General features: G+C 35.3%; 3 protein-coding genes across 3 annotated transcripts; all 3 read right to left on the reverse strand.

The window, feature by feature from the left end:
* Nucleotides 1–22,608: 22,608 nt before the first annotated feature.
* On the reverse strand, nt 22,609–32,117 carry LOC110866705. Its single transcript, XM_022115846.2, has 20 exons — nt 31,962–32,117; nt 31,599–31,866; nt 31,388–31,487; nt 31,155–31,282; nt 30,975–31,059; nt 30,797–30,863; nt 30,547–30,755; nt 30,312–30,432; nt 30,036–30,227; nt 29,864–29,932; nt 29,652–29,790; nt 28,696–28,785; nt 28,470–28,562; nt 28,170–28,373; nt 27,914–28,054; nt 27,258–27,506; nt 26,739–27,177; nt 25,682–26,622; nt 24,360–25,577; nt 22,609–24,272 (listed from the first exon to the last, which is right to left on the reverse strand). Exons 1-20 carry the CDS (start codon nt 32,115–32,117, stop codon nt 22,609–22,611), a joined length of 6,573 nt encoding a protein of 2,190 aa, XP_021971538.2.
* Nucleotides 32,118–33,167: 1,050 nt separating this feature from the next.
* LOC110868112 lies at nt 33,168–37,765 on the reverse strand. Its single transcript, XM_035974884.1, has 10 exons — nt 37,734–37,765; nt 36,218–36,238; nt 35,958–35,978; nt 35,183–35,369; nt 34,758–34,786; nt 34,589–34,637; nt 34,174–34,467; nt 33,806–34,081; nt 33,638–33,733; nt 33,168–33,518 (listed from the first exon to the last, which is right to left on the reverse strand). The coding sequence occupies exons 1-10, from the start codon at nt 37,763–37,765 to the stop codon at nt 33,240–33,242; spliced, it is 1,284 nt and encodes a 427-aa protein (XP_035830777.1). The 3' UTR covers nt 33,168–33,239.
* Nucleotides 37,766–38,502: 737 nt separating this feature from the next.
* Nucleotides 38,503–39,564, reverse strand: LOC110868111 (NDR1/HIN1-like protein 1). The gene has a single exon (XM_022117197.2). The coding sequence runs from the start codon at nt 39,435–39,437 to the stop codon at nt 38,547–38,549; it is 891 nt and encodes a 296-aa protein (XP_021972889.1). The 5' UTR covers nt 39,438–39,564; the 3' UTR covers nt 38,503–38,546.
* Nucleotides 39,565–72,089: the final 32,525 nt, after the last annotated feature.

Below are 72,089 nucleotides of genomic sequence, written 5' to 3' on the forward strand. Positions count from 1 at the left end.
ATCCGAAGCGTAAGGATTTTCACTTCGAAGTGGGTGAAAAAGTATTGCTTAAAGTATCACCCTGGAAAGGGGTGATGCGTTTCGGCAAGAAAGGCAAACTGAGTCCGAGATACATAGGGCCTTTTGAGGTCATTGAACGTGTCGGGTCAGTCGCCTATAAGTTGAACTTGCCTGAAGAGCTCAATGGAATTCACAATGTGTTCCACATCTGCAATCTCAAGAAGTGCTTCGCCGATGAATCATTGGTGATCCCACACACAGATGTGCATATAGATGAGAGCTTAAAGTTTGTAGAGAAGCCTTTGTCGATTGAAGATCGACAGGTGAAGAAGCTTCGAAGAAAACACGTACCGATTGTAAAGGTCAAATGGGATGCTCGTAGAGGTCCCGAATACACGTGGGAGTCGAAGCCACAATGAAAGAAAAGTACCCCTATTTATTTGAGTAAATCTCGGGTCGAGATTTATTTTAAGGGGGTGAGGATGTAACACCTCGAATTTTTGTGTCCAATGATGTGTTAACACGTGTCATTTGTTTACACGTGGCATTGATATTAAATAAAGGACTAATTTTGACAGACCTTGAAAGTATGTAAATTCGAGGGTTATAAATGTCAACCAAGGGTGAATATACTGTATAGTAACCCTAAATGATGCTCGTACCTTCAAACGAATAAATCATGGATCGTACGGGAGCGAAACGCGGAAGAAAGTGAGAGATTACAAGCTACAGGGGTTAACTGTGTCAACATGTTTAATTATACCTCTGAGTGACCCTTTAACGTTCCCGAGGCTTTGTAACAGTATAATACACTCACTAGAATACAATATATAAATTTCGCGAAGTTCCGTTTTAAAACGAGAAAGTTATTATCAAATTCGTAGGAGAAGGGTTAAAAGCGTCAATAATATAATTTAAGGCCTTCCGGATAATAAATAAATTAACCGAGGGCTTAACAATGCGGGTAAATAACGCGAGGTCCTTAACTGTAATTAATCAAGGGCCATATCGCAAAGTTACCCCTTCAAACCCGAAAGGTCAGGTAATTAATTACCAAGATTTTATAATCATTACTAAAAAGATTTAAAAAGATTTATTTTAACCCCTTACGGACCGTAAAGGGTATGCCTTACGGACCGTAAGGAGGGGGAATGATTGCACCAGATCCGCCTGTGGCTTACGGACCGCAAGGCCGAAGCCATACGGTCCGTAAGCAACGCCCAACGACAGATTATTGGCTGTTGGCTGTTTTAAGCGGCAAAACATGAATTTATGGGTTTCTCAGGGTCATGGGCGCCCCCTACTCGACCCATAACTCTCTAGGACACATGCCACTGATCCACATTCATTTATAGGATGTGTTGTAATGATCTAAGGGCTTGTCTTTGACTATAAATAGACCTCTTGTGTTCATAACTTTCATCACAACTCAAACACACTTCACTGGTCATTCCAAAAGCTCTCAAGCATTCTTTTTTGTTCTCTAAGCAAGTCTCAACTGCTGTAAGTCAATTAGATCCTTTGTAGTTTGAATTATACTTAGTAAATAGCTAAAAACCAAACCGTCATAAATACGGTTTGATTTCAAAATAAATCCGTAATGGCTCAGGCTTATGACGGATCAAAAGTAGTTATGAGTTGGTATTTATGTGGGTAATAAACCTCTAAAAGGGTTCCCTCTGGTCACCACTCTAACTAGCTCAAATGTCGAGTCAAACGAATGCTTAAAAAGTCAACAGAAAGTTATTTTTGCGAATTGTGCATAATCTGTAATGCATATGCTATGGAACCTATTTAGACACTCATAAAACATGATATTAAGTATATAAACTTGTTTGCGCTCGTTTGAATCGACCATTTGCCATATTGACCCGGTTTGGAGCCGAATGTCGCAAAAGTTTGACTTTTGCTTTGACTTCAGTTCTGACCCGTTTTAGTGAGGTATAGATATGCCTTAGGACTCTCTTAGGACCAGGTTACATGACGGTATAACCCTCTGTGACCGGTTCATAATTTGTCCGAGTCTTTTACGCATTTCCGTTAATCGCCTAAAAGTTGACCGTAACGGCCTTTTTAAAATAAAACGGTGAACACGTGAACGGACCATAACCTTGCTTACTAAATTATAAGCATGTCCTTAAAGTTTCACGTCAATCCGAGGTCTAGAATGAGAGTTATGCTAAATAGCGCATTTATAAGAAACTTTCGTAATAAACGGCGCAATTAGCATAACGCCTATCTAGACCAAGATTTCGTCACCAAAACTTTTACCACTGTAGGAAAATAATATTTTTAGAATTTTAAAGATTTTTAATAAATTTTACCTTGCTCATAACCTGCGGTTATGGCTACGGTTCGGTAAATACCGAATATGCCCTTTCCGGCCAAAACTTGAGTTCTACAAGGTCTTTTGACCCGATTCCAGTTGCTACTGATTTTAAATAATAAATAAAGTATTTTAAACTTCATAAACTGTTCGGGAAACTCAGATTTCCTGTAGAACTCGAAAAGCTCTTTAAAAGTCTTTAAAATAACCGAAAGACCCCTACGGGGCGTAATATTAACTTAAACTCGTTGCGGGCATCACGGAAGGTATCCTACTGATACCACAACCTCTTTAAGGCATATTGACTTAGGAAATAAACGTAGGACTCTCATGGTTAACCGTTTCGCCTATTGTGCGCACGGTTCGGCTTATGGAACTAGTTTTCATAAATTAGCCGACATGGGTCAAACCATATTATTTTGACCCCAAAATCCAGATTGTGAACCTTGAACCCATATAAAACAAGTCTCTGAACTTGTTGGGTCGGAATCACACTCCATTCTCAGTTTTCGCCTTTTCGCGCGATTAAACCATATTTATATTTCGAAACCAACCGGTCTAGGCTACGGCCAATATAAAGACCCGTTAGGATTCTAATAGGTTAATTAAAACCTTCGTTCCAGAATAGGAGCCCCAGTAAAAGCTACTTGTGACGTAATCCATTAAGGAATATACTTGCAAAGGTAAATACTTTAACTTATTTTCCCTTATATGGGCTTGGGATACGGTATATTAATACCGCTTGATTGAGCATCATATCTTCCATCGCTTAGGTGGTTAATTGAATAATGTGATCGGCTCATTTAAACAGTCTTGTTACTTAAAAGCCTTTGGGGGGTTAATGACCGTTGTCCCGGATATCCTTGGCATCATTTTACGAAATGGCCACGACCTCGACATCCCGGTGTAGGCGTACACCCGGTATATTATGTCGACATTATTATTAAAAGACGTAGCCGTTGGTTTTTACACTACGGTTTTACGCAATGTGGTGTGTCTATTAATCTTTAACCCGGACAGGATCCGGGCTACTGAACGCATAAAAGGACATGTAATTCGTTCACAAGATTTTAATAATTTTCCCAAGTTATAAAAGAGTTTGTGCCTCGTGCATTCAAATCAATTTTAATAAACATTTTCAAATGTGTCAGTTGAACGTATTTACCAGTGTAAACTGACGTATTTTCCCAAAAAGATTAAGTGCAGGTACTACACGAAATTGGCTGGTAGTAGCTTCCTAGCATCGTGATAAGTCTCGCAAGCTTGATGCTGTATCTGACTGAACAATACTTTATTATTATTTTGATCCCCTGTGGATACAATTCGACTTCTGTAATACACTTTATATTACATTCAAAAGGTTGAATTATATTTATCTTTTTGCTTCCGCTGTGCATTCATATAATTGTGTGGTTTGACTATATTGTTGCCAACTACGTCACGGTAATCCCCCACCGGGCCCACCGGTGATACACGTGGAAATCGGGGTGTGACATTAGAATGACTGGAATAGACTACAAAGGTTACACTACCATATTCTTCGAATATGCTAGGATAGTACCAACCTTAGCCTCATCTGAACCAGTGTTAATCTCCCGTTATATTTTGGGATTAATTAGTGAGATTAGGCACGTAGTCAAGGCAACTAGACCACAAACCATAGTAGAAGTAGTAGAACTAGCCAATACCCTGACTGATGAATTGGTACGTACACAAGAGGAAAACCAGAGTAAGAACCTAGCTCAAAAACATACCTAGGAATTTCGCTACGGTAATTCTTACCGTGGAAAAGGGACAGGTCCTTCAGCACCTTACTGTAAGTTTTGTAAAAAGAAGCACTCAGGGAAGTGTGCTGTGTCCTGCAACTTTTGCAAGCACCCAGGACATAATGAAGAAGATTGTAGGAGAAAGGCTAATGCTAGAATATGCTACTATTGTGGAGAAACTGGTCACATCAAACCGAACTGTCCGAAACTAGCTCTAGCCACAACCAACAAGGCTAAGACAACATAAGCCTTAAGAAGAATGCTAGAGCATTTGTTCTAATGACCGAGGAAGCCAAGATGATTCCGGATGTGATTGCCGGTACGTTCTTAGTTAATAACATATTTTCCAAAGTATTATTTGACTCTGGTGCAAACCAAAGTTTTATCAATACTTTTTTCTACAAATTTGTTGACCAACCCTTAGCCAAACTTCAACAAGATTTTCTGGTAGAGACAGCAAATGGAGAATCCATTAAGATAAGTGAAATCTTGCAGGGGGCAAGAATAGAAATCCTGAACCATCATTTCTTTGCTAACCTTTACCCAATGAATCTAGCTGGATTCGATGTTGTATTAGGAATGGATTGGTTGGTAGCCAATCGTGCCAGTATTTTATGTGATCAAAAGTCAGTACAAGTAAGCACACCAAGTGGTGAAAAGATCAAAATCAAAGGAGATAAGCCAACCAGATTGACAAAATTCATCTCCGTGATGAAAGCTGCAAGTTATGAAAGGAAAGGAGGATTAGTATATATGATTTCCGTAATCATTAATACTAAAGGAAAAGAACTAAAGATATTCCTGTAATATCTAAATTCTCTGACGTTTTTCCAGAAGAGTTACCTGGATTACCGCCTGATAGAGAGGTTGAATTTAGAATTCACCTAATACCAAGAACGACACCGATTGCCAAATCACCATATCGATTAGCACCAATAGAGATGCAGGAACTGAAGAAACAATTGGACGAACTTCTTGAAAAAGGTTTTATACAACCAAACTCGTCACCGTGGGGAGCACCGGTGTTATTTATTAAGAAGAAAGATGGATCAATGCGTACGTGCATTGATTATTGAGAATTGAACAAGGTTACGATTAAGAATCGGTACCAACTACCGAGAATCGATGATCTGTTTGACCAACTTCAAGGAGCTCGATTCTTTTCTAAGATCGACTTACGCTCCAGATATCATCAACTGAAAGTACAGGAAGAGGACATTCCTAAAACTGCTTTCAGAACACGATATGGTCATTATGAATTTACCGTCATGCTATTTGGTTTAACCAATGCCCAAGCCGCATTTATGGACATGATGAACAGGATATGTAAACCATACCTGGATAAATTCATAATTGTCTTTATAGATGATATTCTAATTCACTCTAAGAGTAAAGAGGAACATGCAGCGCATCTGCATACACTTCTGACGTTGTTGAGAAAAGAAAAGCTTTATGCTAAATTCTCAAAATGTGAATTTTGGTTACAAGAAGTGCAATTCCTTGGACATCTGGTTAATTATGAAGGAATTCATGTGGATCCCACAAAGATTGAGGCGATTACTAAGTGGAAAGTCCCTGAATCACCAACGGAAGTAAGAAGTTTTCTTAGACTGGCAGGATATTATAGACGGTTTATTCGAGATTTTTCTAGAATAGCCATTTCTTTAACTAAACTAACTTGCAAATCAGTTAAGTTTGAATGGGGACCAAAACAGGAAGAAGCTTTTTGGATTCTTAAGCAAAGATTAACCAACGCATCCATACTCGCATTACCAGAAGGAACTGAAGACTTTATAGTCTATTGTGATGCGTCTAAGTTAGGATATGGATGTGTGTTGATGCAACGTCAAAAGGTTATAGCTTATGCCTCTAGACAACTTAAGAAACATGAAGAGAATTACACAACCCATGATCTAGAATTAGGAGCCATAGTTTTTGCCCTTAAGATTTGGAGACACTATTTATATGGAAATAAATTTGTAGTCCTCACCGATCATAAGAGTTTAAGATATATTTTTGGGCAAAAAGAATTAAATATGAGACAGAGATGCTGGATTAAAGTTCTTAGCGATTATGATTGTGATATCCAGTATCATGCTGGGAAAGCTAATGTAGTAGCTGATGCTTTAAGTCGAAAGTATCATGAAAAGCCGAAACGAGTACGCTCTCTCAGATTAAATCTACAAGTAGATTTAAATGAGCAAATTAGAGAAGTACAGAAAACAGCAATCAAGGACGACGATGAAAATTTAAAAGGAATGATTAAGGAATTAGAACAACGAACAAATGGAATTTGGAAGTTCCATAAGAAAAGGATGTGGATACCTAAACGAGGAAACCTACGCCACAGAATTCTAGAAGAAGCTCATAAGTCTAAGTATACGATGCATCCCGGAAGTGATAAGATGTATCAAGATCTAAGAAAGAACTTCTGGTGGATAGGAATGAAAAAGGATATAGCAAACTATGTTGCTAAATGTCTAACTTGTTCACAAGTCAAAGCTGAGCATCAGAAACCCTAAGGATTATTGCAACAGTTAGAAATGCCAATATGGAAATGGAATTGATAACAATGGACTTTATTACCAAATTACCCAAGACAAGAAAAGGAAATGATACAATCTGGGTGATTGTAGACAGATTAACCAAATCTGCTCATTTCTTACCCATGAAGGAAACTTTCAGTATGGAATAGTTAGCCAAGCTATATGTAAATGAAATTGTTTCATTACATGGAATTCCTTTATCTATCGTATCCGATAGAGATAGCCATTTTACTTCTCATTTTTGGAGAAGTTTTCAAAAAGCAATAAGAACCAGGTTAAATCTAAGCACAGCTTATCATCCACAGACGGACGGACAGACAAAGCGAAAGGACAATTTAGACGATGGAAGATATGCTTAGAGCCTGTGTAATTGATTTTGGAGGAAATTGGGACGACCATTTACCATTAATAGAATTTTCCTACAATAACATTTATCATACTAGCATTAATGCTGCACCATTTGAAGCACTTTATCGACGAAAGTGCAGAACTCCAGTTTGTTGGGCAGAAATTGGAGAGAAGCAATTATCTGGACCAGAAATAGTGCAAGGAATGACATATAAGATAATTCAAGTCAAGGAAAGACTAAAGCAGCACGAGATCATCAAAAGAGTTATGCAGATAACAGATGAAAACCTTTAGAATTTCAAGTAGGAGATAAAGTACTATTAAAGGTTTCTCCATGGAAAGGAGTAGTCAGATTCGTTAAAAGAGGAAAGCTAAGCCCCAGGTATGTTGGACCTTTTGAGATTATTAGAAGAATAGGACCTGTAGCCTATCAGCTACAACTGCCAGAGGAAATGGCAGGAATACATGATGTGTTTCATGTATGTAATCTCAAAAAGTGTTTAGCAAACGAATCGTTAGTGATACCTCTTAAGGACATAGAGGTAAATGAGAAACTTAAGTTTATCAAGAAACCCATTCAGATTGAAGATAGAAAGATCAAGAATCTCAAACACAAGAGACTAGTTCTGGCTAAAGTGAAATGGGATTCCAAGAGAGGACCAGAATACACTTGGGAACTTGAATCAGAGATGCAAAGGAAATACCCACACCTGTTCCAGTAGATCTCGAGAACGAGATCCAAAACAAGGTGGGGAGGGTATAACAACCCTCCTAAAATATTTTTGGACATCCCTAAACGTTCCTAAATATACCCCATACGAGAGAAACGAACCCGGGATAGCCCTACACTTAGAAAAATCAAGAAAAACAAATTTCAGGTGTCGCTCACGGGCCGCGAAGGAGACACCCTTGGTATGTCGCGGGGCACGACGGCCCTTGCTTGCTCGACACTGCATAGTGCCATGTGGCACCTGACTCACCAAGGCTAGGCTGGTGACTCGGCAAGCCTATACGCGACACGTAGGCTATCGCGGCCCGTGACAGCCTAGACCTACTTGGTCGCGGGGCACGACGGACTGGTCACCAGCTTATAAATGGAGGGCTTCGGCTCATTTGATCACTCGTTCATTTCCCGAATTCTCTCTCAATCTCTTATAAGTAGAAATTATACTCTTGCATAATACCCACTATAAAGCGAAGCTCTGCCTCGTTGTAAGTACTATAACCCTGCTATTACCCTACATGATCGATCTAGGATTCCGTAATGCATGTCGGCTCTGCCCGACTCAGTCATTGGAATTCTGTCTCGTGTCGCACGCGATTGATCTTGGATTCGGTAATGCATGTCGGCTCTGCCTGATCAGTCATTGGAATTTTGTCTTGAGTTGTACGGTTAATGTGATTTGGATTATTTTACTAACACGTGTGCATTGTTTAATTTTAATAGATAATAACCAGGAGAATCACTAGGAAACCATAGTAGTATCACCTAAGTCAACAATGTAAGTACATTCACTTTTTCTCAATATTTGAGAGTACATTTTTGTGAGTCAAAATGTTTTACCAAAACCTCAAATGTTTTCAAATACCATTACACTGATTAAGTCTTTGTAATTCTACAATTGCTGCCAGTATTATGGGGTTTGTATATAGTACTTGATAACCTTCGCAATTGGGCACGGGTATCCAATGTGTGATATGACCATAGTCACAGATCCGTCGAGTGACACGTACTGACCGAGTAATTATGTAGATATAAACATTGTAATCACCCTTAATACTGTAATGTGTAAACAACTGATGCTTTACCAAAATGGAATGTACTTGCCAGTATTTCTTACTAATAAAATGTTTTAAAAACGCGTTTCAGGTAACACAATGTGAAAGCTAAATAGAAGCCAGCTGGAGAGCACTAAAGGCTTGGAAAAGTGGCTATAAAAGTTACCAAAATAAAGAAGAAATTTAATTTGTTTTCAAAATTAGGGTTTATCCCTATAAATGTATTGTCAAATTGTCACAACCCCCGATCCCTAGTTCCCGGGAACGGGCGGCCGTGAGCCAGTTTCGGTGGTATCACATTTATTTATCCAATTTGGTAGCGGAAATTTTCATCAGGACCGTAGTTAGGAAATATTTAATCAGAGTAAACCACCATGTTTTATAACATTAAACATATGGGTAAAACCCAAGTTTTCAATACACACATTTCATAGGAATAAATCCTAGTTATTTAATAAAAACATCCGTTTTATTTTTAGGTAACTTTATTGCCACTTTTCTTCTGCAATTTTCTTCCTTGTGTCCTGGCGCCTTACAGTAATTGCAATAAGTAGAGCATCTTCCAGAATGCTTCTTCTTGCAGTTCCTGCAGTATGGTGCAGAGGTAGAACCTATATTTCTACGGTTGGAATTCCCAGAACGGAATTCTTGGGTAAGCCTTTGGGTTAGGTTTCTCCTCTGGTCTTCTTCTCTAGTACGGATTAACTCATCTGTCAAGGTATTGGCTAGTTCTACAGCTTCTTCTATAGTTTGGGGTCTAGCTGCCTTGACTACATGTCTAATCTCTCCAATTAATCCCCAGATATAACGGGAGATTAATACCGGTTCAGGTGATGCAAGGGTAGGTACTATCCTAGCATATTCAAAGAATGTGGTAGTGTAACCCTTACTGTCTACCCCGGTCATTCTAAGATTCAGAAACTTATTTGCTATCTGTTCCTTTTCATTGGGAGGGCAGAATTTCCTTTCTACCATATTTTTAAATTCCTCCCATTCCATGTTATAAATCCTATCACTTCCTCTTGACTGGAGGATAGTGTTCCACCATTCTAAGGCTGCGTTTTTAAACAGATTTGAAGCAAACATTATCTTATCTTCTTCAGCACATTTGCTTATTTTTAGAACAGCCTCAGTTTTCTCTATCCAGCGTAAGGCTGCAATGGGTCCTTCATTGCCCGAGAATTCTATTGGTTTACAGGACCAGAATTCCTTGTAAGAACAACCATATGGCATGGTTCTTCTTCTTTTGGGAATGGGCGCTTGAAGTACGGGTCCATTGTTCACGCTGTGTTCCGGTTCACTTAGTCGCTTACTGCTATTCTTACTTTTATTATTCGCTTCTTGAACTGTTTGAATAATAAATGGCATTGCATCTATAATTCCTTGTGCCACTATATGTTGAACAGCACTATTATCCATTTGGTTTCCGTTGTTGTTTGGATTCTCATTAACCACGTTATTGTTACTCTGGTTATCGTTATTCAAATTATCTTGATTTCCCTCGTCGGCCATCTGAATTTTAAACAATTACCAAATATTAATATCACAATTAATATTTGAATATAGCCAATCACATGACACGCACTTTTAACCAAAAGCGTCTAGCATTGCGACTTTTACTCTATATATATAGTATGCATCATTACACACTAGTATTGAAATTTAAATTACAATACTGACTGAAATGTAAAGCTACAATACTAATAGTAGGCATCCGTAGTGTTGTTTTTTTTTCTAACACATACACACATATATTATTTTATTATTATTATTATTATTATTATTACTATTACTACCGTTCCTGCTATCACCTTCACTGATATGGATTCATCCAAAAATCCATATTACGCTCATCGTATTTCCATACGAGGCGTTCTCCCACCTGTCGCATTCTATCACTGCTTTCTAAAATTTCCTCCCCAAAAGTCCTAAGTTCTTGGACATTTTCTGCACTCATTGGGGGTGCAGGTTCTAGGACAGGGTTTGGAAACTGGGGTACGGGTTCCTGATACGGAGGCATAGGGGCCTGGTACGGGTATGGATTCTCTAAAATTTCCCTAACATATGCATCACTAATGTTGTAGGGATCTTGAGGATCTAACCCTGGGTAAGCTCCTAAGTTGGGTATTGGCACATTTTCCTGTATTGGGTTTTGTTGCACGTAGTCCCTAACATCGTCCCACCAGGGGTCGTAGTTGTTTGGGTCTAGGGGATCTGGTGCAGGTACCCTAGGTATCTCTTCCGGGTTGTAATCAGGCATTTCTATCTGGTTTTCTATTTCCATGGGTTGGTCAGGATTTTGCGGTTGGGGTGCTAGCATTTGTTCCAGGTTTGGATCAGCAGCAGTGGTTGCTAAAATATGGATATTAGCGATACCCCTATTGAGCATATCCTGATTATAAGCATCAGTCTCTCTTTTTGCTGCGGCTAACACTCGCTGTTCCTGCAACTTTTTCATTCTTTTCCTACGCTCATGCGCTCCCCTACTGAACCATCCCCTCTTTTTCTGAGGAAATGGCTCTTCAGACTGAGCCTTAAACACAAAGATTCCTTCTTCTGTGTCAGCAGAATACCCCAAGAGGGCAGGCTGAGAAGAGGAGGTGCCTTCGCTCCTAGGCGAACCAGACAGTTGACGATAGGCGTCAGAAGGTCCTTGGTCGCTCATACTGTAAACTAACAAATAGTCAGATAACACATAGCAAGAAATACAATTATACACGTATTTCCATAATTTATTTCCTAACACTTTGAATTTTGATGTCAGCAGAACACTTCTGTGGCTGAATCAGTGGCATAGCTCTGATACCACCTTCTGTCACAACCCCCGATCCCTAGTTCCCGGGAACGGGCGGCCGTGAGCCAGTTTCGGTGGTATCACATTTATTTATCCAATTTGGCAGCGGAAATTTTCATCAGGACCGTAGTTAGAAAATATTTAATCAGAGTAAACCACCATGTTTTATAACATTAAACATATGGGTAAACCCCAAGTTTTCAATACACACATTTCATAGGAATAAATCCTATTTATTTAATAAAAACATCCGTTTTATTTTTAGGTAACTTTATTGCCTCTTTTCCAAGCCTCCAGTGCTGTCCAGCTGGCTTCTATTTGGCTTTCACATTTTGTTACCTGAAACGCGTTTTAAAAACATTTTGTCAGTGGGAAATACTGGTGAGTGAATCCCAGTTTAATCAGGTTTAAATAAAATTCACAGTGAACAGTATTGAGGGCGATCCCGCAATTACATTTGTTTCCAAGTTATATCAATTATCACCCGTTGGTACTGTCGACACCCGACTTGTGGAAATGTTACTCCTTAACCAGGTTGTAACCAATTTTGTATACAAAACCCCAACATACCCATGATAATTGTATTCTTACAAATACTCAATAACTGTCATTCGCATGAAAAGGTATTTAAGGTTTTGTAAAAACAGTTAACAAAAAGAGGATTACTCACATTGCTGTTTTAGGTTATTCTTTAGGGTTTCCTGGTGAATATCTATAATTTACACAAATGCACATGTGTTAGTATAATAACCCATTTTAACATTAGTAATACCCTCCCTGAGACGGCATTCCAACGACTACGTCGGGCAGAACCACGACAGCCGTTACGGAACCCTAGATCAATCGGGCAGCGTATCTAATACGTCTCCAGGGGTTATAATACTTACATCGTAGCAGAACCTCGCTATTTTAGGGGGTATAATGCCCGGGTATAATAACGCCACTACAGAAATTGTGATTTAAGAAGTGAATTGTGAACGAATTGTCGACTGAAGCCGATGGCCTCTATTTATAGGGTCTGATCTTGACCTTCTCGCGGCCCGCGTAAGATAAGGCAAGGCTTTACGCGGCCCGCATCAACATCCCGTCAACGCATAGCTTGGCTGGGTCAGCGTGTAGGTCCGCCACGATGATGACACGTGTCATCACCGGGCTGCGCCACCATTTGAGACACTCGCGGCCCGCATCAACTAACAATAACCTTTACGCGGCCCGCCTAAACTAAAGAAATCAAAGGAATCCGTTTACACCTTCATACGGCCCGCGTAAAAGGTTGGGGTGGGTCTATGCGGCCCGCCTCAACTTGAATAAACTTATTTTATTTTTATTTTATCTATTTTGGGCTCGGTTTTCACATACGGGGTGCATATAAAGACATATTGATACATTTAAAGATATATTAGGGTGTCAGAAATATTATGAGGGTGTCGGTTTTACCGAGGGTTGTTATACAAATGAACTTGGGTTTTATCCCAACAAATTATTATTACAAAAGTTTAGTGTTTTACTCTGATAAACATATTTCCTAACTACGGTCCTGATGTATTCCGCTGCCAAATTAATAAACACCGATACCACTGATACTGTCCTCGCGACACCCGCTCCCGGGGTAGGGGTCGGGTGCTGCGACAAATTGACTCTAACATGAATCCACAGCTATGAACTTAGCTTGTGAGCTCAGAGAGTCTCTGATTCGGCCAAGTTTAAAATCGGAAAGTTTGTTTTGTAAAAGATTGGAAGATTACTTCACTTAATCAGCTTGGACCTCACTATGGAGAGTTCTACTCAGATTTCCAAGGCAAGTCTGCTAACCAAGTGAAATGTTTGTGAAGAATCATGTAAAAACTTAGAAAATAGAAGAAATGTAGAAGGATTTAGGTGTTAGTGAGTTGTAAGGTCACTTAGAAAGTTGCTGGAACAAGCTCAAAGAATTGCCCGAGTTCAGGTTTTAGAGAGAGAATTCGGAGTTGTGAAGGTTGGAAATGAAGGAAGTGGGTTGGTATTTATAGACTGAGGGTGGAGTTTGGGACGACATGGTTTCGGACAAGTGGGGATTTTGGGACGAGAGGATCCTCTCGTGCGAGAGGAACCTGTCCCTTTTGTTCGAGAATCAAGTTTGCGTAAATTGTCGATTTTAAGCGTTTAAAATGTGTAAGTGAAATGTATAAGTATAGTGTATAAAATAATGAATGAATTTGTATGTATAATAAGTATGCGATTGCGTAAAAATGTATTTAAACGATCGATTGAACGAGTAACAAGTATGTATAAAATATGAATTTCGTTACGCTCAAGGTTTCAAATGGCGGAATTTGGAGTGGATTATGAATATGATATGAAAGCAAGTTTCCAAAGATAGAAATACAAGTAATCTTTCTAATTGTGGAAAGTTACAAAAAGCGAGGCGTTACAATGAATCCCTTAGAACACGTAATGACCTATGACTTTGAAAATCGACTAAATATCCAATATTTAATCCGACCAACCTCTCGCTAGGGTTGGTTAAATCCTATAGTAACTAGTCAGCTCAGAGCGAGACCCCCACTCTCCAGTTCCTAGAAACCGAACTATGAAGAACAATCAGAATACGTAATGAAGTGCCACAACTATTAGGATATGTAACACCATTGGTATTAACGACCCTCTAATTGTGAAGCTAACCCTAACTTGATACACAGAATACCTAGGAACAACTAAACACAAATAAATAGACAAACCCCGAGTTATTAGCGGTTCAACCTATCAGACAACGCCTAGAATAGACCTAGCAATCCCAAATCATATTTCTAATCTTCAGGATTGGATGCACGCCTTAACCTAGCTGATCTAATTGACTTGGTTACCTTGGATTATTTCTAAAACCAAACTCTAGATCGAGAACTCGGAATAAACGACCTATAAGTAACTAAAACGTGCCTGGGTGAATTTCTTCTTACCAAACACATCAAAATCAATAACCAAACAATAATCACAGCCAAGAACAAGCACACATAATCATATCCAGCAACAAATAAAAGTTATTCTAAATCAGAACACGCCGTAGTCGAAAAACGTCAAATAAAAGTCAAAACAAAAATTCCAAGTTCATCACGACCTAGGCGGAACGATATAACTAGCCAACGATCATGTTTGGTTTAACAAAACAATCAAAATGAGTAGTTAACACCATTAAAGAACAAGTTTAAATGAAAAAGAACGAAAAATAAAGACTAAAAACGTGTTGAATCTTTAATTCTTCGAATTTGGCTTCGTTCTTGAATCAAATCTCTTTCTCCTCTGGAGAATCACTTCTGTACATCCCCCCTTTCGTTCAGCCGCCTCTATTATGTATTTTATATATGGACCCCTCTTTCGCTCAAGCGATGTTGTAATATATATCAAACTAGGTTATCACCCGTGAATACTCACGGGTTGTTAATCTATCTTTAAAAACAAATAAAGTATATATATATATGTTGAGTAACTATAATTTGTGTGATGAATAAGGTGTATAAATAAATTCGATGTGTATACTTCTGATATAAATGATTCATGTTAGTTAAGAGAAAGGGACTGTATTAATCAAATTATAATGGCAATATGAATTGACAATACTAAAAAAACAAAAGCATTGTACCACAAACATAAATAAACGGGGATCGAAAAGTAAATGTAAGATATTAGTGTTTTCGTTTTTTAAATAAACAATGAAAGTCTATTACTGTAGCACTTATGATTGCTGGAGTTTCGTAACCAATAACTTGGAATTCGTTTTAGACCAGTTGAAAAAACAATCGTCACCTAAGGAAATATGTTCAGCTTCAAGTATATCAGGCCATCCAACAACACCGTACCTATGGTTGATAAAATATGCAAAGAATTGTAAGTAATACAAATAAAAATAGGGTAAAAGATGCATTATATATTTGATAATAAATTGATTGACAAACCTTATTTGACCATCAATATTGAGTGTATGAAGATTCTTAACCCAAGTATTTCCTTTATTAACTTTGATCTTTACTTCAGACAACTCATTTAAACCACTTAAGTCAGTAATCAATTTCGGAAGAATCTACATTTTGTAAAAACATTTAAAATATGAAAATATTATTAAATGAAAAACACTAAAAATTAATAAAAAACAAAATGAAAAAAATCATTGTATCATACCAATTCATTAGTTACTTTGATGACAAAAAAAAGGATAGTTATGATCGTCACTAACTTGTCGATAACCTTCCACATTGCTAATATGTTCATATTCTGGCTCAATCAAAGGAGTGTTGTTTAACAAAACTTGACGACCGTGTTTATTGAATATGGTAATATTAAAATGTTTCACGTCGTTTATTTTAAAACACAAAATATCACCAGGATTTAACCTAAGATCTTCAATAAATTTAAACCAACCATCAGTAAAACAGTAATTTAGACCTATTTTTCTAATACGGACTTCCCATTTATGATTGTCCGATACGTTAAGTATAACCTTGTCATCCGGTAAAGGATAATCATAATGTTTAGAAAGAAAAGTATCTGGTAGAACCTGTAAAATTGAATTATTACAAATTGATGAGTATTATGTTTTCTATAAGTCGAGAAAAAAAAGTATAATAACATATAATAAATTTACGTACCATTGGACTTTTTAAAGGATTTTGAATAATTTTACAAAACGGTTTCCCCCACTCTTGATTTGGATCATGACAGAAGAGCTTGAACTTAAAAGTATGATTACCAAGATAGTTAAAAATAATAAAGAAATATCCATGGCCAAAGTAGTTTAAAACCTCAGACCATCCATCGGTAAAGTAGAATACATCTTCTATTAATTTGATAACAACACTCCATGAATGCGTTTCATCAAATTTAAGAGTAACTGTTGAGGATTGTAACTTATTCATCCATATAAATCGACTCATACTTATAGGTATTGCCTGAAAACCAAAAGAAGTAACGGAAATTTTATTTCAAATAAAAGATAAAACAATACGAATGATTAGTTTAAAAACAAAAAATAATGAAAGTTATGCACCTGTTGAATTGAAAGCGGATCAAATATAGTTATGATAAAATACGGACCATGCCGATACATTTTAACGCAAATACGAAAATTCAGAGAGATCACTAACAATCAAATAGCACAAGAGCACATACAATGAAAGAAAAATACAATGAGTATCTATTTATAAGAGAAAATTTCAACATTATAATTAAAAATACAATAGATTCAGAAGTTGTTGAAACTATTTATGTAAATTATTATTCAGCTTAGTCTTCCCAAAAAAATTAGACGAAATTAATTTAAATGGGTAATAAAAATCTAAATTATTTTAATAATGTTGGTATTAATAAAAAAATTAACAGATTTATAAAATCTGGTTACTAAATAGTAAATATCTATTTATGTATAATATTTTATTAAAAAATGACTGAGGAAAACCTTAAAGTAATATAATATAACCAACCGATATATAGAAAATTAAAAATCAATGTTTAAATATTAAAAGTAAAAGACGTAATGAAATTATCATATATCAACTGACAACTGCTTGTATAGACTTACCATCTTCAATCAAAAGTCACACGGATCAAGAAACTTGCAAACGGCGGTGGAAGAAGAAAAATTGGTAAAGTTACTTTCCGACCTATTTTCCGATCATCTTTCCGGTAATCTTCGCTTTGATTTACAAAGTAATTATCCAATCAGTTGAACACCAAATTTCAGTTTCAGTTATTTGACGGACTTTTTTCCGGCGATTATTTTAAAATTACACGTGAAATCAGTTCTTAGGTTTTGTCTGAAAATAAATGTTCTGTAGGTTATGTGTATACAAATAATATTAGATTGCATTGCATGTCTTTCAAAGTTTAGAATTTCGGTTAATTAGATTATTTGGCTGATATTATGTAGATCTTTATTTTAAAATGAAAAAATCCTTCATGAGCATTCTTATTTTGATGTTTGAATAGGTTATAACAAAAAAATTAGGCTTAAAATTGTTTTTTCTTGAATTATAATGTCTTTGTATGCGGCTACTCAATTTTTATAACTGATATATGATATAGGTTTTTATAAAATTGATTGTTGTTAATGTTATGTGTATCTAATAAAGATTAGATTGTATTGTATGTATTTCAAATTATACAATTTTGGTTAATAAAGTTATGTAGTTAATATATTTTGTGTAACTTTTTTTGAAGAAAAATCTGTTTCTTTGAGATAATATTGTTATTTGGATGATTGAATACTTTATCATGATCACTAAAAATAAGAGTTATCTTCTTATAAATTGAAGAACAAAATATATGTTTTTTTTAGTTGTAATCCAATACATTGATACGATAACAGTTAATTTGTTATTTTCATATGTATATTGTATATTGTATTATTCAAGTTCAATAGTAAATGTTTGTAACAGTTATTCTTATGATACAGGTATATAAAAATGAGTTTATCATGTGTAGCTGTGTTAGATGATGATTCGTCGTTAAAAGTGGTATGCAACAAATGTTATAAATAAGTATATATAAATTTTGTTACATATGATTTTTTGACATAAATTTATACACAGGTCCTGCCAACTGATTTTGTTAAAACTGTGTATGGTGATTATTGGCAACGAAGAAAATTAGTGATACATCATGAAAGTCAAAAAACTTGGCCAGTTTCTTTAAGAAGTGTGAGCGGGGAATCGGTTATCACTGACGGATGGAGTGAAGTGGTAAGGGATCTTCAGTTGAGAAAGCAAACGTTATTGCGCTTTAGGATAATCGAAGACAACAATATGCAAATGGATTGTTTCGTCGATAACATTTGTGGTCAGTCCTTCATAACAGTAAACCGTTACGGCGTTTTAAAGATAATAGTAAGTTTAGTAATATTTATGAATCACTTTTTTTATAGTTGAAAAAATAATGGTATACATATATAGTTAACAATAAAATACTACTTAACTTTTCAGGTGATTCCAGAACCGTATGTCACAAAAAATTACTCTTATACGCCAGTCAACGATTCTTACAACATAACAGCAGCAGGTCAGATTTGGAAAGTTGAGACGCACAAAATCAATGATATCTATGTTTTTACAAAAGGTTGTCCAAAGTTATTTGATGATCTTCTTATACAAGATGATGATATACTACTTTTGATGAAGATGGACATGAACACATTTGAGTTAACAATTTATCGTCGAGGAGTTGAGGTTCTTTTGTCAAACAAAGAAGAAAGTGAAGATGATTCATTGCTGGAAATACCTAAAGACACATACTACAAAAACGTCCAGTTTGTAAGTATTTTGAACTAAAATATAACGGGTTACTAATAAATATGAATTATTTATGTATCTTATTATATAACAGACATTTTGTGATGATGATGACTGCATGGATGAAACGCTTTCTGAGGTAATAAGTTTACGTTTATGTAGAATAAAATATATTACAATCAGATTTTGTAATACTGTTATTTATGATTATGATACACAGAATGATGAAGGTAGTAACAAAGAGGATGTGAATACAAAAAACATTGCTGGAAAAGAAAAGTGGAAGGAAGAAAGTTCTACTTCAATGAGAGAAGAGATAAAGCAATCAACAAAAGATGATGTAATTATGTCAAACATAATAATAGATGATCAGTTTCATTAATATATGTAGACATATTTACTTAATACTCATTCCTTATTGTTATTTATAATTAGTGTTTCTCTTAACAGGTTAAGAAGAAAGGAAAACAGGTTGAGGAATATGGTAATGCGGACGACATTAATGAGCTGATATGTGGGACAGAACTTGAAATGCCAAAAGTCTCAACAGTTGGACAGAGAACTCGAAACCGGTTGGTAAGTATATGATATGATAACAACATTGATTTTTCAGTATTTATTATAAATTATGATGTTAGTCGGAATATAATGTATTTGTTGTAAAATAAGGTAAACGAAAAAAGAAAGAGAAATGATAAGACTTTGAAGAAACCGGATGATGAACGAAAAGTTGTTAGAAGGCTGAACATTGTTGAGGGAACTGGTAAATGTGATTTCACAACAAAAGGAGGAAACCGCATGGTATGTTATCTTTAACTTAGTCAATAGCAAACGGAAATAATGTAACATGCATTAACAAAATTTAATTTTGACTTATGTTATTTATGCAGAGAATGCCTGTAGATGTTGTAAGATTTGCCGGGTTCAAAAATAAGGTGCATGAGTTACAAGTAATAAACTTGAATGGACAAACAATCACTATGAATCTTAGGCGACAGAAGAATGGAGATGATGTAAGGTTTGCAATCGAAGGTTGGCCGAAGTTCATGAAGGATAATGGACTTCGTTTGGGTGACAAATTGCATTTCACATTCCAAAGTGCAGGAAATGTGATGGTCTTAACACATGTGGAAAGTGTTAATACAGACTAACAAATACTCTAATGATGAAGGTGTTAATGTCGGACAAATCATGACTCTTTTATGCTACTTATTTTATGTTAACTTTGTTTTGAACACGTAAACAGTGGTTATGATGTTTTATTTTGTTACTTGGTATTTTAAGTTTAAATAGAACTACTGTTATATCATCAGGCTTTCTATCTTATTTTAGTATGTAAGTAACGTTGGTATTTTCTTAAAACGTTTGGTCATTATGATTGTTTAAGTAGATACATTTACATAATAAGTTGCTGATGTTTTTATGTGATACTCTATTTGGAAATGTATGTAAAGATAATCTCTTTGTCAAATGGTTGTGCATCTCTATCTATATATATATATGTTGAAAAATATATTGCAATCGTTTGTAAAATTGCTGGATATAAAATTGTATTACAATTACAAACCAAAGATTAAAAGAATGTGTTAAGTACATAAACAGATATTATACACTTTTAATATACATAAGCGAAAATAGTAAAATTTAAATAATTATAAATTAGCAGTGGGTGTCTAAAAAAATTGTAAAATTTGTATACTTTATATAATTAAAAATTAGATAGTTTGAATATATTTTCGTATTGTTAACTACATAAACAGATATTATAATTTTATATATATAGAAATTTTCTATTATTTTCAACTTATATATTAGTAAAATAGTATATCACCAAATATATGTGATTTATTAAGTTAATTTAGTTTATATTAAATAATCATAAATGGAAAATTTATAATAGATGCTAAGATCCAATGCAAAAGTAATCGTAAATTCATTTTAAAAAAGAAAAATGTGAAATGCAAAATAACCGAATTTAATAATACATAAAGTTATCTCATTTATAATATCTATAACAAATTCATCATTACACTTACCTACAAAACTACTGCATCATATCCTTCATTGATCTTCACATTGCTCAAGAATAACCCAAAAGAAGTTTCAAGAAATTAGTAAAGGTAAATTTCCGATTTCATCTCCGTCATCTATTAATCCGACTGTTATGTTGTTAATCTCTACACGAAGTTGCCTTATTTCTTCCAAATAACACATATGATGTTTTTTTTAGCGATTAATGAGTAAGTAGATAAGTAATCGGAATGTCAGTATTTGTTAAGAAAAATCAATATTAGTTTGTGATGTCGATTTAAAATGGATTATATGTATTGGATTTGATCGGAAGTTTAGTTTTTTGGTTATATAATGATATATGGTATAAATTTTCTGTTTGAAATATTTTAAAAAAATGGATTTTATTGGTTTATAGTTTGATTTGGATGATTAAATGTATTTGGTTGTTGCATAACTAAATTAGGATTTAGATTATTTTCTCTTCATCGGCTTATGACATTAGATTTTATTAAATTTATGTATTTTTATTTTTTATCATGAATTACAATAGGTGTATTTCTGCATATTCAAAAATGAGTCATTGTTTATTTGTAATTTTGGATAATAAAAGATGTAACAACAAAGACGTTTAAGATAATTTTGATTTTCAATGTATTATTTTACAAATTTGTGTAATTTAGATTGATTAAAAATGATTACTACAGTATATAATATAAATGAAACAACTGAAAGTAAAGTAAGTGTAATACAATATACATGAATCATCAAAACACATTTACGTACTTAACGTATGCATGTCACTGATTAAAAGTACTAAATGTATGCTGCATTATTTGTTATAGTCTGATATTCTATTTTAAACGGATTAAAGTTTTATATCTCTCATAGAATGGCTGGAGTTGAAAACGATGTTATCGTCCTATCGGATTCTGAAGATTCTTCGGACGACTCGGAGGATTTTGATGATGATGATATTGGTCCGCTGACATTTATTGTGCCATACACGAAACGATTTGTAAGTTCCAACAACACAACTATGTTAATTAGCATGAAATATGTTTACATATTTTGGTTAACTTTTCTATTTTTTTAAAGACCATCATAATGGAAATTATTATTATGTCTTGTAACTTATAGCGGATACCAGTGGAAGTAGCAAGGATAACAGGAATTGACGAAACCTTGAAAGTTAGAATAGCAAACAGGCAAAATGTGGAGACCAAACATGATGTTAGGGCAGAAACAAATAAAAACAGTATAAAGTATGTAGTGAAAGGCTGGGCGAAATGGCTAAAAGATAACAACATACAAGAAGGTGATCATTGCAAGTTCCAGTACTTTGAAGATATTTGTGTTTTCTTCTTTGCCGGGGTTATCCGCTAAAGGTGATGTTTGAAATTATGAAACAGGGTAGAAACATAATATATAGTAATTTTGGGAAAGGTTTAAAAAGTTATGTAAGTTATGTAGTGTTATAAGTGGTTTTCTAGTAGGTTAATATGTTTAATAGTTAAGATAATCATGTACGTTGGACTTTTATTATGTACGAATGTCTATAAATATCTACATGTTGTAGTTTTCGTTTATATGTTATATTTAATACATAGTAATAACATCTTCTATTGATATAACAATGAAATACCATACAAAAAATTAAAACAAATTACATAGTCTTTAAATAAGTAACATAAGGACATGGAATTGAAAACACCCAACATACAATAAAACCATACAAAAAAACAGAACATCTTGCCCAATTACACGTCATAATACAAATTTTAAACTACAATTTCCCAAATATTTCTTTGTAAACAACGTTTGCAGTTTTATTTGTTGGCCTCCCATCTTTGTCGAATATTAAAACCTTAACGCCATCCTTAGTCTTTACCCTGGACAACGCAACATAAAGCTGACCATGTGAGAACACGGGGTCTCTGAGGTATATACCAACTCTAGATAGAGATTGTCCTTGACTTTTGTTAATAGTCATCGCAAAACATACGGTTATTGGAAATTGCCTTCTTTGAAATTTGAAGGGTATTTTCTTGTCAGATGGTATCATGCTGATTCTTGGGATGTAAGTTCTTGATCCAACATTACTTCCTGATAATATCTCTGCTTCAATAACACGTTTACCAAGACGTGTGATTTGAAGACGCGTACCATTGCACAAACCGTTTTGCTGATCAATATTCCTCAAAAGCATAACCGGAACGCCCAATTTTAATACCAATCTATGATTTGGTAACCCTGATACTTTAACACTATTTAACACATCTGGATTATACAAATCTTGATGTAACGGATCGTTGATTTCCTCAGTCGGACATAAACTATCAGAGCTAAGATACTCTACTTCTTCACCGGGAAACAAATCAAGCAAACGGTCATTTATCTCATGAACAACTTCATTCTTAGGAGCGAGTATAGCTCTCTCAGAAAAGTAGTCACGGTCTTTATAACGATGAAGAACTGAAGGATATACAAAGTCAATCAAACCTTGAATTGGATCATTGTCATCAGTTATTAAGAGATGAGCAGGTATTTCAATATTTCCATCACCGTCGATAGAATCACCAACATTACCTTCGCCGATGTCAAGAAGCCATTTACCAAATTCGTTTATCTCCATAACGTTTGAGCTACTTGATCCAACCGACAAACGCATGTTGATTGTCAATTTCAACACCTTGCAACTGGACCAGATGTGGGATGAACATAATGAGGCGTTTACGATATCTTGCCTGCTTCCATTTTGTACAACTGGTAGGATTTGTCTAAAGTCACCACCAAATACAATAGTTTTCCCACCAAATGGAAGTTCTGAATTTTGTGAATCAAAAACACTCAAAACATCCTTCATTGTACGATCAAGAGCCTCGAAAGCATGTTTATGTATCATCGGTGCCTCGTCCCAAATAATCAACTTTGCTTCATATAAAAGATTCGCGATTTCAGTATTAGGCTTTATATGGCATACCGAATCTTCATTGAGATTAATTGGAATATGAAATCGCGAGTGAGCAGTACGACCGCGTGATAACAACAAAGATGCAATACCACTTGAAGCAACATTAATAACAATCTGTCCATTGCATCTAATAGAAGCACCTAAAGTTTTCCACAGAAAAGTCTTGCCCGTACCACCATAACCGTACACAAAAAACACACCACCCTTACCAATCCGAATAGCATCCATAATTTCATTATACACGGCTCTTTGATCGGCGTTTAGACAGCTGTGAAGATTATTGAACTCAGCCGTAACTTCATCCATGTCAAAAGAAAGCTCCTCGTTTATCAAACGGTTGCTCTCGGACATCAGATAGTCATCATCAGGATAAGGCATTGGTGAAAACCTGTGCAAGCTGGATCCATTACGAAGAAGGAATTTTTCGATTTTCGACAACGTAATATTCTTTAAACGTTCCTCAGAAACAACGAAATCTACAATGATAAGAAAAATTATTAAATATAACGAAAATACTTTAAAATTTAACATCACAAAATATAACAAAAGGATAAAAAAGATACCGCTCATGCCAGAATCTTTCCGCATATTGTATAAAATGTCCTCGGACAATAGCTCCCACGTTTTCTCCCAAACAACTTCAGGTCTAGATAGCGTATTAGACAATAGAAGTGTTGCAAACAAAGAACGAAGATAATGACCGTTTCCTGTGAAACTGGATTCTTTAATACACTCGATATATTCATTGTCATCATCTAACAGGCCACGTGCATAACACGCATCCCGAAATGTAGGATAAACAACACCATCATATGTTCTTATTTCTTCAAATGATCGTGGGCCTTTAACCTTAGTAAGAAGAATTCTTAGGTAATAAGCCTCACCAAGAGATGGAGACGCAGAATAAATTCTTCCAATAACAACATAATTTTGGCGTTGCTGCCAGCAACGATCTTTTAACTTCCACACATATTTTGTGGGAAAGTCAACATAAGTAAGTTGTCTTGCTTCAGGCTTAGAATTGTTCATCTTCATCCATTCCAAGAAAATAGAGGAATTTACTTGAGGTTTGTTTAGGACATCCTCAATATCATCGTCACAACTAAATACAACATTTTGTTGTCCTGGAAGATGAAATGGTAACCTCATAACAGATGGATACCGATAATGAACATCATTGCCAAATATTCTCCAGCTGGCTTCACATGCGGAAACATATCTAGCTTCGTAGTACTCTTTAATTTCATCTTTTGGAATTTCCTCATCGGGGCCTCTGTCTGAATCAAAAACAGCAACAGTGGCTCGATCAGGTCCTTTATTAATGTATTTAAACAAATACTTTATTGAGCCAGCCTGATTGCACCATTCCACGTTAATGTGTGCCTGATATCTTTTGAGTAGGTTTTTGTTGTACGGAACTACACTCCTATTGTCTAAAGGAACGCCCTTCTTGACAACTGTGTGACCAGAATCTCTTCTCCTATAAACTGGAAAACCATCAGAATCAATGGAAGTGGAATCCAAAAACCTCTTCGGAAAATTCTTTGAACAACGGTTGCCAACCATGCATGGACATTTCATGTTCGCATATCCACAAGGACCATGAATCATAAAGTCACTCACAAGAGAATACAATTCAGGATCCTCATTCTTATCAGGAATTTCAGCTGATATAAAGGGATCGATGTGTTCAACCGTAGGAAGTTTATGATCAGCTTTCATAAATAAGCAAATATGCGCATGTGGCAAACCACGTTTTTGAAACTCAACGGTATAAACAACTACAAAACAAAAAACATTTTAAAGATAAGTATAAAAGTTAAATATAATGTATGGAAAGACCAAATAATTGTATAAATTGAAAGTAGCTAATGTATTGACATACCTGCATTAATATCGCCAAAAATTTTTTTTTGCTTCATATCTTTTATCAATTCATCAAGTTTCATCTTAAACAATCGACAAAGTATGTCAGGTCTGTCTTCAGGCTTAATTGAAGAGTCACCAAGAAATCTTACAATCTCAGGCCATTTCGGATTACATGTGATTGTGATAAAGAAATCAGGATACCCATACTTCCGACATAACGCCATAGCATCTAAGTAATTTTGCATCATGTATCGAGAACCACCCGTAAAAGATGAAGGTAATATAACAGGTTGTCCCGTATGACTCAAATCACTCTGACCAACGTCTTGAACATTTTTAAGACTGTTAAGCGAATCAGATCGCAGTTTGATTTGCTGAAAACGTATGTAGTTTAGCCTCTCACTCTCAATCATTGTGTAGGCATCGACTAAAAACTGCTGAAACAACCTTCTTGCATTAAGAATTAGAGAAAACTTGTTATGCCTATCCTGAATTCTAAAAGCAAAGAACTCCCTCATAGTACAAGTTGGTCTTGTCTTCTTTGTATTAGGACCAAATTCTCTATGAGGAATGTTAATCCTATATCCATCGTCTCCATACGGAAAAAGAATTGGATACTGTAGAGCAAGATAAGAAGGATGTAACTCGCTAATACGCTTAAGATCTCCAGAACGCATTTCAACAATAATATCACGGCTTTCAATCTGGAGATCAGGTTCATCAACTATCAAAGCAGCAACTTCAGAACACGTAGGTAAATTGTAAGTCCTACCGTCTCTATCCCTCTGTGAGATTATACGAAGTTTAAGAGTAACGTTAGGATTGTCATGGAGATGGTCTCGTACCATCCTGTAAGTTTTAACCAACATATTCGTAGAATCTAACATGTTCGTAATATACTTTATAAACTTCACATCAAGTTCCTTTGCCCTTATCGAAGCTTTGCTTGAAGAATCACTGTAAGAAAATAAACAGTATTAAATAATAGTTTCAAACGATGAAATGGAAAACATATAAGTATAATTTGTAAGTTAACATTAAGATAATGATAAGTAAAAAAAGGAAACAAATACCTAAATAACAACTCCCTATTAGAAAGCTCATTCTCAGTATCATAGATATAAAGCTGTGAAAATTTTGGCTGTGCTCCATGCTTAGGAAGAAGACTACCCATACTATGTGCATTCTGACAACTGATTCTATAAACAAATGGAGCATTACCTTTGTTTATTTTAGTATCAACTTTTCCTCCCATCGAAGTAAAGGAAAACATAGAATTGTAACGTCTTATGTTCTTTAAGAAATATTTGCTTTCCTGATCTAAACCGCGAAAAAGCATCTGATAAGATGGATCAGAATCTTTATATTCAGGCAAATCAACTTTACCATATCCACAACATAAGCTATATGTTTGCTTTTGAAGTGTAATGCGACCCTTTCCACCTTCGGTTGGCCATAAGTTTGCAAAGCATAAACCACACGTAAGAGTTTGGTCACCATGGTCAACGTAATCTGAAGATTTAACATAAAATAAATAATACAGTACGAAAAAAAATAATATGAAACAACAATGAATAACATTAATCAGTTACCTTTAGAAACGCCTTTTGTGGCGTCTAACACAACCTCGTTAACGTGATTTTCATCATCAGAGTCAAGAGCAGCCATTGGTATGGGTTGTATTTCAATTGGTTTATGAATAAGTCTACGCTTTCCAGAAGACATCTTTTTTATCGAGCTTAATTCAGATGACAAAAATGTTGTGTTACGTTTATTGGATATTCTAGGATGAAGAGAAAAGCAATCATTCAATGGTAACGTTGATGAGCTTGCAATATTGTCTGAAAAAACAAAATAATTTTTTCGTAAAGTTTTTGAATTAAATAATTAAAAATGTATGTAATAATATAAATATGAAATTTACCAGAGGATATACGATTCAAAGAAGACATAGCATTAGAAAACTGCGGTTCAATTTGAACTTGAGAACGTATGTTTGTAACACACGAAGTTGGTGTTATGTTTTCTTTGTTTGACCTCGTAATTCGTCGTGTTGAGGTAGAAGAGTCATGAATAACATTTGTCTTTCTATTATGATTTGAAAAAGCTCCAGATGAATATGCTACATTAGGGAATTAATTACAAATAAGTATTTTGCATATAATTTGTTCAAACATTATATGTAGTAAAAACAATTAAAAATATGAAACTTCAGCAAGTAATGATTATTTGATTTTGTATTACAAACCTGGCATTGTGTTTGATAGGTTTGCAAGTGGTGTACGGATGGGTGTTGAAAACTGATCGTGTAGTACATTTCCTTTCTTCTTCAAAGTTGATTGTGTAATAACGGGTGATCTTACATTAAAGGACGAATTTAAATGATTACCTAATAAAATATAAACAGTAATTATAAAAAATGTAATATAATCGAAGTGAAGTTGAGGAACAAAATTAGTAATGATTAATATACATAACATTACGAAACATAAATGTAAACTTACTTGTCCCAAAAGCAGTTGAAGATTCGGTAGGAAAGGTGGTGTTTGAAATATTGGGAGTAAAATTCTCTTTGTTATTTAACCGGATTGGTGTTGATGATGACGATGTTGAAGTACCACCTCTAGAAATTAATTTTTTTGTAACATTTGATCTCTTACGATCAAGGTATAATTTTCTTAACTTGCGCCTGTGTTTAGCCTCTAAAGCTAAAAGTAATAAAAAAAATTAAGAATTTAAATATATGACATATGTAAAATCAAACATTAACAATAATAAGAAAATATAAGTTATATAAATATTACCTCTGACAACATATTCCGGAAAAGCAGCTGCATTTGATCTCTTATTATCAATATATAGCTTTCTTAACGAACGCCTACATTTAGCTTGCTCAGCTATAATGAGAAAAACAATACACCAAAATAAAAAAAATAAACGAAATGAATAATTTAGAACATAGAAACTTTTGAAAAAAATAAATTGAAGAATATTATAACTTTTGACCATAAACAGGAACAAAAAACTTACATTTATTTTCAAGGTCAATATGTGGACGTTCTGAATAATACGACTTAAGTTGTTCAAACCTATTATGCATTTTTAAAACAATAGAAAGAACTACACAAAAAAACAAAAATACCTTTAGAATGAAAACCAAACGCAAGAATTAAAAGATTTATAACAAACTACATACAAAAATTACTGGAAATGTAAATAATAATGAAAAAAGTTATTCAAAAGCATAAGGAAGCTAAGAATGCAAACTCAGAAAACCATGATGATGTTTCAAAAGTATGAAAAGTATATGAATTTATAGACCTAAGCTAAAAGTTATTTATGGAATTCAAATTATACATTACCAAAATGAATTTTAACAAAATTAATGATCATAAATATAAAAGAAATCTATATTTATAAGTTTCGATATTTTAAGAAACTGTGTCATTTTATAAAAATAGATTTGCTAAAGTTAGAAACTTTAAAAAGAAGATGTTTATAAACGTAACTGAATAATATAAATTGACATGATTAGCATATTTCTTAAAATTATTTTTGGAGTTGTAAGTGAATTGTTAATACTAAAATTATTAGTAAATAGTAAATCGATATATATCTATAGATCTATAGATAGATGAGAACTAATACCGTAAAAGTTTTACATTTTACCAATATTTACATTATGGCATATTATTAGATTACAAATGTAAAATCAGTAATCAAAGTAGTATCATAAAATAATCATACAGCATACCATCATACAATAAACAATAAAACCAAACATAACTCTCAACCAAAAATATTGTAGGATAACTTAAAAGGTAACAATATATAGGAAAAAGTTAAATTGTCTTGAAACATGAACAAATGTTACGAATAAACCAACATTCAAATATTGAAATACCAAAAAAATAGTTCTTATTATTCAAATCAACCTCTCCTATATCTCCTTTAAGCTTCCTTCTCAACACACATGCGAGGCTTACTTGCTGAGGACGCCAATCCAACTTCATTCAAATAAACATCATCAAGGTTACGCTTCATGTCAGAGGATGATTGTTTCAAGTCAACCGCATAATCCTTTGAAATAGGTGTGGTGTTATCCCCAGTGTAAGAATCGGCATCCTTACAAAAAATAAACAAATTATAATTAAGGCAAGTATTAAAGTTATATATAACTTAATTTTTTAATATATACCTTCAAACCTTCAGCACCAGAAGTTTGCAACTCAGACTGACTCATACCAAAAGTTTCATAAGCATCAATCTGTAAAAACATGAAAAGCAAACAACAAATACTTCAACTTAGATTAAAAGGTTATCGAAAGTGGTAATATATATATATATATATATTACAAAAAATCACTTACTTGATCTATTTTAAATTTTTTGTTGAGCTTATCCAAGATGTCATCATCAGTTGTAACAACTGATATTCCATAATTCTCGACACCATTTGCAATATTAAAGTCAGTTACTTTAATCACAAAAGCACACTTTTGATTAAGCAACTCTTCAAATTCAACGGGATATTCTCTTGGGAAATCATTAGTTTGCAATAACTATATTAAAAAAATATAATGTGTCATTACAATAAATATAAAAACATGTGATTTTAATAAATGTAAAGTATAACTAAACATAACCTCGTCCTGAATTTGAATAAGCTCCTTTGCAGTTTTCCGAACAAACTTCATCGCCTCATGGTCAAATAATGTAAGCGTCACAGTTCCAGTTGAATCTTGAACGCGAACCGGTATTTTGAACCTTATAAACGATTTTTAAATAATGAACAAATACATGATAATAGATCATATAGCCGAACTACGTCGTTGTTGTGGAACGAAAAATAACATAAAGTATTACTAACAAACGGTATACCTGGACATCGGGAAAACCTCTTTTCCATTACAATCCTTGTTAGAACATTGATACAACTGCGTATCTCTAACATCACTTGTTCCATCATCTTTATCATAGGTTTCAAACTTTTTCTCAACTTTTGACTTGCAATAGTTACAACCATCATAATACCACATCTTATCAGAAACGATTGCCACAATAGTTCCAACAACAACAACTTTCTTTGGCTGTTTATTATTACAAAGGTAGTCAAAAATTCATCTTCGACAGAACACGTCATATATGACCCAGCATGGCTACTTGACTCACTTGAAGCAGAAAGTTTAGCAAGAAACCTATAATATATTTTGAATAAATAAAAATGTTCAATAAAAAAATATTAATACATAAAACATACGAAAAAATTGATAAAATTTTTAAAATATTGTTAAAATAAGAAAACTTACTTTTGCTTGAACAATAGCATGTCATCAAAGTTGTCGTTAATGAAAACTCTTGAACCATCAAAGTTATTGGATAATCCCCATTTGCCTATTGTTAGATAAAGATAATATAAGAAATACAAAAAAAAGGTAACAATTCTATTTAAATGAATTGTTAATAAATATGCAATATGAATTAAATACCTTTGTATGATTTAACTGCACCGAAATGGACAACAACGACAACATGTGCTTCACGCTTTTCGCTAATCATGTAAGAATACATGTCCTTAGCGTGATCGTCCCAAAGAGTTAAATCAATCTGAACATCTCTACAATATAATATAAGAAGATACTAAGTTTAAAAACATTTTGAATATTTAAATGCATAAAATGGAAAATAAACAAATAAAAGTCATAGTTGTTTCGTATATTACTCAAGATCTTGAAGCTTAAGATTAAGACGTTTCCCTTTGCTACCATCCTTCTTGTTAGTATCCTCAATGTTATAACAAACACCAACATAGCCAATGAAATCTACAAAAAAATCAAATAATGAGATAACATCATATACAAAAAAAAATCTATATATAAACTAAACAAATATTATCGTATATAAAGATTGGAAATATAAAAAAAACAACATACCTACTGTCGTACCCTCTTTTATTTTCATTGAAAGAACATCATTAAACTCAACAAAATTGAAAACGTATTGCGGACCGTCCCATACATTGCACTTTTCGACAAAGGTATGATAATAAAAAGTTAGCTTCTGGTTGTTAGGAACAATCTTGAAAGATGCTGTGTTAGCAGCAAGAGATGGCCATTTAATGATAAGGCATTCATCAACATTAAGATGCCTCTCAAATTTTGAAAATAGCTTGTGCATGCAAGAAGCTTGAATTTTGCTACCCTATGTATACATAAAGAATAACATGAAAAGGATATGTTAAAAGTCTAACAACATCAAATAAAAATAAACAACAAACAAAAATTTCATTAGCTTACCTTTTCATCCATCAGTATCATATCTATCCGATATGTCTCCCTTTCATTATCCCTCATTTTCTTCCTCCACAAACTAACAATTTTAACCTTGATAGTGTAGTTTGTGGTAAGAACATCAATATCGTTTAGCAATGTGATCCGATCAACGTTTTCCATGATATGTAATAACCAATCGACTGTTGGACAAGTACTACTTGTTTGCTTACCGTTCGTTAACAAAATGATCAATTTATATAAAATTCATAAAGTCCTAATTTTAAGAAATATATTTTCATTATTTCTACTAAAAATAATAGTCTTTCTATCAGGGCATAAGTAAGGAAACGATATAATTTATAATTACATACTAACAATTAACATAAATTCAAATTTGTAAAATTGGAAACTGTATATATTAAGAATATTAATCCGGGTTTACATTAAGAATTTAAAAGTTATTTAAAATTATTTAAGTAATTTAAGTAAAATCTTATATTGGAAACCTATTAATAAAATTGACAACCTTTAATAAAATATTGAAAATATTTTTGTGTATCTTTATATGAATAATAAGTTTCCAAAATTATAATATACAAACTGTAAACTAAGATTAAACTATTGAAAAATAAAGACTAAATTTTGAATTTGTTATATACTAAGATCGAGTTGACTTTCGATAATTATAATGTTTATAATAATTGTTAGTTTTGAAAAATGTTATATAAAAAAATTAGAATGAAAGTTGGGAAACATAAGATTCAAGCTGACCAAATGATAATCAGAGTGTAATCTATGTATTATATATGTAGTACTACAGATTCATAATACTATGTTATAATAATAAGAACTATATACTATATGTAGATGTAGATTAATTTTAAAGATTAAAGCAAGAATGGGATACAAAATTAATTAAAATCATGTTAAATGATTAATTAATTAAAATAAAATTGTTTTACATATAATTTTTGAATAAATTTGTAACATCATTAGCAATATACAACGATTTATAACATTTAAGTAATTAGTATTTAACACAGATATTAAACTTTCAATACATGCCAAATGAGTGGTTAAACAAAAAGAAACAGTACGGAATAAATGTAATTAATTGAAATTAGAAGCAGACAAAGGTTTTTTAATTTGTAACATATAGAAGCATCAGACAAGTCTTTATAAAATTTCAAAAAAAACTGTTTAACATAAAAACCATAACGACTGTCAAAACCAAAAAATACAATATATAGAGTTAAAATCTAACATATGAAAGGCAAAAAAATTTCCATCAATGTGATTTAACTAATTAGTACGGCTATCGTAAGGTTCAACTCGTTCAACACTCAACACCTGCTCATTCTCATCAAAAGAATAGTGAACCGTGTCAAGGACGTTAATTCTAGCAGCTTTCATGAACTTCTTCCAACCGGTCAGCGCGTATCGCCAACCTCCTCCTGTTTTTTTTTCCCGTCTTGTACCGTTGGTAAATTGCTTAGGTGGATCGAGATGCATAAGCCTAACAGTGATATCTTTTAAACCTTCATGAAGTCTAGCCATCCGTGAAACAGGATCCGGAATCCTCTGTATATATGTAAAAATAAAAATAATAATAAATATGAAAGAAAAATAACAATGTATATTAAGTAACAAAAAATGCAAATCATGTTTAGAAATGTGGAAAAATTGATATTAAAACTTACAAAATAACGTTCACCAGCCATACGTCTAAAACGACGAACAGAACCATGTATTTGTACTTCACCTTCATTTTCAGCATCGATAGGTGCAACTTCAGGCTGCAAATTAAGGCATATAATTTGTATAACATTAACATATAAAAGCTTATGAAGTAACGAAATTAAACTTACCACTTCGATGTCTAGATCAGAAAAATCGACTTCAAGTCCGTTTTCTCCAAAAACTTTTAAAAGGAAAAAATTGCCAAAACCTTTTGTAAATAACAAAATACAATCAACCTTCAGATGTAACATACTGACCATTACGTCAAAACCAACGGTAAATCCAACTTTACCGTCAGATGTTTCAATGGCAACATTAAAAATTTTGTTACCCAACATTACAGTAGATATTACATCATTTGATGAATATTGATAAACTTTTGGCAGGATGCTTTCAGGAATGACCTGTGGGAATAAGAAACAAAGAAAAAAAATCTATTCAGAATATAAGTATTTGATCATACATACAATAAGAAAAAATAAATAATATATCTTACATAAAAATGCGATGATGGAGGTAGCAAATACGTCCAAAAAGAGCCACGACTAACGCCATCAACGTAAGATGTTAATTTAAAAGTAGTAGACGAAATGGGATTAAATACTACCAAACAACCTTTCGTTAGACTCAAATGTTCTACAACATTGGACCAACCATGGAAGAGGAATAACTTTCCTTTAGCACCGCTTAAACAAACATTAAACTCTCGGCCATCTTCAGTGTGTATCATAACATTGGTAGGACCTTTATAAACACCCCATAGTTTGCAAACAGCATCATCTGGAATGCACTAACAAAACAAAAAAAAAAAAAAAACAATTACAATATCATTAAATTTATATATAACACAATTATAATAAACTGTATTTAATATGAAGAAAACAAAAATTATGTAATAAATTGTCACTTACCAAAATAACTGTATCTGCTACATTCATTAGCCTTAAGAACCATGGTAGACTGAAAATGATTTAAAAAATAAGATGTTAATGGTAGTGTAAATAAGAAAAAAATAAAAACAACAGAGATTGAACGTAGATGATATGTTACATAAAGTAACAAAAACGAACAATAAAATACCTTGATGAACCTTCAGCCATAGCAATAATCTACAAACAACAAAAAAAAATTAACAACATATTATACTAACATTAAAAACGTTAAAAACATCAAAATATATATCTTGTATTACAAAATCTATAACAAAATTAGGCAACCGATGATATAAATAAAATGATATCACATTAAAAATTAACAAATTAACATCACATTTCACATAAAACAAAACATAAGATTGAAAAAGTGACATATAAGAATAGAATTGGAGTCGGGGTTTACTATAAACATCATATTCCGCAAGAGATTACATAAACATAGTAGATAAACAACTTACATCTTTACAAAATAAACATAGTAAATAAACATAAACATAGTTTACAAAAATTAAATACAATCAAGAGCACATGAATAATGATTAATGAATGAATTAAACATAAAGAACTTACATGTTTGTAGAGCGATATGTAAACCTCAGATATGGATTGAATAAAAAGTAGATGTAGATGGACAATGTGAGGAATGTAAAACAATCTATATATATAGATCCGTTGAAGAAATAAATTGTAATATGGAAACCGATGGTATTTTTGGAAGAAGATTGGAGGGAAGTTGAAGAGTTGACTGGAACCATAACTGCAAAGGACATAAAATCTTAAAAAAAAAAACGTAAACATAAATATAGAAACAATTACTACTTAGACAACCAAAATTTATTCCTTTAGTTTCCAAAATTAAGGTTAAGAACATTACTCTGTTTTAAAAAAAATTTAAATTTAACTAATATTATAAATTTATGTCTATAATTATTTTTTAAAATTTATAACATATTAGTTATAATTAATATTAAAAATTTGCTTGCATAACATAAAAACATAATAAAAATATAGATGGTAAATTTATAAAAGTTAAAAAACAAAATTAAAAGATTTAATTAACCTTCTTGCTTGCAGAAAGATGGGATTCCGATTGTTATGCCAGAGTTCGGGGATGACATGAATACAAAAATCAAGAAAAATCGTTAAATGCGATAAATATATTTGGATGTACAAAAATGAGAATAGTATAAATCAATATGTAGGTAATGAATAACCAGCATACCTTCAAGATTTATGGTGAGAGATACAGAAATCAGACCAAAACAAATGTGATTTATGGTGGGATCTACAAAAATCAGACCAAAAAAAAACAGATAATGGTGGGATAAAGGATTAAAAAACATACCTTAAAGATGTACGGTTGGATCTACAAAAATCAATAACAAAACAAATGTTAAAATCAAAGTCTGTTCTTGATACAAAACATATAATATCAAAAATTTAGGTTCAAATCAGTGTATTTACCGTTGATGTTGACCTAATTTTTGTAAAATGGGTGAGAAGATAACCGAATCAAGAAGAAAAGAAGGAGATTATGGTGGGATCTACAAAAAATCAGACCAAAGTAAATCAGATTATGGTGGGATAAAGGAATAAACAACATACCTTAAAGATCTACGGTTGGATCTACAAAAATCAAAACAAAACAAATGTTAAAATCAAAGCCTGTTCTTGATACAAAACTTATAATAACATAAATTTAGGTTCAAATCAGTGTATTTACCTTTGATGTTGACCTAATTTTTGGTAAAATGGGAGAGAAGATAACCGAATCAAGAAGAAAAGAAGGAGATTACATAGTAAAATGAGATTTCAATTAGGTTATAAATGATCCGAATATAATAGCTGGTTGTTTTCGGAGCACACATAACCCGACCCAAGTAAATTCGGATGCCGCGTACATTGTCTTTGGAATTGCGAATTTACAAAGGAATGGGATTTCCCTCCTAAATCACATTGCCACATCATCCTAGATGGCCAAAGACAAATGCCACATTGCCCAAATCCATCTCATTTATATATATATATAGATACAATTCTCCATGTGATTGGGTTGTTTAGCGGATTGCAATTGCAAAACAGTGAAATGCGCCGATGTTGTGCGATACTCCAAAGCCCCATGCTAAACAATGAAGTGGGCCGACCCTCATGATTATCCATTAGTCCAATTTAAATAAAAAGAGTTAAATGCAATTTTAGTCTTTATGGTTTGGGTTTTTTTGCCAGTTTAGTCCAAAGGTTTCATTTTTCGCCTGTGGGCCTAAAAATGTTTCACTGTTGCCATTTTAGTCCACTGGGTTAATTTCATCCATTATTTCTGTTAGCGAGAAGGGCGATTCAGTCATTTTATATGGCCGAATTGTCTTTCTAGTTAACAAAATTACATATAAAATGACCGAATTGCCCTTCTGGTTAACAGAAAAAATGGATGAAGTTAAACCAGTGGACTAAAATGATAATGGTGAAACCTTTTTGAACCCACAAAAGAAAAATAAAACATTTGAACTAAACTGGCAAAGTGACCCAAATCGTGATGTGCCTTTCATATTTCCACAAGCTTCATTGTTCTATGATTTCTTTTGTTAAACTCTCAGTTTACTTATTTCACATTCAGCCAATTTTTGCTCATCAACACCCACAAATAAATTAGAGATCCGAAAAGTATATATTAATCCCATAGCAATATATTTTTGGCCAATAATCACGTCACTTTAATTTTTCTCATATGATACAAACTCAATGATAATTTATTTGTTCTTTTTCTTCTCTATTTTTCTAGCTTAATTAATCAATTTAGCTCGTTATTTCTTGAAATTCTTAAAAACCAAATATGAACCAGTTAGGAGTAGTAATCAATACAAACTAACCTTAAAGTTACTCAAAAGTATTAGGGTGTAAGGAGTGGTTAAACACTTTGGAGTGGTAAACTAAAAAACCGACTAATCAGAGCTCGCCATGTTAATCAGGCAAAAGTGTTTAAACTTTGATGAAAAGTGTTGACAATGGTTTAGACATTTGATAAAGTGGTAAACTTTAAAAAAAAAGAAAAACGTGTGATTGGTTGAGAGATGGAATTTGACCCCACCCACACACCCCCTCTCTCTTTCCTTCCTCCCCTCACCGATTCGGTATACCCTCACCGATCGGCATCATCTTCTTCGGCAAATGGGTGTAGGCATTGGTTTGCCACACTTTACCACTTCGGTAAAGTGGGTTTGCCGCATGCCACACCGCATGCCCTTAGAAAATTAGAGGTTCAATTATTATGGATGCAAGTTTAGCCATTAAAAAAATAATTAATAATAATAATAAATAAAATCAAACAAAAATGATTTCTCTTAACTCATCCATATCCCGATCATATCAACCTCCTACATACATCTATTTTTTATTTCCTCCATAGCTAGGACGGTGTGGAAGCACGTGTGTGTATGGCTCAAGATTCCAGTTCATACTCAATCAGCTTCGTACAAAGATTTGGTGGAAGGTTTAAAAAAGACCAAAGGGTCCTCTGATTGGAAGAAGGTTATTGAAGTGATCTTTCATCCTACGCTCTGGCAGATTTGGAGAGCTTGAAATGCGACGGTTTTTGACAAAGTCCCTTTTAACGTCATCAAAGTGGTAGAAGATATCAAAGAAGACTCGTTTTTGTGAATAAATTTTAGATCAAAATTTAGTGGGCTTGTTTGGGAAAGATGACGAGACTTTAATGTGCGAGACATAGTCTTGTAATTTTGTTTCGATTTCTGGGATCCTCAGTTTCTTGCTGGCCTCTTTATCTATTTTGTTTGTTTAAATAAAATAGCCACCATTCGGAAAAAAAAATCTATTTTTATTTTCTATAACTTTTCATATAACAAAAAATAGAAAAAATTCATATAACAAAAATATAAAAATAAAAAAATATTATAAAGCTGTATAGAAACAGAAACCTTCAAAACGTCCATTTCCAGATCTTAATCCGAAGATCAACCTCACATTTCGCATCAGCAACCCTAGCAAACACGGACGACGACGACAACGACGACGAACTATTCAATCCAGCACCACGAGATTTCGGAATCACGCTACGAATCCCTTCACATTTGATCCTAATTCCAACTTTCTTACTCCTGAACGATTCAACCTTAACAATAGCGTGAGTATCAAGCAACAACTTCAACCGCAAACCCAACTTCTTCTTCATATCCATTCTTATTCGATTCACAGCCTCTGTTTCCAGAAGCACAGCATCGCTCCTCAACGAAAATCGAATGATCGTGATATTATTCGCAACACTAGTGAACGAATTATTGAAATAACCGCTTGCGAGTTCTGTTTCGTCTGTTAGGCATGTGATCGCGATAGGATCGTAGTGAAAAATGATTTTGTTGTTAGGGTTTTTGGTGGAGAGTGTGAGGTTAAGGTTGGAGGTGAGGTGTGTGGTGCCATCGGATGCGGTGGATAGGTTGAAACGAGAGATTCTAAGAGATGTAACGGAGAAGGTGGGACGGTGAGGGCGGTATAGGAGGTAGAGGATGGTGCCGGATATTATGGCGAGTAGGAGGATGAGGATCGTTATAAGGATTGACCAGAAGCAGCATAAGCAGAAGCATCGGCGAAAGATGTTGTGACATTCTTTGTTAGAATTGGTTTTGTTTTGTTTGTATGGACGGCCTTTTTGGTCGTAGAGGTGTGCTTTCGCAGGTGGAAGTGGTAATTTAGGGGCGTTTTGGTTGTAAAGTTGCGCTTTCGCTGGCGGGAGTGGTAATTTAGGGCTTTTGATGGTGGTGTTGGTGACGGTGGTGTTGTTTGGCTTTGAGGAAGGGTGGATCCTGTCGGTCATTTGTTAGTATCGGTTCAAATCCTGCTAGATACTGGTGGAAAATACAATAGAATATGGTGGATAGTATGACAAGAGTATATTAGGAGTAGATAGGCAAGAGGTTTATATTGGACATGGTGGAGCCTCATAAAACGGAAATGTGAGTGGACTTTTGCCGGGTGTCACTCTCATTGCTTAATCGTACCGTTAGACAAATATATGATTTATGGCAACGTTCCGATTAATGATTGAATTTTGGAAAAGGGATGATGATGATATATTATTCCCGAAGCATGGGCTAATTTTATATTATTATTATTTAGTTTTTACATGATTAATTTACTTTTATTCGTGGTATCAGTGGCGGATCTAGAAAATCTTTATAGCGGTAACGTTTTATAAAAAAACGGTAACGAAATCGAAAAAACGTAAAAAACGTCAAATTTTTCCGAAATTTACACTACCTCAGAAGCGCCAAGCAGTAGAGGAGGCTACCCCTTCCCTTAAGGTAGGTCCGCCCCTGCGTGGTGTATAAATAATTTCTATAAATTTTAGAACTTATCAGTGGTATATAAATAATTTCTATAATACCTTTCTTTTTTGTTAAAATTTTAACGGTTTTTTTTTTAATTTTAAAAAATCATACATTATCTCTATTATTATGCAATAAATCAATTAAACATGAAAAAATATTACGATCACACCTCTGATTTTAAAAGTGGCCATTTGTAAGACTATCCTTATTCACAACCCAACCCAACCCAACCCAACCCAACCCAACTTTTAATAAAAAAAATAATTTCTCTCTCTTCCACCTTCACACCTCAACCCAACCCAACCTTTCACACTCATTAACAACCCAATCTAAACCATTTTTTTATTAAATAAATATGTCTTAGGTTATAATTTATTCTATAAAATTTATTATAACTAATAAAAATGTTTATATTTTTAAATAAAAAGTTATTAAAAATAAAAAAGAAATTTTATCAAAAAAATCTAACAAAACAATAGAATGTTGACATGTAGCAAATAAGATAATGTTAGATAAAAACAATTAAACCAATATATCAATTTTTATAAATTTTATATCTGCATGTTCACAAAATATTAAACTAAAGTGTGATATACTAGAAAATATATTTTTTCAAATGATCTGGAAAATATTAAAAAGTTAAACAATCAATATATATAATACACTGGAAAAATATATTTTTTCAAACGAACTCGGTATTTAATAAAATTTATATCGTAATGTTTACAAATTTATTTTAGGAAATACAATGTATTTAGTTTTGTTATTTAGTTTAAATATTAAAATTTATTTGAGTAATTAAATTATTGGGGAATTGATAGTTAGAAAATAAAATAAAAAAAGAAAATTAGAAGATAGAACAAATCAAATTTTGACAAGTAGCAAAAGAGCATGGCCAACCTCTTGCAACCTTGGGTTGCTTGGCCAACCAGGTTGTGAAGAAAAATATAATTTTCCTTTTTCTTTAATTTATTTTGGCAATCTAGGTTGGAAGAAAGTCACTAATGGTGATAGTCTAAGTTCTATTACGATCACGCCTCTAATTAAGCTAGTGGGTATGGAGAGTCCCATCCCCATGAGGATGGGCCATCACGTAGGCGTCACATCATCATCCCATGGAGGATGGGCATCCTTGCATTTTGAGGGGTGGAAGATGGGCCCACCCCACATTATTTTTAATGTTTAATTTATTTTATTTGTTTAACTTTTATTGTTTAATTTTTATTGTTTAACTTTTTTATTTGTTTAACTTTATAAAAACAATTAAAAATTTAAATTTAAAATAAGACATAAAAAAGATAATAAAATCCATTACATAACATAACCTAAAAAAAAAAAAATTACACTACTCGCTATGGTATAAAAATGAGAGTGTTTGTATTGAAAGTGGGAAGAAAATAATGAAAAATGGTATAAAATGAGAGTGTTTTATAGAAAAGGAGGAAATTTTTTTTTTATTAAATAACATAGCCGTTCAACGGCTAGTTTTTGAATTTCAAGGCCCGTCAACATCGTCGAATGGAAGCTGAAAGGGACGCGCCAGGCCGAGGGGGGCGGTGTGGGGGACCGGCGTCGGGCCTAAGCCAGCCCCCATACCATCTGATCTTAGTGGGTAGGCCACACAAGAGTCTATACAATGTCCTTTTAGAAAGGATTTAGGAAAATATAACACATGATATGTTGCAATGCATATGACAGACAGATTAGTTAAAAAGCACGCGAAAGTTTGTGAGGATAATCAGCATGACTTTGTCCTCCTGGCGTTTGATACGTTCGGCTCCTTGACGCCGGAGGCGGTTCGATTCTTGGCTAGGGTTCAGTGTGTGGTCCACAACAACTTTTCGACCCCTCAGGGCCGAGACTTTGTTTTTAGTAGATTAGGGTTTTATATTCAGAAGGGGATGGTGGCGCAGTTTGTTGCTCGTCAACCAGCTATCCTTATGTAATTTGCCCTGGTGATTGGAATGAAACAATTATTAACATGTCAAAAAAAAAAAGATTTAATAGAAAATAACTTGTCAACTGTTATGATATTTGGCTAGAACATCCCATGCATGTTTTGAATGAAACTTCAAGCACTCCACTTCACAAGGGAACCTGCCAAGACAACACAACGCCTGTTAGCCATCCTCATTGTATTTGTAGAGGTAAATACAAGGTTTGTATGAATAAATTCAATGTCCGTTCTGATATCTTATGGAAAGAAGTCATTTTAACTAGTCTAGTGTTTAGTCATTAATTCTGAGTAATCACTATCGCTCTTTCCCTAAATTGTCGAATTTATTAAGGATTGTATTGGAAATCCTTTGGGCAAAGCTTTTATCCTTGGCGTATGGTCGACTTCATGGTTGTGCTCCATGCACGTATTGATCCAGTGGCGGAACCAGACTTTTACAAATGGGGGTCAACATGTAACTTTTACATACGATAAACATATATTAATTATTACATTTTTGTGGTTGAGGTACTGCGGCCCATATAACAATTTAACTTGCTTTGTATTTTTTTTAATTTCATTATAAAAAAATTACTTAACAGTGATTTTTTGTATGTTCATTATAAAAAAATACTTAACAAACAAACAAATTCCTACCCATATGATAAAATATATACGTATTAAATTTCAAGTAGTCCAGCTTGTAGTTCTTATTAGGTTTTTCAATTGAGGTAATAAACAAACAGTGTAAATTTGTATTATCTTTATTTCTCTTTTTTCTAATTTCTCAACTCTAATAACAGAGCTGTGGAACTGCCGCCACTCTTTGTCGGAGATATAGATTATGATCACTTTACCTTCTTTCTTCGATTTTTTCTTTCAATTAGGGATATAGCTGAAGGAGTGAAAGGTCAAAGTATCAATAAATGTCACCGTAAGCTCTAAACCAATTTAAAACTTTGATAAGCTAGAGGGTGGCCGGAGGGTCAACTGACCCTCCTAACCCCCTGTGGTTCCGCCACTGTTCTTTGAGTTTTCAGAACAGAAAGATTGAGGTTTTTAGTTTAGAAAGCAATGATTGTGCAGTTGAATTTTCATGTCTGAAAATCGTTTTTCTTTGTCTTTCGTGTTTTATTTTGATTGGTTGCTTTTTAAGTTGGGCATTAATTACTGCTTGTAAACTCACTTTGACATTATGTCTCGACTTATGTTTGGTTTCAATACATAACTATTCCCACCAAGGATCACCCTTACCAAGAATAGAGGGTATGGGGCCGGCCCTGCCCCCGCGAGCCCTGGCGTCGGACCCCCACACCGCCCCCCTATGCCTCGTCCGGTCTTCCCCGTCCTTCAGCCGACGCCCAAGCCGGGCCACCTCCTTCGCACACATACCTATACATACATACATACATACATACATACATACATACATACATACATACATACATACATACATACATAACATACATACATACATACATACATACATACATACATACATACATACATACATACATACATACATACATACATACATACATACATACATACATACATACATACATACATACATACATACATACATACATACATACATACATACATACATACATACATACATACATACATACATACATACATACATACATACATACATACATACATACATACATACATACATACATACATACATACATACATACATACATACATACATACATACATACATACATACATACATACATACATACATACATACATACATACATACATACATACATACATACATACATACATACATACATACATACATACATACATACATACATACATACATACATACATACATACATACATACATACATACATACATATACATACATACATACATACATACATACATACATACATACATACATACATACATACATACATACATACATACATACATACATACATACATACATACATACATACATACATACATACATACATACATACATACATACATACATACATACATACATACATACATACATACATACATACATACATACATACATACATACATACATACATACATACATACATACATACATACATACATACATACATACATACATACATACATACAAGGCATATGTTCCTCCTCTACGCCATCGTCCATTTTTCTTTTTCATCATCACCGCCTAATTCAATAAGGCACCAGATTCAACCGATTTAAACATTCAGAAGGAACATGAACATCATTCAAACCGATTTAAAACATTCAAAAGGAACATGAACATCATTCAACAGATTAAAAAAGCCCCAGATTCAACAAAATCAACCCCCAACAAAAACACTTACCAAACAAGCACATGAACATCATCGTAAAACAAACCATCAAGAAAAGTCAAAACCACAAAGATTCAACAAAAACAAACCATGAACATCATCGTAAAACAAACCATCAACAAAAACACTTACCAAACCCACCGGTCTCCCCACAAACCACCACCGCCTTCCGACATCGGCACTCCACCACCGTCATCGAGCACCCACCACCTCCGACATCGGCACTCCACCACCGCCGGAGATAACAACACAGGTCATCAACGTCAAACCACCGCCGGAGATAACAATACATGTCCCATCGTTCACCGTCAAACCACCACCATCTAACCCTAAACTCCAAATCGGAGCTCACTACCCCAAATCGGAGCTTTTGGGTGGTGGTTTTGTGACTGTTGCCCACGCAAATCTTCATCAAATCCAGAATTGGGCGGTGGTTGGGTGGTGAACGGTTGGGTGGCGGTGAACAGCGGTGTGTGGTGGGGGGATGGGGCCGGCGATGAGGGTGTGTGGTGGTTGTTTTAAGTTTTGATTTGGGTTTTTCCAAATGCAGAAACTTTCGAAGCATTTTCAAAGAGAGAGAGAAATGAGAGATAAATGGAAGAGAAATGAAGATGAAACTGACAAATAATGAAAGAGGAGAGAGAAAGAACTATAAATGAAGAGAGATAAGCGGATTTGACAATTGGGGTAAAAGACCAAAATAACCTTTGTGACAACCCTCAAAATTCCATGTATTCCGTACAACTTATTAATGATAATTTAAGTGCTTGACGACTGTGTGGAATTACTTAACTGCTCTCTGATTACTGTGTTATACTTACATGTACTTGTTAACATACTAATAGTGTACAGAAAAATCATTAAATAGTCCGTTATGCCTTCCTGAGTGTTGAAAATTAAAAATGTTACAAATATATATATATATATATATATATATATATATATAGGACACTTTACGGATTAATTAAGCACTTTAACGGAACAGTATCAAACCGAACAACCGGACATTACCCGGAACACTAAAATATTGTAAAAAGCATTGTTTTTATTTTTCTGAGCTAGTTATGATTCCCGAACATCATGACACCTCTTACAAAATATCTACTAACTAATATATGTAACTAATAATTAAGATGAAACTAGATTGTAACTATTTAGTTTAACCTATGCTAGACCCCCCCCCCCCACCTAATCTATGGCCATTATGGCCCTTACACAAATTGATTTTAGTCCAATTGTTTATTAGATTATGTTCCCTCCTACATGACACATTACACAAGGGTTAATGCTAGAACATGGATATAAGTATACACCGAGAGCTTATAACTTTCATCATCATCATCATCATCATCATCATCATCATCACACCAACAACACCACCATTCTCTCCTCTCTCCCTCTTGGTCATGGCAGCCCCTAGTAACATCACCACCACCATTTTTCACTTCCATTCAATCCATTCTCTAGTGATACAAAGGTGCTATGGGTCATACAACGAAGCTTGGTGCTCTCGGAAGTGGAAGGACCTTCTCCATTCGCTATTAACCACCACATTTCTTCACTCGAACTTCCCTAGTCTTGAACTAGTGGTAAGAACTTAGATCCGTTCATTTTGCATGTTATTTAAGTGGTTAATAGTTATTTGATGATGAGAATCCATGAAACTCTAAAGAACTTTAAACAAGTCTTGAACATAAACTAGTCTAGTGATGAAATGATGATTAGAATGATGTTGTTATGATTCTTGCTGATTTCTTGCTGAGTTACTTGTTAATCTTGATGTTTGATGTTGTTGTAATCGCTAAACATGTTAACGGAATCAATCGAACATGCACTAGAAAGTTAAAAGCTGAAACAGAATGCTGGTTGGTTTTTAAAGCCAACTTCAGTTGGCTGTAACCAGACCATAACTTAACTAAAAATGTATTTTCTGAAGTCTAGATTTATGTATTATGAAATACGGTTCTAATGGCACTGGAATCATAATTTTTGGACTTCGTTTACTATTTTTAAAGACCCGATTTGTAACAGCAGCTAGAGCTGCATTTTTCTGCAGAAAATGGGCGATATGTTTTTAGTCATAACTTGAGTTTTGTGTCGAATCAGCCCATGAAATCTGTACAGTAGATGGACACTGATGTCGTAGTAATTGTTCCACTAGAATTTCGTCAATCCGACTTACAATGAATTTTTATTGAATTATTCCGTGGACTGCAGTCAGAAAAAGGTAAATCTGAGTGCAGTCCGGAAAATGATTTTTAATAAAATATTGGTAATGAATCGGATCCCGAGATTTTTACACAATAATATTTGGATCGCTTAGCACCATCTGTAAAAAGTTGGGAATTTTTTAAATAAGATAACTATTTTATTAAAATGCTCGAAAACAGCCCAGTTTCGAATAATTAAGTTGAAATGACATAAGTAGCGATTTGCATGTCTAAATGCCAAGTATGTTACCTGTGAATGATCTAACATGTTATGTGTCAATAAAAGTGTTATGTGCAATGTCGTATGTTTATTTGTGAACGGGAATAAGTGGGGAGTTTATATGGGCATAAGTTGTTAAAGTGATACATGTTATGTGTTAGATGCGTGTAGGAATTTTGTGCTTATTTGAAGTCACTAATAAACTAAGTGGTAATCCTACTAGGACATGATTGACCGAATTTGACTATTAGCTATATTTGAGAATCTAACCGAGCAAACCAAGGTGAGTTCACACACTTTCTAAGGCATGGGATTCCCGGTTGTTTGGGAATGGGTTAAAGAATTAAAACGGAATCTACATATCTTACTTAGGTAGGATATGTACGGCCATCCTCCTCGGGTAGGATGCCAGAATTAATCCTGTGCATTCTCTTTGGGAGAACTACGTACGTTTGTCCTCCTTGTGTAGGACAACAACCTTAAACTTACTAGACAAAACTCTATCATAAGTCCCTCATTTTATATTGACTTAATCGCCGAGGCCAATGGCGAGCGGGTCATTAGTTAATAGCGCTATTAGGTTTAACAAACCTCACACCATGCCAGTCGGACGGGCGTGTACTAATAGACTATGGCAAACCATCAGTGATGATAGACACTGATGTAGGGCACAACTTACTTGCGTAGTAGTCGATATCATACGGTCTAGTAGTTCACATGGGGAAGCCCTCACTAATCATGGACAGGGTATGGGTAATAAAGAATGAACTGGTTAAACTTTCTTTCATACAGTCTAGTAGTTCACATGGGGAAGCCCCCACTAATCATGGACAGGGTATGGGTAATAAAGAATGAACTGGTTAAACTTTCTTTCAACTACGGGGTAACCCCCACGGCAATTATGCCAACGAAAGTCAAACCACGTTTTCAGAAACAACTTAAAACTAATCAACTAACCGTGAACTCACTCAACTTTGTTGTTGACTCGTTGTTACATGCCTTACAGGTCGCTAAATGCTTGGAGCTTGCACGAGGAAGGAGTCGTTGTGGAGTACGGACTGTTATGTTCCGTGCTTAATATTTAAATCCTCATGAACTGATTAAACTTACGCTTTGAACTTTAAACCTATAAACTATGGACTTATGTTTTGGACTTCACGTTTATGCTTCCGCTGTTTAATTTAAACCTTGGTTAACTAGCTTTTGGTCACCAATCGTATTATGGGTGGCTTTATTTACTTAAATACGTTGTTCAGTATGATTGGTGGCTCGATCCTGGTCACGTCACGCCTCCAAGCGGTGGTACTCCGCATGGTGGATTTTGGGGGTGTGACAACCTTATTGTTGGCATAATCTAATTGGTTGAGAGTGGTTCTCGCGGTTCTTACAACTGGAGGTGGTTTTCATTTTTGCGGTCCCATATATATATATATATATATATATATATATATATATATATATATTTAGCCCCATCCTCCACCCTCTTGGTCCATCCCCTTTAGGTCCATCCTCACTCCCGATAACGTGGCGGATGACGTGACGACCCATCCTCTTAGGGATGAGCCTCACCATACCTTCTAGTCTAATGCGTTCGAGGTTTTGCCACTAGGTAGTGTTTTGTCCACATATGAGTTGTTCCCTTTAGTTTTCCAAATATATTAATAAGTAAGTTTGTTTTTTTTTTCAAATGATTATATCTATTCATATCTACATGAATCATTGATTCTAACAAGGTTTTCAATTCTAACTTTTTTATAACACTATTTATTTAATGGGGAAAAGCTAACTTATATATTTAGTTTTTACAATACGTAAGTGGGAGTAGTCCTTTCACAAAAAAAGATAACTTCATGGTGTGGTCATTGAGGGACTGTGTTGAGGAGGTTGATACGGAGAGACACTTGCATTTTTCGATAGGTTTGATCTAGCTTTTAACATAGTGAACATGAGTTACGAGTTCTTATAATCAGTATTCAATATAATTTGTACTTGTATGCGTCTTGGTTTTCAGCATGGACTTGAAGCCGAATATGGGCAGGCTAGGATTGGGAACCGGGTTCAAGATGTGCCGGACTTTGGTGTTAATGGAGTTATTCATAAGAAGAAAAAAGGATAGGATTCGCTGACCGCCCAACATTCCCTTGTCACCGACACATCTAGTAAACCTGACCTTACCTTTGATGAGCTTAGGGGTTAACATAGTAATTTTGTTACTGGATGTCGTTCCTTGTCTAGATCCGGCCCTACCCAAATTTTTCTGGTTCATCCCAACATTCCCCACTTGTCTGACTGTACCTTCCCATTTTGAGCCTAATCTTCCTTGATCTTCCTTTTTACTAGGTTCATTGCTTCTAAAGACTAGTCACCAACTTTGGATTGCATCGACTGAATCCTTTTATTATAATACTTTTCGAGCTTCCTTTTTCTTGTAAATTTTTTATTATTGCAATTTCTCTTATTTCTTCTAACAAGTTAAGAATCAGTTGGAGATTTCCTCATTATCATTGTTGGACTGAATATTGACTCTATACGGTCGACATTGTAGAGATCACTGCTTTTGATCTATGAGTTAGACTGAATGAAGTTTTGTACTTGTTTATTTTAGGTGTTGTTGGGTGTGCCCAAAGAATGTGTGGTAATTCATTGACCTAATTGCCTCGTAATTTAAACAATTTTTCAAAGGTGCAAAATGTATACTAAATTTAACCCAACTTACTCTAGTTTTAACATAGACTCTTCTAATGTTAGACTATTAGACAGGTAAGCGTACCTATCAACAGTAGTACAACCTAATGAAGTATGGATATCGACCCACAAGACACTAGCGACGCTAAACTAGATCACGACTCAACTAATTACTTAACAAGTTTATTTGGATTTGGTTTTAAAAATAACCTAAATTAACCTAATGAGAACTAATGAACTAAGACACACGCAAAGGCAGGTAGCAAATGAGGTGTAACAAGTGATGATAAACAACCCATCCAAGTAGGAATCGCTAATGACATGCAGGACTTCTAAGTTTGATAATCTACCAATTTAAACACGACCACCCTCTCGTTGAAAAGGACAAATCCTATAATGATTAGACCACTAGGAATGTGACCCACACTCACAAAAGCTTAAAAGTCGGTCTGTAAAGTGCAATCAGAATGTGTATGAAGTGCTAGGATAGACCGAATCGCCCTAACGACAGCGAATCCCACAACTATCAGAATTAAAAGAGAAACTTCATAACAATCTTCTATATGTGAAGCTAGTTCTAAGATGATAAATTAATTACCTAGTAAATAACTAGATGCCACTAAACAGTTGAATTCGAGCTATCGATCACCCAAATTGTTAAACAACGAAAAGCTTATAACCAAGCAATCCCAAATCCTCTCTCGAATAATTAAGATTGGATGCACACTTTTATTTCAATTGATTTTAGTTGATTAATTAACCTATATTATCTCTAATGATAGGGCTAGAATGAAAATTGATCAAATAAACAACTAACAACGATTATAATGTATCTAGGGTGATCAAATAAATCTCATCCGACACCTTTGAGAACCGACCGATTTGGCATGATTATAACGCACAACACACATTGTCGCGTCTAGGTTCAGTCTTTCGAGTTTGGAAACTCGTTTTCAAGGCACGAGGTAGAGATACAACGAGATTTCGGGGGAAGACAGGCTGTTTCGAGCTGTCCGGTTGGGTGGCAAAATTAAAAATTTCAAGTTATCCGAAAAGTGTGTTTAAAGTTATTATTGTCGGAATGGTTATCAAGGTTAGATGTGATGGAGCGGTTTGACGTGTTGTTGATAGGCTCTTCGGACCATGGAGACTCAGGTTTGAGTCCCCTGGTCTTCGATATATATATATATATATATATATATATATATATATATATATAGGGTTGGGATTTGGAGAAAACGGTGAAAAGTGTGAGAACGGTGAGAACGATTATGGATCGTCCGATCAATACAATCCATGGACTAGATTGCGCGGTGGCGTTTTCGTAAATAACATCAATATTATTAGGTGGGACGCGCTTCATTAAGGGTAAAAAGGTCTTTTTACCCCTCATATTTAAAACGACATCAAATGATAAAACGCCAAAACAAAAAAATAAAACGCCATTAAAAACAAAACGCCAAAAATTAAAAATAAAACGATGTGAATATTACAGGAAGATGAAACAACACAAACAACTGAATTTCAGTTATTAACATATATTACAAGAAATTCCCTCCTAAATTACGCGCCAAAAACATCATTATATAAACAAACGTAAAACATAGCTTCCCTAATCACTTCAATCTATCCATTTTCTGCAAAAAAAAAAAAAAAAAATCGTTAACCAAAAACGCCAACTTAAACAAAACGCCAAAAAATGGCAACAATCGTTTCGTGGAGATACACTCTGGGAATCAGGCGATACGTCCTCCATTTTGACAACAGAAGGAGGGTGTATGTTAAGATGGTCAAGGCAATTCTGAAAATGCAAGAAGAGATACAGAGGCAAATCTTATCCATTGGCATCGCTCTAGACAACGAATGCCATGAAACGCATATGCTTATGAAAGCATTAACAAGCAAATTTGGACCAATCAAAGGAGATGTGAAGCCAGACCCTGTCATGACATCATGGCGTTTTGATGATGAAACAGACATGGTGACCGTTACATACGACATCGGAGAGGAGGAAGTATACTGGCTAGAGAACATCATGACAAAGCAGCGACTGGGTTTAATGGAAGAATTACATAACGCCACTTGTACCAACACAGAAATAGACTCAAAATTGGAGTTAATGCAAGACATGTTCAGGTGGAGGCTTCAGAATCTTCAGGAACAAGAAGCTGATGAAGGTGAATGGGATAACATGGATGAAGATCAAGATGAAGACAACGAGGAGGAAGAAGATGACAGAAGTGATGGATACTATTCAGATAAAGTACCTTCTGACGAAGGATTTTAATTTTTTTTCCTCTTTTTTTTCTTCTATGTAATCTTGTTTTTTTAAGATAATTAAATGATATATTTCTATATTTAGTAGCAAAACACCAAAATAATACTAAAAATGGTTAACCCTAACAAAACGCCAAAAATAACAAAAAATAGTTTTCCTGCTTAATATTTTATTTACTCCATTATTGTATTTTGTCATGTTGGTCTGCACAAGGCCATTTAAAAAAAAACGCCAAACTTAGAAGATGGGACGTCTATAACCTATAAAACTGATAAAAGCTGATCAACACAGAAAATACAAAAAACAGTAACTGAAAAGACAGTTTGTGACAACTCGAGTTTTCAAGGCCCTTACTTGACACGTTACTCGTTTCGCAAAGTGTTTCCATAATCCGCTTGCATTGTAACTTGTTCATGTATGATATATGTTTGGTGTATTATATTATAGTTTGGTGAATAATAAGCTTATGAACTTAACTGTTTGAGTTTTAAACTGTACACATGCATTCTCATCCTTATCACTACGAAACATCACTCATTCGACGAAACCTAGGGGTTTCGTCATGCACATCACGACGAAACATAGGTGTTTAGTCGGCCCGGATTCATTCGAAGCCCAGTAAGGGCCCAACACTTTTACGCACATATATAACGAAGTAGGGTTGTACGATGGAACATAATTGATCGATTTACAATATCACACCCTAACTTTTGCGGAAGCGTGGTTATTGGTGTGACTTTCTTAATACCATAGCATTCAATCATAACAACGCTATATGATAAAAACCATAAGATGTTCATCCATTAATTAAGTTTAAAAATAACATAACATACTTGTCTGAAACGTTGACACCAAATTCAAGTTACAAACCACAACATGTTTTAATGAGTTCATGAAAACTCGACAAAAGACCTTAATTAAAACCGTGTTTAGAACCATGTATCGCGTCCAGGATTAAGATACATCCTCTAAACCCTAATGACAATGGATGACATCTTTTATTCATGACGCAGCTTGAAAACATGCAACACCTGCCAGATCCACTTAGTTCCCTGAAATACATGTAATTTGAAAACATCAACAAAAGTTGAGCGAGTTCATGTGTTTCGTATAGGTATGTATAAAACCTTTGTAAACAGTATATGTAAGTATGTTTGTAAATCCCGGTATGAAAGCAAACAAGAAAAAGATCACCAATGGTTTGCAAGGCACTGATATGCGTGACGGTGTAGGCAGACTCAAACCTAGCAAATTTGTACCAGGCTTCCGGCTGGAAGACATAGTCACCCTATAGGCCACCCTGGTCCTCATGGGTGTGGGCTCGCTACACCCAAATAGATCTATCACCCATGTCCCTCGGTCCTTATACGAGGATTAATGGTCTCAAGTATCCGCCTACCCATTCACATGATCTATGGTACTTTCCTAGGCTAACCATACCAATTGTAATTGTATGTAATCCTTTTGTAACATGTATTTCACCCCCGAAGTTAATAAACAAAACAGTTTAAAGAAAAGGGGGACATGAACTCACAGTCTTGCGTCTTTGGTACTCGTAACTCAAATCTCTTCAGCAACCACGACTACCTACAATGTTCTATGGTCTATTAGACGAACTGGCCGTGCCTTGACTTAGAGTTAACGTTTTTTAGTTACGTTTCTTTTATGTCTTTAATATTATCCCAAGTTGTAATTACTTGTTAAAATAATAATTATTTTAACTTTAAATTACATTTTGGAATAATTGTTTAAACAGTATTTTGTAATAATACTTCTCGAGTATTTAATTTCGTATTTCCTTCCCAAGGATGGGGGTATCTCATACATGTATATTTGCATCCTTGTATTTATAGTCTCAAAATAATATATTTCCAAGTCTAACTTAGTAAATATATATATAAACTTATTTTGTCCCAAAAATAATGTATTTCAAGAAAATATATATTTTTTCCCAAAAATCATAGATCTTCTAAATATTCAAGAAAATATATTTTTACTTCCAAAAATAATATATTTTCTCCTTGTCGAAAAATATAATATAACTTTTGTAATATTTACAAAAATCATATTTTCATTTCTTGTATCCAAAATATTATTTACCAAAAATATATTTATGACGGTATTTACAGGAATATTTGTAAGTTACGTTCTTGCGTTCGGTTTCACAATGTTAAGTGTGTAACTTATATATTTATTCCTTGTGATTTTGGTATTATTTTGGATTGTAAATTCTTGGTATTTTGTTAAGTTATATTACTTTAAATCCTAAAATAATATTACTAATACACAAAGTATACAAATAATCACACACAATGTGTCTTTAATGTAAATATATATTCTAAATACATATTTACTCATTTTTATTTATAAAAACCAACCTCCAATACTTGTATTTTTGTAACCAAATCTATGGCAAAGTTTGTATTGGAAACCATAGTTAAAACTCACTTGTAAATATTTGTTTAGAAAATATTTTTCTAAGTGTTTAAACTTTTAGAAAATTTTGCCATAGTTTCCCCTAAAAATGGAGGTGTCCATGCTATTGTAACACTCTACTCGTTTTCATAATATTTTATTATAAACAAAGCCTTAGTAAACCAAAACCTTGATTTTTATATCAAACATAAGGAAATTTTGACCAAGTTAACATTCTAGATAAGTACTACTAGTCTAACAACCCCAAAACAAGTATTTAAGTGTTAACTACATAGACAGTGTTTTAAACATATTTAAGTAATCGCGGAAGCTTCAAAAGTTCGTGTTCGGTTCTTCAAACATGCTTGATCACCATCCAGAATGTCCCCAATATCACCTAAGGTCAAAACCACATCAAATGTTAGTTTTGATAATGTTAGAATGGGTATAAACAAGTCCCATGGGTCAAAACAACAAAAATTAAACAATTTTCGGAATCAGGGGGCTAGACGCTACACCTAGCCCCTTTTTTGACAGCAAGTTGCTTAAACTGTTGCTGCACATACCCAGCTTAATCTTTTATCAAGTCCCAACTTAAAATTGCCATAACTTATGATCCGTAAGTCCGTTTTTAGTGATTCTTTTTCCTACACGTCCGTAATTAAATTACCGACATGCCTTCCACAATTGTTATACCGAAAATCTAGTTTACGGGCTGAATCACTAAAATCTCTATTTAAATATTTGACCCGCTATATTTACACAAATTTTTCTACCATTACAATAGTAACCTTAAGGCGTTTTTACCCAACATCCGTGGCTTAATATCACCGACATTTCATTACCAATCATATGGCTTCATGCTCTTGTGATTTGTCAATGCCAAAAAGCTAACATTCAACATTAACACTACTTACTACACAATTATTCGACCCGTTTGGCTCATTTATGGAATTCTCCATTATAACGACTACCAAACGTTTCTTAGTCGCATCTTGACCTATTAAATCAAATAGTGAACAATATCACGTCAACTAATATTAACCTTTATATCAAAACACTATTATGAACAATTAACACATCTGAATTACATGTTGTAACATAACAAGTTACATACTTGCATAATTTATCAACATTGGTTTCTAACCATAATTACCCATTCCCGGGCTTGTCAACCTTAGCGTATCACATCCATTCCATGAGTTATGGTTTTATAATTCAAATTTAATGAGTGACGTTTAAGTCACTTCGAGCACTATCACTTTGACCATTATTTGACCCGTTTGGTTTGTCGAGTGAATTTCGTCACTTCTATGACATACCAAACTCACATTTGACTCTACAATCTCATCAACATTTCTAAGACTATTGTTTATGCATATTGTAACGAAACCGAAAGTTACGTACCTTTAAAGCGCTCCTTTCAAACGCGTGTCTCCACCGGCTTGTCCACTCGACGATCCGGAATCCTTGCCTATAGAGTTCAACCAAACATTGTTTAGAACTCCTTTCACAACATATCACGCATAATTTGCAGTATAGCTCAAGCATGAGTTTTTATCCCAATTTTCCCTATGTTAGCTTTCTCTTAAGAGATTTAACAAACACCTTAAGGGCATAATTTTACACATTTATAATCAAGTTTATAACTTGTTATTTCTGCCAAATTCAATCATACATTTTAATTCCATTATGTCATGCATGCATATTATTATCAGAATTATCTTGTAGAAATCAAGTAACACCACTTTTGATAGTCATAATTCTTATGTTCATCCTATTTCTACAAAACCCATTTAACCTATAAATGGATTATCATGAATTTCATAGCTTGAACATAATTTCAGCAAGTTATCAACTAGGATTCACTCCTAGACATGTTTTTATTACAAGATTCATCTAAACATCACATAATCAAGCTACGATTTTCGATTTCACAAATCATCAAGAAATTGAGATGTAATTAAACAACGAAATTTTACATACCTTATGATCCCTTTACTGCAGTGATCATTAATCTATGATTGGATTTCGATTTGGGCTCGATTTGCCCTTCCAATATGTTGATTTTGTGCTTGTTAGGGTTTGAGTAGGAGAGCCCCTTGGCTCCTGCGATTGTATCGACCAGAACACACACTTAGAATGTGTGTTTTGGTGTTGACATTTTATTAAATAAAAACTAGTTTTCAATTTATCACCTTTAGTCCCTCTACTTCACACAAGTTTATGTAAAGGGTGTTTTAACCTTGTTTTCTTATTGTTTCAAGACTTATAACTAACTAGGTTATTTATTCCTAGTTATTTTATCTTGAATATTACCGACATTTTAATATCTATATATAAATCTATATTTTGGGTGTGTTACAAGTCTACCCCCCTTAAAGAGGTTTCGTCCCCGAAACCTTCCTTAAGTAGTCCTTTGGTTTGGACCAAACTAACTTAGTTTCGGTTTTTTTTTATTTTTTTTGAGTCATTGTTTCTTCCAGTCAAAAGTTATCATTTGCCTCGACACATGCGTCTTTCACATGTAAGTCCTCATGGACTGTAACTTGTATCTCGTATTTCTTATTTTGTTACCTATTTGACCCAATTGTCAATTGACCACTCAATAGTATGAGTTCGTCAACATGTTTGCCCCATACTAATCTTATATTGACAAGTGTTTTGTATAAATCACATCATGTTTAAGTTTTTAGAAACTTTTTATTAACACAAAAATCTTCTTTCGAACATGGCGTCTCACACCTATCGGTGTTGAGACCTATATATTTTTTTAATATTAACTATTTTCTAATTTCTCTATAATATTCACATTTGTTAAACGTCACTTGTCACTAAAACTGAATTTTAGTTTAACGTCTATCTCTTTAACTTATGTAAAATTCTCGTGTCCAGGAATTTACAACAAGAATTTACTCTTTTCCGCTCTTATATTAAGCAAGGAATCATAACTAATCCCCATGCTTTACCCCAAGTGACTCGTATGTTCTTTTGCTTAACCTCGTAGGTTATTTCGTTAGGCTTTCACCCCTTTTTGGTTTATTTCCCTCTATTGTTGACGCGTGGTTCACTTAGCCCTTTAAACTCTTACCTTGTTTATAATCTCAAAGGTTATGATGATCCCGTAGATCATCTTTTGCTTGTGTCATTTTGTATTCTTAGAATTACACTTCTGGTGTCAGGGCACCCTTTTTCAGGCCTAAAACTTATTCATTTTCATTTTCGAATTTTATCGAGTTGACCTAGTCTAAGGCCACACCCGTTTCCTTTTGAACTATTCTTCCGAATCTATGATTTCTTCTGTCATTTACACGTCGGTTTGTTCTTCGCTTACCGTTATCTGGTTCATACTTATTTTTCTTTACAGGTCGTTACCTGGGTTCTTTATCTTAATGTTTTTAACTCTCCAGTTTCACTGGTTTGCGTTTTCCTTTATTATAAGACATTTTACTTATTTGATCCGAACACCCGTCTTTCTTTTGTTAGCGACCCTTAAGTCCGTCTCTTTTATTAATGTCCTGAAGGTCCATTTCATAAGCTTTATTGATAAAACCACTGTTATTGTTATACGGCTTTTGGGGTTTTACCAGTTTTCGTTCCAACACTTTTAATACGTTTATTTCACTAATCTTTTATACAATCACACCCATCAGTGTGATCATCATTCTTCCTCATAAGGATTTGATTAATAATGTCTTACTTGGCCGGTTATTCATACCCAAGTTTCTAAATCCGCATTTATTGATACTTTATTTTTCACAGTAGCAAATAATACGTATCATCCATTTAGTTTTCCTGGAGGGTATTTTCTGCCCAAGTCTAAATTCCTCATTCATAACCTTAATCCATTATCTAATTGTTTGCTTAACATTATCTTGTTGTAATTTTATAACGTGTACCTGCGTTACTCACCCCGATGGGCTTTCTCCCAACTCGTTCATCTCTTCTTTCCTTGCCTTCATCATGGTAACTTGTAGCCCTTTCCATGATTCCGGGTTACACGGCTTTAATAGCCTTTCCGACTTTCCCATAGATCCTTTTTGCACGTCTCCTCAGTCATGAGGGTTATCGTGTCGTGCCAACTGCGGTTGACATCATTCCATTGTAAGAATAACCAAATTCAACTTATTTCATTTTATTATTCCATGTCTTTGTATGGAATTTACCCACATCGTTTATCAATATAAATGATGTTTCTACGTGTTTTATTAGGTTTAGACAAGTATATAACCTTGTCTTCACCGCTTACTTACTATTACAAATCTCGGGTTCAGGTGTAATTACACTCCTTCCCAATACAACGTTTGTTCACTTCATTAAGTTCTCGGGTTCGAGTGTACGCACACTCCTTCCCATTATGACACTTATCTTTAATTGCATTCCCGGGTTCGAGTGTACACGCACTCCTTCCCATTGCAATATTTATCGAGATTACTTTTACCTCAGTTTCACATACTCGCTATTATTTATTTATATATATAAATACATATATATATATATATATATATTTTTTCTTTTACATAATTCATTCTACTTGTCTTATCGTAATTTAGAACGTGTACCTGATTGATACTCGCCCTGATGTACTCCGTTGTTTCAAGTCATCACTTGATTTAGGTTCTTTGCTAGCATGTTCTTTGTCATGCTTCCGAACCTTCCGCCCTTTAGATTATTTATCCACGCGTCATCTTTAGATGCGTTCATCATATCATTCGAACATTTCCAATTTATTATTAATCTTGCTATTCAATGTTGCCCGTATTGTTATACAAGACATTCGAATATACTTGCTTTACAAGTACTTATTTTATATTCAATCTATGATTAGGATTTATACTACCTAATCATCTTTTATCAACACTAGACATCTCGAATCTGCAATGTTTATGTCACTATTAAACGTTTTGTTTTATAACATGTGTATCATTCGCTTTGGTTTAGCCAAGTTTACCACTTGCTTAAACCATTCATGTTTAGTGCACTTTCCGGGTTTGTGTGTGTTAACACGCTCTTCCTGTGCACATCAAATCAATTTCCTTTTTCTAATATTCAAATAAAATTTACTAAATGACTAATTCTTACCGGATGTTTGATCAAGCTTGAACCGAACACACTTTGTTGAGAACCTTGAGCTCTGATTACCAACTTGTAGCACTCTACTCGTTTTCATAATATTTTATTATAAACAAAGCCTTAGTAAACCAAACCTTGATTTTTATATCAAACATAAGGAAATTTTGACCGGCTCTGAATAACCAGCCCAGCAAGAAGCTCAATTATTCTATAACATAACGGGGAAGTTAACATTCTAGATAAGTACTACTAGTTTAACAACCCCAAAACAAGTATTTAAGTGTTAACTACATAGACATTGTTTTAAACATATTTAAGTAATCGCGGAAGCTTCAAAAGTTCGTGTTCGGTTCTTCAAACATGCTTGATCACCATCTGGAATGTCCTCAATATCACCTAAGGTCAAAACCACATCAAATGTTAGTTTTGATAATGTTAGAATGGGTATAAACAAGTCCCATGGGTCAAAACAACAAAAATTAAACAATTTTCGGAATCAGGGGGCTAGACGCTACATCTAGGGGCTTGACGCTACATCTAGCCCCTTTTTTGACAGCAAGTTGCTTAAACTGTTGCTGCACATACCCAGCTCAATCTTTTATCAAGTCCCAACTTAAAATTGCCACAACTTATGATCCGTAAGTCCGTTTTCAGTGATTCATTTTCCTACACGTCCGTAATTAAATTACCGACGTGCCTACCACAATTATTATACCGAAAATCTAGTTTACAGGCTGAATCACTAAAATCTCTATTTAAATATTTGACCCGCTAGATTTACACAAGTTTTTCTACCATTACAATAGTAACCTTAAGGCGTTTTTACCCAACATCCGTGGCTTAATATCACCGGCATTTCATTACCAATCCTATGGCTTCATGCTCTTGTGATTTGTCAATGCGAAAAAGCTAACTTTCAACATTAACACTACTTACTACACAATTATTCGACCCGTTTGGCTCATTTATGGAATTTTCCATTATAACGACTACCAAACGTTTCTTAGACGCATCTTGACCTATTAAATCAAATAGTGAACAATATCATGCCAACTAATATTAACCTTTATATCAAAGCACTATTATGAACAATTAACACATCTGAATTACATGTTGTAACATAACAAGTTACATACTTGCATAATTTATCAACATTGGTTTCTAACCATAATTACCCATTCCCGGGCTTGTCAACCTTAGCGTATCACATACATTCCATGATTTACGCTTTTATAATTCAAATTTAATGAGTGACGTTTAAGTCACTTCGAGCACTATCAGTTTGACCATTATTTGACCCGTTTGGTTTGTCGAGTGAATTTCGTCACTTCTATGACATACCAAACTCACATTTGACACTACAATCTCATCAACATTTCTAAGACTATTGTTTATGCATATTGTAACGATACCGAAAGTTACGTACCTTTAAGGCGCTCCTTTCAAACGCGTGTCTCCATCGGCTTGTCCACTCGACGATCCGGAATCCTTGCCTATAGAGTTCAACCAAACATTGTTTAGAACTCCTTTCACAACATATCACGCATAATTTGTCGTATAGCTCAAGCATGCGTTTTTATCCCAATTTTCCCTATGTTAGCTTTCACTTAAGCGATTTAACAAACACCTTAAGGGCATAATTTTACACATTTATAATCAAGTTTATAACTTGTTATTTCTGCCAAATTCAATCATACATTTTAATTCCATTATGTCATGCATGCATATTATTATCAGAATCATCTTGTAGAAATCAAGTAACACCACTTTTGATAGTCAGAATTCTTGTATTCATCCTATTTCTACAAAACCCATTTAACCTATAAATGGATTATCATGAATTTCATAGCTTGAACATAATTTCAGCAAGTTATCAACTAGGATTCACTCCTAGACATGTTTTCATTACAAGATTCATCTAAACATCACATAATCAAGCTTCGATTTTCGATTTCACAAATCATCAAGAATTTGAGATGTAATTAAACAACGAAATTTTACATACCTTATGATCCCTTTACTGCGATGATCATTAATCTATGATTGGATTTCGATTTGGGCTCGATTTGCCCTTCCAATTTGTTGATCTTGTGCTTGTTAGGGTTTGGGTAGGAGAGCCCCTTGGCTCCTGTGATTGTATCGACCAGAACACACACTTAGAGTTTGTGTTTTGGTGTTGACATTTTATTAAATAAAAACTAGTTTCCAATTTATCACCTTTAGTTCCTCTACTTCACACAAGTTTATGTAAAGGGTGTCTTAACCATGTTTTTCTTATTATTTCAAGACTTATAACTAACTAGGTTATTTATTCCTAGTTATTTTATCTTGAATATTACTGACATTTTAATATCTATATATAAATCTATATTTTGGGGGTGTTACAGCTATCAAAGCATATCATTTTCTTTTCAAAATCATCACAAACAATCAACAATCAATCTACACTTACCGAGTGCCAGAACAATGTTATCTACATAATAATCATGAACTTGAACTTTCATAAAAACTTGTAGTAACTTGGTAGTGTGTTTAGTAGACTTAGTTACCCTTTAAAGTGTGTTTACCTCTTTAAAAACTTCACTCTTGAAAGATTTAGGTGTTTACAATTTACTAGATGATTTTTCCCAAAATCATTCTCTTGAATTTTTCTTGTAAACAATGTATTTTTATACTTGTTTCACCACTAGAAACATGGTTAGTTTCTTTAAAAACAATGTTCATGTAAATCTTTATGATTTAACTTGGTTTCTTTGGAATACTATTTTTGAAATCATCCAAGTTTATGTCTAGTAGTCATATTACATAATTCATCATTCACAAAATCATTTTCATTTTTCAAGTTCATGAAAACATAAAGCATGATGATCTTGGTCTTTCACAAGATCACCACCTTAACTTGCTAGATCATGTGTTTAATCGCAATCTAGTAGGTTTCTTATGATGTCTAACATAACTAACACAAATCATCAATCATCAAGAAGCAAATCAACACAAATCAACATGTATTCATATAGTATTAAGCTTATGTTAAGGTTTCATGATTATGTTCTTTAGTGTTCATCAAGATTAACAATGTTCATCATCTTTTAACCAACAAGATATGAAGTAACAAGAGTTCATAAGGGCCTTACTACTAGCTCTATGGCTAGGGATGAACACAAGAGGTTGAAGATGACTAATGTGTTGGATAATAGCAAATGGGAGAGGTACATCAAGATCCACAAGCTCCAAACTTCCTTAAACACCTTCTTACACCTTAGGATGAGCTTGGAATGGATGGAAGTGAGATGATGATGGTGGTGGTGTGGTGAGCTATGTTCGGCCGAGAGTGGGGTAGATAGGAGGAGAATGGTGGTGGTGTGAAGTGTGTGAGAGATGTGAGCTTATGTTTCAACTTATAACCATCTTTAGGCTTTTAACCATTGGATAACATGTCCCTCAAGTACTAAACATGATCTTCTAATCAATCTTATAAGATCAAGCAAGATCTTGGTGGGGTCACTCTTGTGACCGTCCACTTAAAGGGGGGGGGGGGGGAGGTCTTGCTTGGGTTTTAATGTTAAGTTAGATAATCTAGTTAGATCTTAAGTGTATTAGTTAGTGTTCATGCATATGATGTGTTATATAGTGTGTTAGGGTGTTCGGGGATCATAACTAGCTCAGAAACACTAAAACAATGTTTCTAGTATAATTTTGGTGATTCAGGTAGTGTTCGGTTGTTCGGTTAGATACTGGTTCGTTGAAGTGTCAAACTATTCTGTTTAGTGATCTTTAGGTACCCTTTTGTGACACTTTTAATTCCCGACACTTAGGAAAGTATCCAGGACCATTTATTCATACTTTTACATGTTGCCAACTTGTTAAAATGCTGATTTTTGCTGAAAAATGCTGAATTCAGCACTTTAGGTGGGTTTTAGGCACTTTCCGGCACTTAAACTATCACCTAGTGGAGCAGTTTTATGATCCTCACTTTCCTACACACTATACTAGTGTAGTACCTTGTCTCTGGCCCATACTGGGTCTCAAAACACTGTTTGTCTATGTACCGAACATCGTCAGCATTTTTCTGAGTTATCCGCTAACTGTGCTAGCTGTGCTTTGTGCATCGTTTATGTAACTAAAGTTTGTATGTAAAAAATGATGTGACAGTATGAAATGTGATGCACATGTAAGTATGATGCAGGAATCAGAAAGCAGTCATTTGTAATTCACACAGTCATTAAGCACTAATCATGGTTAATTAAATTGCACGGATACCTGGATTTTTGACAGTTGTCACATGCAAACCCTAGACTCTCTCTAAGACAGCGACGACAACACTATTCCCTCTCACGAAGGTCTTCCTGATTCCGATCTCGGTTCAAACGGTTAGTGGATAAATACCAATTGACTGATTCAACTTCCTGTCATATTAGGTTGCATAATGCCATGGTAGAATGGTTTGATTTGTTACTGTCTAATGATTGCTAAATTGATTGCATGGTTTATGATAATCGATGACCTAGGGGACTATAAATGGTTAGATTGTTATGATGGTTATGTATGTCGAGATTTAATCGTTTGGTTAGAATGATACTTGTAAATGGTTGATCTGTTAATCTGTTATGAGATGGTTAAATGATGAATTGGTTAATAGTTAGAGTTAACTGATTAAGTAATGATTGCAACTAATCGATCGGCATGAATGGAACAATGGCGATTAGGGTTTCTGTGTGTGTGTATTATTAACTATTACATTTGACGACGAAAGTCCCGCCCCTCCACGAAACACCCTGTCGACGAAACTCATGAGTCTTTCGTCACTAACATGGCCAACGAAATATGTTAGTCTTTCGTCACTCCTTAAGTCGACAAAACACCTTGGTGTTTCATCGATTGAAGTTTCGTTGCCCAGTGGTTGGTTCACAACAGACTGTGTTTAACATATGTATGAAACCTGAATGATTACTACTTGCCTGTTAATGAAGTTAATCAAGATTGAGGGAAACATGAATTTGCATACGAAACATACATATGAACTGTGGATTTGATTGAGTTATATAACTGCTATGTGCTATTTGGGAATCACTGTTTGAAAACACACTATGACTTTTATTTATATGTGAACCTTGAGAATGTGAAACTGATTACGTATATATGAATACCATAGGCTTGATTGATTAACTTGAACAACTAACTAATCATACCAAACAAACCAAGGTGAGTTCACTGCTCTTTTTCCAAGCATGCGTCCCGGGGAGGGACATCTGGTAAACGTTCCAGGGAGGAACGTCGGGTTAATGGGATGTTTGTTAATACTCGCATATCTATCAATCAAGTCCCTTCTACCGATTGTTGCCGGGGAGGCAACGGGGTATTAGTTAATAGCGCTATTTAGGTTTGGCAACCTCACACCGCACCGGGGAGGTCGGGAGTGAACTAATGATCCCAGTCTTGACCATGGCTTTGATAGAGGCAATGGGGTTTGGGCAAATAAACTGTAAGCCATCAGCGGTAAACGGGTTATTACAACATCAAATCATCGAAATGTTTTATTCACATATCTGGTAACTAAAACGTATGAAACAAACTTTGAACTCACCAGCGTCGTCTGACACACTTGTCTACATGCTTGCAGGTCCTTAGATTCTTGATTATGGACTTGCTATCTGGGAGTGCTGGAGTGATCATGGATCGAGACTCTTGGATACTTATTAAATTGGTTTAGAACACTTGTTTTAAAACAGTTGATTTACAATTCACTATATGCTTCCGCTGACGTTTACTTTCGTTTTAAGTTATGACTTGGATTTATCTTATGAAATGAATCGAATGTTTTATTTGAATATTTATTATTGGTTCAATGTGATTGGTGGCTTGGATCCTGGTACGTCACACGACCCGCGGTGTTCCCGCATGTGGTATTTTGGGGGTGTGACAGTTTGGTAGCAGAGCCATTGGTTATAGTGAACTAGGTTTTAAAACATTTTTATAATGCCAGACTATAACCGAACAACTTCGAAAATTGACCATGACACTCAGCTCCAGATTGCAAGGTTCGTCCTCTATTTACTTTATGCATTACTTGTTTAGTAGTCACACACTCACGACTTGCATGAAACAACATATTTGACACCTTGATGTGATTATCTGTGCTGCATGTCTTAGTGGAGCTAGATAGTGTTGCACAACCTTTCGACTCTTGCAATTATTGATCCTGTAATGCCTTTCGTTTTTCTATTTGATAGTGGGGAGAAACTTTTAGCGCAAGTTAAGAGGCACTGAGATAAGCATGCAAATTGCCTTGTTATTATGGGTGCACACATAATAATAACGTGAGGTGCATGTAAGTCCCAGTGAGGCTTAACGTGTGTGAGAAGGGTTCTGCCCTATTGTCTGGTGTGAACTTGGTAGTTTGTAGATGTCAACGTGAGACCTGACTCTTACCTTATCTCGACTCTTAAATTTGTTCCCTCTCCTTATATAGAATCATGAGTGGACGAGGTCATGGACGTGGTCACATCGCGATGACCCAGGCTGAGCTGACAAACCTAATCAACACACGTGTGGCTGAGGCTTTGGCAGCCTACCAAGCTGGTCAGCATGCGCATCAGAACAATCCGCCTGCCTGCACATTCAAGGCATTAATAGATTGTAAGCCACAGATGTTCAGTGGGACTGAAAGGGCTGCGAGGTTACTGCGTTGGTTTGAGAAGGCTGAATCGGTGTTCGCTATGTGTAACTGTCCCGTGGGGGACCGGGTGAAGTATGCTACTGACACTTTGTAGGATGGTGCCTTAACTTGGTGGAATGCCCAGGTGCAGATGTTGGGCATCGAGATGGCTAACGCCACCACCTGGGATGATTTCAAGGAGCTGATGCGGGAAGAGTACTGTACTCATGACGAGATTTAAAAGCTCGAGAACGAGTACTACGATTTGAAGATGGAAGGATCCGAGATCGAGGCTTACACGAAACGATCTCACGAACTAGCAATTTTGTGTCCTAACCTGTCTCGACCCCCACCTCGACGAATTGAGTTGTATCTCAAGGGCCTAGCACCAGCCGTAAAGGGGTATGTCACTACTGCAAACCTTAACAATCTACCTCTAATCATCCGTTTGGCACACAAGATTACAGACCAAGAGGTTGAGCGAGGATCGCTACCCCCTCGTGTTTCTGCTACTACCCCTGCTGCTACCGCTACCACACCTGCTAGTGATAACAAGCGTAAATGGAACGATGTTGATAAAGCGACTAGTGTGAGTCAATCTCAAAAAAGGCCTGACAACAGCAATAACCGTAGTTTCAGTCAGTCGTCCTCAGTTAACCAAGGTCAGGGCAGCAATCAGAGTCAAGGCTCCTACGCTGGTAAGAAGCCAAAGTGCAACAAGTGTGGTTATAATTATCATGGATTGTGTGTCCGGGCTTGCCATAGATGCGACAAGTTGGGACATGAGGCAAAAGACTGTAGAGTCCCTTACCCAAAACAGCAGCAACAGAATCAGCAACATCAGCAACAACAAAGGCAGCAGCCCCATCAGAACCAAGGCAATAGGAAGGGGTGTTTCTAGTGTGGGGATGAGGGCCAAGTTAAGCGGGATTACCCTCAGCTGAATTAGAATGCCAACGACAACAACAACCGCCAGAACACCAACAACAATGCTGGGAACAACAACAATGGCAACAATGGGGGCAATGGTGCTCGAGGAAGGGTATTTACGATCGGTGCTGGTGATGCTAGGAACGACGGAAATGTCATGACTGGTAGGTTTTCTGTGAACAACCTCTTTGCTTCTGTATTATTTGATTCTGGTGCCGATTGGAGTTATGTGTCCCTAGAGTTCAGTCAGCGACTAGGGTTAACCCCAACACCTCTAGAAGTTAAACATGTAGCAGAATTAGCTAATGGTAAAACGATTGAAGCTTCACATGTCCTTTTTGGGTCTAAACTAGATCTTGTGGGTCAAGTGTTTGATATTGACCTCCTTCCTGTTACCCTCGGTAGTTTTGATATAGTGGTTGGTATGGATTAGTTGTCCAAACATCAAGTTGAGATTCTATGCAAGGAGAAGATCGTACGTATTCCTCTCCCCAGTGGAGAGACATTATCGGTTCAAGGGCATCGTAGCGGGATGATGGTTGGTATTATCTCAGCTATGCAAGCGCAGAAATGTCTACGAAAGGGGTATCCTGCTATTCTAGCACTTGTTACTGATACTCTATCAGAAGAAAGAAAGATTGAAGACCTGCCAGTTGTTTGTGGATTCCCTGATGTATTTCCTGAGGAACTGCCTGGTTTACCTCCTCACCGTCAAGTGGAATTTCAGAATGATCTTGCACCAGGAGCGGCTCCAATTGCTCGAGCTCCTTATCATCTTGCACCTGGAGAGTTGCAAGAGCTATCGAATCAACTTCAAGAGCTGCTGGATAGAGGCTTTATTCGACCTAGTTCTTCACCTTGGGGGGCCCCAGTTTTGTTTGTAAAGAAGAAGGACGAGTCCTTTCGTATGTGCATAGATTATCGGGAGCTTAACAAGGTGACTGTCAAGAACCGCTACCCTTTGCCACGCATCGACGACTTGTACGACCAGTTGTAGGGGTCAAGTTTTTATTCGAAGATCGACTTAAGATCGGGCTATCATCAGATGAGAGTCCGAGAAGAGGATGTTCCTAAAATGGCTTTTCGAACGCGGTATGGGCACTATGAGTTTTTAGTGATGCCGTTTTGGTTGACGAATGCGCCAGCGGTCTTCATGGACCTCATGAACCGTGTATGCAAACCGTATCTCGACGACTTCGTTATCGTGTTTATCGACAACATTCTGATCTGTTCAAAGAGCAAGGAAGATCACGAGCGGCACCTGCGTCTTATTTTGGAGCTTCTGAGGAAGGAGCAACTCTACGCGAAATTCTCTAAATGTGACTTCTGGATTCGAGAGGTACACTTCCTTGGCCACATTGTTAACAAATCAGGTATACACGTGGATCCTGCAAAGATTGACACTATTAGAAATTGGGCGGAACCAAAGACTCCTTCGGAGGTGCGACAATTTCTTGGACTCACAGGGTACTATCGCAGGTTTATTAAGGACTTTTCGAAGATCGCCCAACCTCTTACCTCATTGACACAGAAAGGCGTCGTATACTCGTGGGGAATGAAGCAGGAAGATGTTTTCCAGTTGTTAAAACAGAAACTCTGTAGTGCACCAATCTTGTCTCTACCTGAAGGTACAGAAGATTTTATGGTATATTGTGATGCTTCGATTCAGGGTCTCGGTTGCGTGCTGATGCAACGCGAGAAGGTGATAGCTTACGCCTCGCGACAGTTAAAGGTTCACGAGAAGAATTACACGACCCACGACTTGGAGTTAGGAGTCGTGGTGTTCGCGCTCAAAATCTGAAGGCATTACCTGTACGGTACTAAATGTACTATTTATACCGATCACAGGAGCCTTCAGCATATCTTTGACCAGAAGGAATTGAATATGCGACAGCGTCACTGGATGGAACTCTTAAATGACTACGATTGCGCAATCAAGTATCATCCGGGGAAGGCTAACGTTGTAGCTGATGCCCTTAGTCGGAAGGAAACGAAACCAAAGCGTGTTCGCGCTCTGCAGCTCACCATCCATTCTAACCTACCTGACCAGATCCGTTCTGCACAGACTGAAGCGTTGAAAGAGGAAAATGTTGAAGCAGAGTACTTAAGGGGCATGGATAAACGACTTGTAGAGAGATCGGATGGTATCCTCTACTTCATGGAGTGAGTATGGATTCCTTTGTTTGGTAACCTTAGAGAGCTTGTGATGGACGAAGCACACAAGTCTTGATACTCTGTTCACCCAAGTTCGGATAAGATGTATTAGGATCTCAAAGTCATGTATTGGTGGCCGAAGATGAAGGCCCACATCGCGACTTATGTGAGTAAGTGTTTGACCTGCTCGAAAGTTAAAGTGGAATATCAGAAACTGTTTAGATTGCTGCAACAACCAGAAATACCCATGTGGAAATGGGAGCAAATCGCAATGGATTTTGTCACTGGGCTACCTAGAACTCAAAAAGGGAACGACACAATTTGGGTGGTCGTTGATCGTCTCACGAAGTCAGCGCATTTTCTTGCAATCAAGGAAACGGATAAGTTCTCACAATTAGCTGCTGTTTACCTCAAGGAGGTGGTTTCTAGGCACGGGGTGCCAACTTCTATTATCTCTGACCGTGACCCGCGTTCCATCTCAGATTTGTGACAGTCGATGCACAAATCATTTGGCTCATGCCTCGACATGAGTACTGCTTATCACCCACAGACGGATGGTAAAAGTGAACGAACCATCCAGACACTTGAAGACATGCTGCGGGCATGTGTGATTGATTTTGGCAAGGGTTGGGAGAAACACTTGCCTTTGATAGAGTTTTCTTACAACAATAGCTACCATACCAGCATCCAGGCAGCTCCATTCGAAGCATTGTACGGCCGCAAATGTCGCTCACCTCTCTGTTGGGCTGAGGTGGGTGACAGTCAGATTACAGGCCCAAAGCTTGTACTTTAAACTTCTGAGAAAATTGTTCAGGCCAGGAATCGTATGACGGCAGCACGTGATGGACAGAAAAGCTACGCCGACAAGCGTAGAAAACCTTTGGAATTCGCAGTTAATGATCGGGTCATGTTGAGGGTCTCACCCTGGAAAGGTGTAGTGCGTTTTGGAAAACGCGGCAAGCTTAACCCACGTTATGTTGGGCCATTCAATATTCTGGAGTGAATTGGTAAAGTGGCCTACAAGCTAGAGTTAGCTGCTGAGTTAGGTAACGTTCATGATGTTTTCCACGTGTCGCAACTGAAGAAGTGTTTATCTGATGAAACACTGGTGGTACCGTTTCAAGAGTTGAAGATTGACGACAAGTTGCAGTTTGTCGAGGAACCTATCAAAATCATGGACCGGGAAGTCAAAGTCCGCAAGCATAGCCGAATTCCGATTGTGAGAGTTTGTTGGAACTCAAGGCGTGGACCGGAGTTCAGATGGGAACGCGAGGATCAGATGAAGCTCAAGTACCCTCACTTATTCCCAACTGACAAATCTAAACCTGATGCAACTAGTGAATTTCGGGATGAAATTCCCAATCAAGTTGGGGATGATGTGGCACCCGCGGAAAATGCCCACTCATCTTGATCTAACACTGTACCGTTTTGGATTGCTTATCAAATTTCCAGACGAAATTTCTTTCAAGTTGGGGATGATGTGACAACCCGAGTTTTCAAGGTCCTTACTTGACACGTTACTCATTTCGCAAAGTGTTTCCATAATCCGCTGCATTGTAACTTGTTCATGTATGATATATGTTTGGTGTATTATATTATAGTTTGGTGAATAATGAACTTAACTGTTTGAGTTATAAACTGTACACATGCATTCTCATCCTTATCACTACGAAACATCACTCACTCGACGAAACCTAGGGTTTCGTCATGCACATCACGACGAAACATAGGCGTTTCGTCGGCCCGGATTCATTCGAAGCCCAGTAAGGGCCCAACACTTTTACGCACATATATAATGAAGTAGGGTTGTACGATGGAAAATAATTGATCGACTTACAAACCATAGACTCTCTCTAAGACAGCAATGACAACACTATTCCCTCTCACGAAGGTCTTCCTGGTTCCGATCTCGGTTCTAACGGTTAGTGTATAAATACCAACTGACTGATTCAACTTCCTGTCATATTAGGTTGCATAATGCCATGGTAGAATGGTTTGATTTGTTACTGTCTAATGATTGCTAGATTGATTGCATGGTTTATGATGATCGATGACCTAGGGGACTGTAAATGGTTAGATTGTTATGATGGTTACGTATGTCGAGATTTAATCGTTTGGTTAGAATGATACCTGTAAATGGTTGATCTGTTAATCTGTTATGAGATGGTTAAATGATGAATTGGTTAATAGTTAGGGTTAACTGATTATGTAATGATTGCAACTAATCGATCGGCATGAATGGAATAGCGCTATTAGGGTTTCTCTGTGTGTGTATTATTAACTGTTACATTTGACGACGGAAGTCCCACCCCTCCACGAAACACCCTATCGACGAAACTCATGAGTCTTTCGTCAGTCACATGGCCGATGAAATATGTTACTCTTTCGTCCCTCCCAAGTCGACGAAACACTTTGGTGTTTCGCCGATTGATGTTTTGTTGCCTAGTGGTTGGTTCACAACAGACTGTGTTTAACATGTGTATGAAACCTGAATGATTACTACTTGCTTGTTAATGATGTTAATCAAGATTGAGGGAAACATGAATTTGCATACGAAACATACATATGAACTGTGGATTTGATTGAGTTATATAACTGCTATGTGCTATTTGGGAATCACTATTTGAAAACACACTATGACTTTTATTTATATGTGAACCTTGAGAATGTGAAACTGATTACGTATATATGAATACCATAGGCTTGATTGATTAACTTGAACAAGTAACTAATCATACCGAGTAAACCAAGGTGAGTTCACTACTCTTTTTCCAAGCATACGTCCCATGGAGGGACATCTGGTAAACGTTCCGGGGAGGAACGTCGGTTAATGGGATGTTTGTTAATACTCGCATATCTATCAATCAAGTCCCTTTAACGATTGTTGCCGGGGAGGCAACGGGGTATTAGTTAATAGCGCTATTTAGGTTTGGCAACCTCACACTGCACCGGGGAGGTCGGGAGTGAACTAATGATCCCAGCCTTGACCATTGCTTTGATAGAGGCAATGGGGATTGGGCAAATAAACTGTAAGCCATCAGCGGTAAACGAGTTATTACAACATCAAATCATCGAAATGTTTTATTCACATATCTGGTAACTAAAACGTATGAAACAAACTTTGAACTCACCAGCATCGTCTGGCACACTTGTCTGCATGCTTGCAGGTCGTTAGATTCTTGATTATGGACTTTCTATCTGGGAGTGCTGTAGTGGTCATGGATCGAGACTCTTGGATACTTATT

Source organism: Helianthus annuus, chromosome 7 (assembly GCF_002127325.2).
Source record: "Helianthus annuus cultivar XRQ/B chromosome 7, HanXRQr2.0-SUNRISE, whole genome shotgun sequence".
In the NCBI taxonomy this organism is placed as follows: Eukaryota; Viridiplantae; Streptophyta; class Magnoliopsida; order Asterales; family Asteraceae; genus Helianthus; species Helianthus annuus.

What these genes read in the sequence shown, in the direction of transcription:
- LOC110868111 (XM_022117197.2), bottom strand. Translation starts at nt 39,437, where the DNA reads ATGACCGACAGGATCCACCCTTCCTCAAAGCCAAACAACACCACCGTC.
- LOC110866705 (XM_022115846.2), bottom strand. Translation starts at nt 32,117, where the DNA reads ATGGAAAACGTTGATCGGATCACATTGCTAAACGATATTGATGTTCTT. An exon ending in TGATACTGATGGATGAAAAG is followed by an intron (nt 31,867 to 31,961) that starts GTAAGCTAATGA and finishes ATGTATACATAG; the next exon opens with GGTAGCAAAATTCAAGCTTC. An exon ending in AAAAATTTAAAATAGATCAA is followed by an intron (nt 29,933 to 30,035) that starts GTAAGTGATTTT and finishes ATGTTTTTACAG; the next exon opens with ATTGATGCTTATGAAACTTT.
- LOC110868112 (XM_035974884.1), bottom strand. Translation starts at nt 37,765, where the DNA reads ATGATGCCGATCGGTGAGGGTATACCGAATCG. An exon ending in TCCAACCGTAGATCTTTAAG is followed by an intron (nt 35,979 to 36,217) that starts GTATGTTGTTTA and finishes TGATTTTTGTAG; the next exon opens with ATCCAACCGTACATCTTTAA. An exon ending in CTCCATCATCGCATTTTTAT is followed by an intron (nt 34,082 to 34,173) that starts GTAAGATATATT and finishes TTATTCCCACAG; the next exon opens with GTCATTCCTGAAAGCATCCT.